Source organism: Thunnus albacares, chromosome 10 (assembly GCF_914725855.1).
Source record: "Thunnus albacares chromosome 10, fThuAlb1.1, whole genome shotgun sequence".
NCBI classification, from domain to species: domain Eukaryota; kingdom Metazoa; phylum Chordata; class Actinopteri; order Scombriformes; family Scombridae; genus Thunnus; species Thunnus albacares.
Window position 1 is genome coordinate 2,642,585 of NC_058115.1, and position 62,160 is coordinate 2,704,744.

General features: G+C 40.8%; 2 protein-coding genes across 4 annotated transcripts; one reads left to right on the top strand and one right to left on the bottom strand.

Annotated features, from left to right (window-relative positions):
* Nucleotides 1-30,292: 30,292 nt before the first annotated feature.
* Nucleotides 30,293-43,340, top strand: nocta (nocturnin a). 2 transcript variants are annotated; one of them, XM_044364031.1, is made up of 3 exons: nt 30,293-31,065; nt 41,348-41,629; nt 41,750-43,340. In XM_044364031.1, the coding sequence occupies exons 1-3, from the start codon at nt 30,849-30,851 to the stop codon at nt 42,613-42,615; spliced, it is 1,365 nt and encodes a 454-aa protein (XP_044219966.1). In that variant the 5' UTR covers nt 30,293-30,848; the 3' UTR covers nt 42,616-43,340. The 2 variants fall into 2 exon arrangements, with proteins under 2 accessions (XP_044219966.1, XP_044219967.1); XM_044364032.1 differs by lacking the exon at nt 30,293-31,065 and adding an exon at nt 37,276-38,936.
* Nucleotides 43,341-44,548: 1,208 nt separating this feature from the next.
* Nucleotides 44,549-58,393, bottom strand: elf2a (E74-like factor 2a (ets domain transcription factor)). Of its 2 annotated transcripts, none has more exons than XM_044364030.1 (9): nt 58,080-58,393; nt 56,630-56,713; nt 54,807-55,071; nt 52,749-52,856; nt 48,220-48,333; nt 47,946-48,029; nt 47,569-47,761; nt 47,216-47,455; nt 44,549-45,734 (listed from the first exon to the last, which is right to left on the bottom strand). In XM_044364030.1, exons 2-9 carry the CDS (start codon nt 56,702-56,704, stop codon nt 45,164-45,166), a joined length of 1,650 nt encoding a protein of 549 aa, XP_044219965.1. In that variant the 5' UTR covers nt 56,705-56,713; nt 58,080-58,393; the 3' UTR covers nt 44,549-45,163. The 2 variants fall into 2 exon arrangements, with proteins under 2 accessions (XP_044219965.1, XP_044219964.1); XM_044364029.1 differs by having other exon boundaries at nt 44,551-45,734; nt 48,220-48,336; nt 58,080-58,392.
* Between the last annotated feature and the right edge of the window lie 3,767 nt (nt 58,394-62,160).

A 62,160-nucleotide genomic window follows, 5' to 3' on the forward strand; every position in this document is an offset into this window, starting at 1 on the left:
TAGATTTTGTAATGGTTTAGCCAGGGTCGCTATTAGTGCTTGTGTGAGCTAGAGTTAGTTAGTTAGTTATTCCAAAAGTGTAAGGTTTAAAGACATAGTTAAGACATAGTTACATAATATTTTCAGAAATATATTAATTAGCTTTTTTCTGCAAGGTACATGAGAAGATCTATATCAGTCTCGTGATGGATGTGGTTAGCCTAGCTTAGCATAAAGACTGGAAGCAGGTCTAAACAGCTGGCATGACTCTGTACAAAGTTCCGAAATTCAACTACCAACTACCAATACCTCTTAAATCCACTAATTAACAGGAATGTAAAAATGTTATGGAGGATTATGTGTTGTAACTTGTATTTCTTGAACAATAACAATTTATCAGTCCACCTTGTGCTTCCACATAGTGCTAGTTGACAGATGTAGTTGATGAGCACAGGTTTTGGTTTAAACCTGACAACCTCACTATAATGGCAAGACTGTGACGTTGTACAGTCACTGTGCCAGGCTATTGTTCACCAAGAAATAGATCCAGTATGTACCTAAAACCTAAAATGACAATGTATTTCTGTTTGTCCCTATATTAAATACATAGATACACATTGATCAGTGAGGTTTAGAGATGTTGGTAGATGTATTTTTTTAACTTTGGACAAAGCCAGGCTATCTGTTTCCCCCTGCCTCCAGTCTTTATGCTAAGCTAGGCTAACCACGAGTGTTATCAATCTTTGCATCAAGCAACTAAACACATTCCCTTAAATGTTGTAATATTCCTTTATTTTTTTGCTTTGAAAACACACATGTAGCAAGGTGCAAACCAGTGTGAGCTTCAACGCAAGCCCATCATCCATTTCACCAGAGGACTTTCTCATGGTAGAGCAGCCACAATTTGCCATACCGAGTGTTTAGAAAAGCGAATGTTAAATAATGATCGTGCTATGAATCGGTGAGTGTAGCAAAACATACATTTATGTATGTAAATGTCACAGACTCATTTTCAAAGTGGGTAAGTTGTTTTGAAGGTAACCTTCACAACAACACCGCTAGCTTAATTTTATTCTGTGTGTGTTTCCAAGTAGCTACCTATCTAAAGCCTTTATCCACCGCCAAGCAGCTCTCTGTGCTCAAGGACGGCCACTGAAATGACATCAGCCCAGCATCAGTAAAAAGCAGCAGAAGATGTAGAGGCAGATGAAGGTGCTCAGAGTTAAAAGAACAGCACTGCATGCAAAGAGAAATACAAGAAAAATGAAAGTCACACAGAAGGAGAGCAGGGAACAAAATGATGGAAGAGAGAAAAAGTGACAGTGTGGAGTGAAGAGGAAAAATATGACAGAGAAGGTAATGAAGGCAAAGATGAGATAGATCTGGTGTTTACTGCTGTTTGAAGCAGTTATTTAAATCAAATGTTGGACATAATAGATGAGATTGGGCTTATTTCACACCAAGCATGTTTGGAGTGGTTTATTCTGAATCTTTTGGATGTATCCTTTGAGCTCATTTCATTAGGTCAAGTGAGAACAATGCTATTCCAATTTGATACCAAACTGGCACAAACCCACAGTTTGATATTGCTAATATTTGTCCTCATCTAAGAGAGGTTTAGTTTATTTCTACACCTCAATGTCACTACACCCCTCTCAATGGGCTCTGCAGGAATACAATCTAGCCCAAGACAGGAAAAAACACCTCAAACAACACAAGGAAAATTAGAAAAACATTGGAAGTCCAGATAAGTTGGAAGTTGGTCCAAATATGTCAAAAGATTAGGTGTAGTTTGGTAGGAGAGAGAACTCATTACAAATTCATTTAAGGGTGCAAAGGTGCAAATGTTTCTACAGTGAAGGAGTTGAGATCTCATATTGACCAGATCCTCTTCAGAATCAGAATCAGAATCAGAATGATCTTTATTGGTCAATTATGTTTATGCAAACAAGGAATATGACTCCAGTTTAGTGGCTCTTCAGAAATATACACAAGGAATGACTATACACAGGTGAAAGCGTTTCTGTGGACTGTAAACAGGATACAAATAGTGCAAAGAAGGGAAGAGTGCAAGGAGTGATGAGATAAATATTAAATGATAAGAAAAAGTGACATGTTGCTTTATATGCGTACTGGGAGGCATGACAAAATCAACCAATAAATGAGTCTGGACTGATAATCAATTCTTTATTCTTGATGTGTTCTTAAAGGTACCATGCAAAGTCTATGTTCAGTGTTTCTCATCAAATGTCAACAGTCTCCCATTTGTGCATCCTATAGACATCAACATCTCTGAGATTATAAGTGTAACATGTAGTTCCTTCCAGACTTCCAGCTTACAGTGAGGTGTACTTGAAGTCAGGTGAACTCATGTTTGTAAGTTATGAAGTGGTCTGAAAATGAAAACTAGAAACTTGAAATGAATACAACGTATATATATTTACATTCAGCAAGTTAATGACAAAAGAGTTCCACAAAATTTCTTTATGATGTTTTTCGGTGTTTTTTTCTCAAGTGCTCTTTTTTCATTCTCCACACGACTGCTTCTGTCTCTCTTTGTCAAACAACTGAGTGCAACACCACCAATTCTTTAGAGGAGAGACTGTCCACAAGTGACAGCAGATACAAATATTCTTGCCTTTATACATAGTCGGACAACCTAGTTCATCTGAAGCATTCTAAAGCCTTCACATCAAGTATTTTTGTAGTTATATTGTCCATTGAAAGTATCATACATTGATACTTTTGATATACAATACTAAGGAGCTCACTTCAAAGCTGTATGTGTCATGCAGCTTTGTAGCAGAGAGTGAGCAGGAAGATGTGATGGAGACAGAGTTTAAAACTAGTGAAGACCATGGAAGTGAAAAGAGGAAGGTAGCTCTGATGGTAGTGAAGAGGATGAGTCTGCAGATGCATGTGTTCAGCTGTTGAGTCAGTGCTTCGTGCATTCATGAGGACGGATGCATGACGAGGGGAAGGAGCCAAGTGATGCTGCAGATGTACAGGGACCAGATATTTTTGCTGCGCTGCTGAACTGGGGTGTGTCAGCTCCAAGAAACCAAACACAAAATTGCATAGAAAATAATCTATAGGTTTGATCACACCCTAAATCTCTGCCCATCAGAGGATACAGACAAACAGAGGTGAGTGGGAGATTCATCACATTCTATTCCCTTGTTGAAAACTCTATTGAATAAGCTGGCCACATGGTGGAAAACCTCTAAAATAGTGCCAGGACCCTTGCATCCCTGTGAGATGGAGATGACGATAAGTAGGATGAGGAGGAAGAGGAAGAACAAGTCAGTGAGGTGAGGCGTTGCTGGCAATCCTTAAAGCCTCTTGTTTAAAGAAGAAAGACACTTCGATTTTCTGGGGAGTGGTGTTCTGAGTGGTGGATTGAGTCGCTTGAGCATTCGAGAGAATAATAACACTCGATAACACAGAAAACAAAGTAACAATTCACCGCAGGGTCTGGAGCATCCTTAGAAACATACAAGAATGAAGTGGGCGAGGAAACTGTGTACGCAGAATTCCAGCTTTTCTGTGTTGGGGGATTTTGATGGATGAAGTTAACAGAGGCAGACTGTGTGGGCTACAGACATCAGAGGGCCAGAGGGGGTTTCAACTCCACAGACAGCTGCTCCGCTCTGCTCTCAGCCCAGCTCCTTCAAAGCACCGCCAACCATCACGCTTGTTTTCACTCAATAACCACCATTCAATTTGTGATGTTAAAGAACAAAGACACCAGTATTTTTTAAAGGATCACATCCAGTTTTGATTGTTGCATTTTGTTTCTGTCTCTGTGGAGTGACTGAAGCGTTGGATCATCTACAACTCAACAAGCTACTTGTTCCTGCCGCAGAGCATTTCAGCCTTCACTCCATTTCATATACAACATTTACACATAGCACGTCCAAATAAATCATCTCTGAAGTCATGTTATGACATCCAAGTCAGCAGATTTAAGCCAGTTGTTAGATCAAGAGGAGGAGGGAGAAATTAAGAAATTAGACCTGAAAACAAGATTTTTTCCAACAGATATCGAGCACACACCTCTTAGAAATAATATAGCTCTACTTGCTAACTAACTGTCAAGAGCAATATATCATATGATGGGTGGGGTTTACTAGTCCCCCCAGATCACATTTGTTTGGATAAATGTATGCATACGCCCTTAAGTGTCTCTAATCTGTTAAAGAGCTCAATAATGTGCAAACACACAGGTGCATGCTTACACAAATACAGTACTTGTAAATCTACATTATGCCACCATGTATTTTAACACTTTTATATACAGTATTATTTTAATATAACTTCAACCTCAACCAAACCTTTATCCTAACATTAAAGGTATAATGTGTAAAAATTGGCCAGAATTTTAGCTTAAAACATTCCCAAATTAACTAAAATTATCAACAGAATGTGAAGAAATAACAGTTTTGACATTATGTCTAAGACCTACATGTATTGTGTTGCAGAGATTAAGTTAGCATGCTAACCAGTTAGCTCTGATTGGTATTATGATGTCTCATAATACCACTTTGTACCACAAGGGCAATAGTGAGTCACTGTAGCATTCAGTCTGCCTTCAGTCCAATATGAGAGGAAGAAGAGCCAGGCTGAATCAAGTCCCCTGGAACAGCGTCGGGCTTTGAAGCCAATTGGCACAGCGGCAAAACCGTGTACTTACAATGTCATGTAATGCTATTGGGCCCAAAGAGACTTTTTCCCATAGACTTACATTGTGAAAGAGATGTCTGTATCGGTGGATACATTTTTTTGAGTATCACAACCCCCATGAAATGGCTCAGAATTTGATCCATTTGGTCTGATCATATTTCAAAAGCCTAGAAGAGCCACACAATTGAATAGTTTTATCCCCATTCAAGTTAGCCGGAGGGCTAAACCAGAGGTTAGCCATCTTGGCTGGTGGAAGTCTCCACTGAGCATGCTTCATGGGTGCATTGGGTCCATAGAGCGTGCGCAGTATGTTTTCAGGAAGTGGCTTTTTTGGCTTAATGCACCACTGTGCAACTTTCATAGGAATGAACAGGGCCCCGATGCTGTATCCAGTTCTCTTTATACATCCATGGGCTAAATGCTGTTGAAAAACTGTTAATGTCATTTTATTAAGTTTTAATATTTTTTCAGGCAAGAAAGTAACCATGTAAACTCCCAGAATGTGGTCAGTTTATCCAAATAATGCCTATTTGGAAATTTGCACCGACATTCTTGGACCAGCAGCAGATGTTGTGACTACATTAAATGAAAATAAATGCCAAGGTGTTCTTGACACTCTGCAGAACATGACTAATCATATTTACTTCGTATTTCAGGAGTCACATGCAGTTTATTAATGATCTTAAGTTATGTTTCATGTGATTTGTCTGATCTAGTGATTTTGTGCCACGTCTGGTCATCTAGATGAACACCAAAAACCTGTTCCCAGCTGTTTTTAATATTCATTGTAGTCTTATGATTCATGAGTAGTTGATTGTATATATAGGTCATCACTTTGTTATGAAGTGCTGCTTTCATAATACAGTGATCAAGAATATTCAGTTTTCTGCCACTTTTATAGTATGGAGTTCAAATAACTGAGGAACTTGAAACTCCTCCTATAATTGCTGAGAAGATTTTAATGCATCATCCATATATATATCATGGACTTTGTAACGCCAGCAGCCTTCCAATCTCTAAATCCTACATCTTTGCAAGTGTATTCATAGTCATGATTATTGGCAACCAGTGCTAAGAATGAATATTGGCTAAATCCAAAATATTTACATAAGCAGTTCAAAGACTTGCAAACATTTCTCTACTTATATAACTATGAAATTACCTTTCAGCTAGGGTTGTCACAGTGTACCAGTACTGATGATAACCGTGATATTTAAAAAATTAAATATTGCTATCATGTTAATTATACACATATGATAATACTGTGTAAATAATCCAGTGCTTCTTAAAACCCCACATACCGTCACACTGTTACCTACACAACTATGCTATGTACACAACTCCCGTCTTTAAGACGATACTCATGCAACACATCTTTGGAAAGCTAAGATTCTTGTGATTCGATTGATTCAAACCATTTCAAGATACAATCACAACAGCAGGTACAATCAATGGCTCTGTGAGACCACCAACACACAAACATTAACAAAATTCACGCTACTCACCTATCCTATGAAGCCTCATATATATACATATACATACATATATGTGTGTGTGTGTATGTGTGTGTGTATATATATATATATATATATATATATATATATATATATATATATATATATATATATATATATATGCTAGATACATTATACAGATACATTAAAATGTAGAGGATGATATATACAGGAGGGTATAATATAAAGTCATAGTTTGTCATTTTTATAAGATATGCACAAACTGGTGTGTATAGTAATGAAATATTCTGACTTGGTCATATTTGTGTTTATTTTTATTTCTACCTTCTTATTTTCAACATTTTACCTTTCAGTCTCTCACACAAACTCAATTTCAATCAATCAACACTCACTGCAACAGTGATAAAGAAGCATTTCAAGCACTTGACATAGTAAACAACTTGAGTTGGAACACCAATGGTAGAATAAATATTCAAACAGTGGCTCCCTGTATTTATCCCCTTTTTCCACAGCTATCATTGCTATCAGGGAAGTTGTTTATTTGGATTATTTGTCTAAAAATAAATACTCTCTGTAATCAAAGACCAAATAACATATATTTCTCAGAGTATTTATCCATGCCTCACATTTTATTTCACATGATTGTAAAGAAAAAATAAAATGTCATGCATCTATCACTAGAAGAACAAAGGACAGACTTAATTTTAATGCTAATGTCCATTCCAAAGTTATAGACTAAATATGATATTAAATCTAGTGGAAGTGTAACAATGAATCATGTTCAGGGATTCACAGTTTTATACACTGGTTCTTTTTTTCAGCCATTTTGCTGTTATTAGATAGTAACAGTAGAGATAAAGACTGGAAACTTTGGGAGAGAGAGGACATGCAACTATAGACTGTATGGACATAGTGAGGTGTGACATCACTTGTTGGTTTCATTGGAGCCGGTTTGAAGCCCAGAGTTGCAGCTTATGGTTGGCACCATCTTTTCCATTTGGAGGCAGGACCTTCCAAATGAGTGCGGATGTTGCCTTTCACGTTCTGGAGACACACCCCGCTACCTCAGACCCAAGCTAACGCTAGCTTACTGGGCTGAGCGATGCACACTTGGACTAACATCAGCTACTTTAGCTAAACTGTGTCATAGGGGTGTACCCAAATACAAATATATTATTCGGCAAAGCACAAACAGTGGGTTTTTTACGAAAATTTGTTCATACAAATATTTTTTAAATTATTTGTTTTCAGGAAGAAAGAAAAAAAAGATCAAATACCAGCGTGCAGGTCGTTCACATCGCTACCTCAGTGTCTCACTTCTGCTCTGCTGTTACGTCTATCAGCAGGTCTTAACGGGGGGAGTCACATCCACCTGCTACATGACACACGTTTCCTTATTTGGACATCACTCCCGCAGTTGGTGGTGTTCCCCAGAGATAAAGCTGAGCTACTGAACTGAAGTTCCTCCCTACACATTAAACGGTGTGCTGTCTCTGTGTTACAAGTGTATAAATAGGTAGAGGTCTGTCTGCAGTGAGGTGATTAGTAAAGTTTTAGTTCAGTAGTCAGTGCAGTCATCTATGATCTGGGAGATTCCAGTTGGAGACCTGGTGTAGGGACCTCCTTCATAAGGTAGTTAATTCATGAACACTTATTGTAACACTTAAATTTTCTAAAATTAAAATCGCAATAAAAACAAAAACATTTATTTTGTTATTCAAATACAAATAGAAATACAAGTAATTTTTCTGCCACAACAAATACAGATACAAATACAAATACTGGGCTCTCTGCACATCCCTAGTGTGCTAACAGGGCAGGTATCATAATTAAGTAACATTACATTTTGTGAAATATTGCACCAATATTCTTACTCAGTGTGAGTCTCGGAGCCTGGAAGAGCTGCAAGTGACTGTCAACTGTCAATCACAGCTGTCAGTCAACACCCACATTGCAGACATCAAAGCTACTATAAGTCTTCAAATCTTATTAACAGAGCAATAATTTCCAAAATGACCACCAGCACACTTATCAGAGGGCCTTAATTTAGAGATTGAGACCATAATGACTCATTGAAAAAAATGATTGACTTAGTATTTCTAGAGAGAAGTCAAGGCTTTTTGAATGGGAGTCAGTTGGAGCATCTAGCCATTGGTGACGTTGGCTTCTGCATTGGCTTCAGCCTGCTGTGGTAGCTGCAGTAGTTGCCACTTGCATGCAACAAAGGCCACCAGCAGGAATTGAACTGGGTGACGTTGCAGTTATATGCCAGTACGCATCTTAACCAATAGGCCAACAGGAAACAACACAGAAATCTGACTGAAAGTATAGAGCAGAACAGACAGTGTTTTCAATTTCACCAATCCAAACCAAGGTTTTTTGTAATAGTTTGATTTAGATAATTTGGTGCATAATTCCTGGTAATAATAGCCTAAAACCATAATAGCCAAGTCATAATCTTTGAGATTTTCATGATTTTTGATACAATTTATGGCTACCGTTTTTGTTTTGTTTTTTCACATAGAGCCATTGAATGTACAAAATTTGCATTCTATATTTGCCTCTCCGTACAGTAGAGTGTTACTGGTGAATATGACCTTTCCTTCTCAGAATCCAATCTGTGCACCCACACACAAGGGATTTACAGGAAACAATTCTTGCTAAATTAGTGTCTAATTAGAAGCCTCACTGATAGTTCTCTGCAGTCATATCAGAACTGTGTTCAGGTCCTGCCAATGCAAACACAACATCTCCTACTGCTACTGCGGCTACAGTGTGGCTTTTGCTTCACTTTGAATGATGCTGAATTGTTACTGTGGTGAGTTCACACATATGGATGCAAAATAGAAGCCAGTCTCTAGCCTCTCATGAATCTGTAGCTCTGTGTGTGCGTGTGTTGTGTTGAGTATGTAATTTACATATTCTGCTCTGACTGGACAGCTGTTTTCTGACATAGCCGCCGGCAATGTGTTTCCACTTGTGGTTCTCGTTAAGGGCCCATTAGCTCATTAAATACACACTGTAGAGAAACCAGAGACAGCGACAATCAGCTTGTCTTCCATTTTTGTTTAAAGTTATTTCAGGTTGATCTTTTCTCAACTTTCCTCTGTAGTGTCGCTGGCCACTTCTTGAATCTCTCAAGCTCAGCAGGGAACAACAGGCTGCAAAGCCAGGTCTCATTTACAATTAATAGCAGTGGTCACCATCCCCACTTTAGAGTCTGTATGTGTAAAGAGGTAAGACTCCATGTATAGAGACGGGGGCAGATAGAAAAGTCTGGAGTGGAGGAACATAATATCAACTAGAGCATCTGGTAAGTTTAGAAATTAGTCTATTAGCTGTCACAGTCACTGCTTGTTGTCACAGCAAATGGAGTTGGTAACTCATCCATTGACTGCTTGAGGCCAAAAGACAGACTGAAAAATCACTGCAGCAGTTGATATGTTGATCTATTTTTCAGATTCACTGTGAGTGCTGTCACATTTTTGTACTGTGTATTATTGCACTACAGTAATTCCTTATGCCTCTAAAATCTAGCATCACTATTAGGCCAAACAGAGCTGATGACAGGGAAAGAAAAAAATATTTGTAGTCGACTACTCTGAAGTGTTCTTTTTCAGTCTAACCCTCTAGTAAATATCTATAAAAGTCTGGAGGTTAATTGGAAAAAGTTGATCTTGTGTTCATTATAATAAGACACACCTTTCTCAACACCTTTCTTCACACATACTGTACAGACATTACACATCCTGTAAGTGAGCCACCTGAGGCCTTTTGGTTCCACACTTCCTGTTACTTGCTTGTTGACAACAGTACTTCCACCTTATTGTGCCTAATGGGTGACTCAACTGTGTGTCAAGATCTTATATTCGACTCCTCCCCCAATACAAAGCCATCTTCTATAAGAAGTTGTTGCTTACTGGGACATAACAATATGGGAAAAGTGTGAGTTTCAGAAAATCTAATTGGTGCTTCCAATAAAGTTGATGATTATTATCTGCACATTTATCCTATCACTATTTTATTCAGTTCAGACAATTACTGCATTGTCGGCTCAATCATGGGTGATTCTGATTCTGGGTTTTGTTCAACTCTATCACTATAGGATATAATGAACCATGCGGTCTATTGGGGCCATTAGGATCGTTTTAGTCTTGTTCTGTTAGTTTTATGCTCACATCACATTCCACAGATTTGTATCATCTTACATGCAGCGATAAACTCTGTTGTGTATGAAAAAGGAGTGTTAATTGAGTTTGTGTGGGTTCTCCTCCACACCAGCCATATTTACCATAATGGATTTCTAACTGTTTTCTGTTACCCTGTCTTTTACGCTCAGCAGTGTAGCAGCTCTGTCCTTGACTGAGTCAGGAGTCTGTCCTCTGAAAATTCCTGCTATTCAAGCTTGCAGTCTCGTATACCATACAAACACACTGAATAGCAGCAAATTGGCCTGTCCTCTGCTATGTCTATTGGGAATCTACGAGACATGGGAATCTGAAGGCTCAAAAGACCTTGACAAGATTACATATTACAAAAACTGTCTAAATCTTTTCATTACATTGCTGGCAAAAAAAGATAAATGGAAAGAAAATGCACTTCCCCTTCCCTCCTTAGTGCTAGAACTACATACCACTGGCATTTTCACAGCTTTCCATGAACATACTCTAACATCAGTCACCATCTTAGAACCTTTGAAAAACAGTATCCTTAATTAAACATTAAGTTGCTGGTGCCACAACAAGAACATAATCTCACAGGCCAATATCAGTCCAACTGTAATGTCCACAGTCATATATTATGCTCCCAAATACTGAGCTGGAAATTACCCTGGAACAGTATAATATGCCCTTTCATGTGAGTTTTATACCTTTGCATGTGAATAGAGTCTAAAGGGAGAAAAAATGATATATTGGACATGTCCTAGTCAGCTCTTACCATGAAAATTACAAGTTGAAATATATAAATCATTACATATACTGTACTTTGATGTGAAGAAGGTAGATTCCATTTTCACTTGTGTAGACATCCCACCTTAATTAAAAAGATGGTCCCACAGATAGATAAAGTTTTGGTTTCGATATGTAAATTCTATTTCTAATCTATTTTGATGCAAATAACACAATCGGTTAAAAAATCCAAAAACCATGGCATCTGTGTGTTTGTGTGAACCACACACTTCCTGAAGATTTATCTCACTGCTCTCTCCCTCCATTTCTCTTTATTTCTTGGTTTGCCCTCTCTCCCTTCCCAATTAAACATTGAGCTCATCGAGGCAATTTGATCTCACTCGTTAACAAGGCCTCATTAGGGCCCCACGCTTCATTTTCTTAATGAACTGATCAAGTTAAATGAAATGGAAAGTTAGGACTGGGAGTTTAAACACCACTGCACACTCCCCTGAAATGGAGAGTTACAGTTGGTGTGTGCTGAGGGGGCCCACTCAGCACAAAATCATCTTTTTTAACAACATTTGGAGATGCTGAAAAGTCTGTCAAAGTCTGGTTGAAAGTGAAAGGTTGCAAGACATGTTTTTGTGGCTGTTGTAAAGATGACTGAACAAAGATGTGATACTTGGCCATTACTTGGTTGTTGATCAGTTGGCTTATTTATTTATGCATTGATTAATAGACTCATCAAGGATGACTCAAATAAAAGTGAACATGAAGCATTTATCAGTAGCAAGTCAATCAAATAATTAATTTCGCATTATTTTAATGAATATATCATCCATCAATAATGAACACAATATATAAAAGCATGTAATTAAATAGAAATAATGAACACATTAATGACCACTGAATGCACCTACACTAGTAACCCAGAATTACTTCCAAAGCCAAGGAGCATATCATTAACTTGTCATATCATTAACACAGTATATCATTACATGGAGATACAAGTTGCGTTACAAAAAGCCCTGTTCAAGTCTGACATATCCACTGTGTGGGAACAAAGATGCTACAGTACTATATCAGAGTGTAGAATAATGTTAGCGGCTCTGTTCTGTATGTTTTTCTATATCAAATATCCAAACAAGGTTTCAATCAATTCATTCAACCAATCAATCAAGTTAATCAGTCACACGTAATCATATAATGTACAATCACAGTGAAATGTGAAAATGTGATTGTTGGTAAAAGTTCCTTCAATTTGTGCGTTAGAGTTAAAGTTTAAATAGAATAGATAGGAATAGCAATAAATATATGTGAATGATTGTGTGTGGCCTGAGGGTAGAAGCTCTCCTTGAGCCTATCAGGACTGGCCTGGTGTATCTGGTACCTTCTTCCAAAAGTCCACTATCAGCTCTTTAGTCTTGCTGACATTCAGGAGTAAGTTGTTGTGCTGACATCAGCAAGTTAGGTCCTCCACTCTCTACTTCCTTCAGGTAGGCCTTTTCATTGTTATCTGTGATCAGGCATCACAGCTCTGTGATCAGTAAACTTGACGATGGTGTTGGAGTCAAAAGTGGCTACACAGTTGTGTGTGCAGGGAGTACAGGGGGGCTCAAAATGCAGCCCTGGGGTGATCCGGTGTTAAGGATGAGGGTAGAAGAGATGTGTCTGTCTGCCCTCACCACCTGGGGTCTGCCTGAGCTTTGTGACAAGCCTGGAAGGAACTATGGTGTTAAATGCTGAACTGTAATCAATCTCACATAGCTCCCTTTCTTGTCCAGGTGAGATAGGGTGGTGTGGAGGATGTGTGCTTGGTATCTTCCGTTGATTGGTTGGGACGGTAGGCAAACTGTAGTGGATCCAGTGCGGCAGCAAGGAGCAGATGTAATCCGTTACCAGCCATTCAAAGCACTTCATCACTACAGAGGTGAGTGCCACTGGGTAGTAATCACTCAGGCAGGCTGGTCTTGCTGCTCTTGGGCACAGGAATGATGGCAGTCTTATCACTATGAACACTGGCGATAGTTGGTGAGCACATAGTTTGAGGGCCTGCCCACTGATACCATCTTCCTGCTGCTTTCTTGATGTTCACACACTTGAAAGCCCTCCTGACGTTATGCTCAGAAAGGGTGATAGGAGTGAAAGGTGCATACACCCATCCAAAAGCTACATAGACAAAGAAGCGCCTAGACATAGTTTTATATTTTTGCAAACTCTGAGCATTCTTTAAGTGAGTATCAAGTGTTATACATCATATGATTCAGGGGACCTGCCCTTTCTCTCTGGTGCAGTGTAGAGTCACCATTATGCATTACCTCTGCCTTAGCATACCATATTTGACCAAAAAAAAAAAAAGTGAAAAAAACCTGTGTTTTGTTGAATTGAATTTGTATCTGGTTCATTTAGGTACACATTTTTTACCTACAAGTGAACCAGGGCTTGTAAACAAGTTACATGAACTCATGAAAGGCTCAGTTGTTATTTATAAGTTTCAAAATTTGTGTCAGTGATCAAAATAAATGTTACTCCAGTTTTATCTTAAACTGAGACTTGCACTGTAATATGTCAGTGTGTTCAATTTGGTTCCTCCAGTTGAAACACAAAAAGACCAAACTAAAGCAGAGAACATTAGAGAGTTCAGGTTATGTGCTTGGTGTGTGTGCCCTAGCATACAAACCATCCATCTGCATTATTACTGCAGCTGTTTAGCTGTGGTTCCATTACAGAGATTCAGAGGAATAATGAACTCATGGGAGTGAAACTTTTTGTGCTTGTACAGTGTAATCCATCTTTCTTTCTTTCTTTTTCTTTTTTCACTTCTTCGTGTTTTTTCCAGCCGGTTGGTTTGATAAACAGCCTCTTATGCAAAGGCTGAGGAGAGAGAGGGAAGGAATAAAGAGGCAGAGTGAAACTACACACACATACATGGACAGAATGAGAGAGAGTTCTCATCTTTTAAACAAGAATAAGTCTGAAGGCTCATATTTCATTAAGTCCTTATTATGAGGCTCTGTTGTCGGCCCTGCAACCTGCTATAATCTGTAAGCCATTACCAGCGCCTAAAAATAACCGAGTTAACATGCACTGCTGCCGAGCCAACCGGCAAAATTTTAATAAACGTCATGTAACCGCCGCAACAATCAAATTTAATGGGCCTGAACCACAGCATCAATGCTTTGCCCCACAGCGCAGTTTGCATAAAGAAAATGACAAGCTAACCCAATAACAGCAGAATATTTGTTTCTTTTACATATTTAATTCATAAAGTGGCGTTGTGTTTACACTACTTTACATTTGGCTCAATATCTATGAGTGCTGCGCTGGGAAGTATCAGTGAGTGAGCCAAAGAGTGAGAGAGTAAAAGTAAAAGTAAAAGGTGAAAGGACTTCACGATGTCAAGAGCTCCTGCAGCTGCAGCACTTCTCAGTCAGTGAATGGACTCACTGGCTGTTTGACAGTCGTAGTCAGGATATCTCTTGGTCGACTGCTAAAAGACATTTGGCATCAGTTTCTATCAGTGGTGGAAATTAACTAAGAACATTTGCTCAGGTACTGTATTTAAGTACAATTTTGAGGTACTTCTACTCCACTACATTTATTTGATAGCTTTAGTTACTTTTCAGATGAAGATTTGACACAATGGATAATATAAAAAGCTTTTAAAATACAACATATTGTTAAAGATGAAACCAGTGGTTTCCAACCTTTTTGTCTTTTCACGTCTTACAAAAAGCAGTGTGTAGTCGGGGTCACATTTTCAGATGTTTATGAGATGATGGAAGTAGGTGTGCAGAGGGTGTTACAATCGACAGCTTCACTTTACTGCACCAAAAGTTTTTTTGTTTTTGTTTTTTAAATAAAGAATCAGTGTTTATATTTGTCTGACTTTTATTTCTGTCTTTCATATTTCCTTACAACACAAAGAATATAAGCTTTCCTAGACTTGCGATGTGACTGTCAGAAATGATAAGCCTGTCTCCTGCTCAGAGCACTTCATGCATCTTTAACTATGTAAACAAATAGCCAGGCCAGCGTGGTTTGCATCATCTTGAGCCAAGAAGGGCTCTTTGGCAACCTAGCAAGAAAAACTGTTGACCCACGTTAATAAAGTTTAATATAACATATGCTGTAGCCTATATGTGCATTCATTAATTTGAGTTACACCGTGCGCATACATGACAGCTCATTTCGGTCAATGCAGGGAAGAAGCATTGTAGATAATAGACTAGTTGTAATGAGGGTATAAATGGCAAATGTGGCAAAATAAAAGGCTAAAAAATACTTGAGTAAAAAGTAAAACAGTTCTGAAAAGTGTCCACATGTGCAAGGTTCCATGCACCAGCTAAGCTAACTGCAGGTTTCTATTTTTCTATTTTCACCTGTTTTTGTTTGGCGTCATGTTCTGTTTCACAGAATTTATTTTTGAGATATATAACTATGTGGAAGAGCCAGCCATCATTCAGAGGTGGTCTCTTGTTCAAGTGGGCTAAAAAATATTTGTACCTTCAAGCACCTATGATTTGCCTAATGACTTTTAATTTTGCACTTTTATTAATGGATTTTATTAAGGTTTCATGATTGATATGAGCATGCATGACATAGGCTATGCCTCTTTGATATGAACCATTTTTTGTTATCATAATAATAAAGATGCTTTGTGAACATCTAAATCTTTTAAATCTAGTTTTCTTCATAGCTGTATACTCTTCAAATCATTTGAAATTGAAGTCTGGGGTCGGGCTCATTAGTGGCTCACTGTCCCCTGAACAGTGCTGTTCAGGGTGGGGCACCACAAAAGAAGTGATAATGGTGCGAGGGGTGAAGTAGTCTATGTAGTAGTCCATACCCCAACCCCCCATACTTACAGCACCCCCTTGCAGAAAATAGTTCCCACATTGCTGTGTCTATCAGTTCTTAACAGCACCACCAAATATTGATTTTTTCCTCTAAACTATAGAATATCATATAATTCAAAAAACTGTACTTGAAAACAAGGTTTTTTATGATCTTAGTTTTGTAAACTTGCACATTTATGTTTGTAACTGTAGATTCTGTGCTGCAAGCTTGCATATACTGTTCATATACTTGCAGGCTGAACATTTCAGTTTCTGCCTACAAACTCTTTTTTTTGCGAGATTGTGCTTTCAGTTACAGGCCTGCAAGCTTGTATTCACAACCTGTGAAGCAAAACACTTGTGTGGGAGTGTATGCAGGCACACGGACTTTTGACATGTTTACTGCGTGTTGCATGTGTTGCAGTACTGTACACTGAGCTTTGTAAGAAGGAGGGAGTGAACTTAAACTTTTGACCAATCAGCTTTGTTGAAGACACTACAGTGAATTGTGTTGTTGGCTTGAAATTCCATAGGAGAGTTATCTTCCACTGTTATACTAATAGAAGTATAGAATAGGTCTGGCAATGCACAATCCGTTAATGAAGCTGCTAACGATAATTATCCTCTCAGGTCACAAGAAATAAAAACCTTGTAGCTACACTACATATTCACAGAACATGGGCTGTGGTTTTGGAAATGTTAACTGAATATAATAAATGTATTGATGATAGTTGCCTACAATCATGCAGCATGCATATCTGGAGTGATAAGACCAGTGTGATGGCATTGCAGAGACAGATGAGCAAGAGGAAGAGGAATGTTTTGTTTTTTTTTCCTCCAGCATGAAATATATATGTAAGAAAAAAAAACATGCTTGTTATTTCTTTACCTAACTTAACCTTGACCAGTGTGACTCAGTAACCAGTGCTGTTTTGTCACAGGAGTGCTTTATTGAATGTTTTCTTCATAAATATGTACTGTTTATGAGTGTTTGATTGTGTGTGTCTATGTTAAGCATGTTTTGCTCTGCACTTGTAAAATAATCAGCTACTACTTGTGAAGGCCAAATAGCTTGGAGAGTCATTCTCATGGGGAATCTAAGTGTTAAATAGCAACACAACCCTGGATGATTGCATTCACCTTCCTCAGCGTAACCCCACGCACACACACACACAAGCTATTACTACCCTCCCTTGACACTCCCTGACAGCGCGTCGCCCCCACTTCTTCTCCAGCACAAATGAATCTACACACAGCACCTTAAAATGCATCTTCAAAGCTAATCCACTCCACACATTGATTTGAGCTGGTTTTGTTCCCTCCGGCCCTCACAGCCCTCTGCGGCAGAGGCCACGGGTGGAAGAAAAGGGAGGAATCAGAAGGAGAAAGCAACAGAAAGAGAAATAAATCAAAAGATAAATCAAGAGATGCGAAGGGTGAAGAGGTGATGGGTTGAGTCCTGCCAGCACTGGAGCCACACCGGAGTGAAGAGCCTATCGAGCATAGAGGAAAACATGTGAATCTTATCAGAGGAGATGAACGGGAAAAAAAATGAGGGCAAGAAGGTGCAAAAAAAACAGAGCTGGAGAGCAGCGACACGCCGGTTTATCCCCCTCGTGGATTCCATCCGACGCTTTTAGTGAGCTCAACCTTCGCCTGGAGATGTCAAGCGGAAAATACCCACCGATTATAAAACCCTACCAGGGGCAGAAAGAGTGGATCCATCTCTAGCTTTGTCATGGAGAGACATCACGTCACACCAGGTCTTCAGAAAAACACACAAATGCCTTCAGTACTCTTTCACGCGACCACTGTGGTCAACAGCCTCCATCTAAAAAGAAGGAGAGTACAGTAGAAAGACAGAAAGAAAGACAAAGAAAGAAAGAAAGAAAGAAAGAAAGAAAGAAAGAAGCTTTCCTTATAAAAGATCAGGAAGTTTAAAAACTTGTTCACCAAACTTTGACAGTTCTATCTTAATTTCTGTGTTTCAGTGTAACGCAAGTAAAAAAAGAAGAACTTTCATTTTGTAGGTTATTGATTTTAACTTGCTAGTATCTGATTTTTATTTAATGGCCAACATCTTCAGACCAATGTGTTGTGTTATAAGATTGGGCAAACTTCAATAAAAATCAACTGCAGAAATTTGTAAGCTTACATTCTATCCCTCTCCTGTCCATCAGTGTGATACTACTTGCTGTAGTGTTCACAATATGTTTTCCACATACAGCTTTTCAGTATGCCAGGCTAAAAACAGAAGCTATTATGTACGTAGAAAACCAGATTAGACATCCTGCTCTAACCTCGTTCAGGAGAAGAGAGCACCCTCTCCATCACTAGCACCCGTCTCTAAAGCTTTTTTAGTTCAACTCCATTTCCATCTGAACAGTGAAAGGTTAGGAACAGACCCCAGACACCAGAACAGATGGATAGAAGGTCTGTTTGAATCCTCTTGCAGGTCAGGGTCCCCTCTTAGCTCCAGGCAAAGTGAACTCCACCACTACTTTCTGCTCTACTTTCTATCTTCCACCCTCCTTTTGGCCTATTCATTTCCCCCAGCTTTTTTTTTCCTTCCTTTTCACTTTTCTTCCACTCCCTTAGGCAGCACCTTCAGTCCATCAACACCTCCTCTTCACGGAGAGAGGGAATCGATAGCATTCAGGTCTAAACAGTGAAGGAGGCATTGATTGCTCGGTCCCGCTGACTGCCCTTTCTCTGTTCAGCAAGCTGGAGGGCAGGAAGTTTTAGGGCTGTTTTCACGTCAGTCAGACATTTATCTAATTTTGGACCTCATGAGATGCAGCGAGGCAACGTTACAGACTCTTAAGTTGAATTTCGTTCCACAGCACCACCAGAGACGTTGGCATCACAGAACAGCAGTAATTCACATCAGTGAAACTGATTTTTAAAAAAAACAAAAAAAAAACATTGGAAATGACAATTCCCCAGAATCTCATGCTGCTAGTAATCACTGGACTGTTGCTGTAATTAAAGAGGTGCCTCTCTTGACTGAAAGAAATCACCAGGGATCATGAAAATGTGTGAAGAGGGAGGTTAATTTGGCTGTAATTTAAGGTAGTTGGGGAAATGACTAATGCCTCTGTGGTCAGAATGAAACTGAAGAAGGTGCTCTCCACTTAGGTACATAAATACGATCATCACACCTACCTTGGTAACAAAGAGAAAGATATGGACATGCAGCACATTGAACACCTAACAAACGTACCTGCAAAAGTCAAGATTAGTCAGTTTATATGCTAAATGGTGTAGCCAGGCTAAAATGTAAGTAAATCATAAGAATGGCAATTTTGGTTAATCTCTGGTCCAGATTACAGTATCTCAAGAACATAGACTGTATGAAAATATGGACGTTGTTACCATGATGTCACCCGTTGGTTTCTGAAGAGCGGTTTTGAAGGTCAAAGCGAGCCACTCCAGTCGTCGCCATCTTGGCAGTGCGTGACGCTGCCTAACTCCCAGCCAATCAAAAATGGGCAAAGAGACAGGCCGAATGGCTGAAACAAGCCACCTAGCAGCTGACGGACCTGTCACTCAAACCAGCCATGTCCTTCATTATGCATAACTTTACGGCTTAATAAAACTTAAATGGTGAGTTATATAAAAATTCATCCCCCCATACAGTTGTCATGAAAGGGGAAATTAGCTTTAGAGACCTAAACCGTTTTTTGTACCAGGCTGTAAACATGTTTATTTCTGCTGTAAAGTTGGGCATTTTAACATGAGGGTCTATGGGGAATGACTCACTTTTGGAGCCAGCCTCAAGTGGCCATTCAAGGAACTGCAGATTTTGGCAATTCTGCATTGGCTTCATTTTACTTTCATTCATTCATGCTTTCAATTTAGTGGGAACTAAGACTGAAAACAGTTCTGTGCTAAAACAGCTGCGTGTTGAAGGAGCAGTCTGTAGGATCTAGCGCTGAGGTTGTAGATTGCAACCAACTGAATACCCCTCCCCTTCCCCTCATGAAAAACACATGAAAAACACGTGAAAAACATGAAAAACGCGAAAGACCCTCTCTAGAGCCAGTATTTGGTTTGTCTGTTCTGGGCTACTGTAGAAACATGGTGGTGCAACATGGCACGCTCTGTTGAAGAGGACCTACTACCTATGTAGATATAAAAGACTCATTCTAAGGTAACAAAAATACAATCCTTATTTTTAGGTGATTATACACTAATTAAAACATACTTATGAATATTATATTCCATTTCTGCCAAGTCTGTTCTGCTAGATGCCACTAAATTCTACACACTGCACTTTTAAAACAGCTCTATGCTAAAACAGCTCTGTGTTACAACAGCTCTGTGCTAAAACAGTGCAGGGGGCTGTGTTGGTGGGGGCATGTAGTTTAAGGTACCAATGAGACATGAAAGACAATTTTAGGAAGTCTAGTTGGAGTAACAGATTAAAACACTGCACAGCCTTGTTTCTATGAGGCCTGATTGTACAAGTGTTCCAAGTCAGGCTCTCTCAACTGCAAAAACCTGTCAGAAACTGTTCATATCAACTTGATGAATGCCACCTGTTCACAAGCAGGTACATGTTTGTGAGATTTCATCATTAGCATAATTCACACCCTTCAATTTCTATAAGGCTATCTGTTCTGTTCCATGTGAGGGCAAGTTTCTTTCACAAAAAAGTCACCCAAGAGTTAAAATTTAAAATTCTTATGTAATTCTTATAGTTCTCATAGGCTACATGCTATTATAAGTGTTGTACCCCTGTGGAGAAAGACAGTCTGCACATGACTTGTACAACAAACCTAGACCTCTCATGAATTTCACTCTTACCTGAGACAAAATTTAAAATGTATCACCCAAACTCTCGGTTGGAAACATTTATCACAGTTTAGAGACTTTCTGTAATTTCCCACACAATTTTAAATTGTGTGGGAAATTAGATCAGTGATCTAAATTAGATCAGTGATTTATATAATCTGCCTGTACTGTTGGCTTGTTTAAAACCTGTCTGATTGTCTCACTGCTGGTGTTTCTTGGCCTGTTGAACTTATTTGTAGCAATGGTGCCGCGTTCGGAGGCCTCAGCATTTACTTTGGTGTTCTGAAATGATGGATTCAGCTTGTTATCCTTTAAAGTGATATTCCACTCAAAATATATGTGTAATATCAAACTCTTGCACCCTGTAGACTTGGAAGGCTGTTTAAAGTTGGTTCTTTAATCCCTCACAGAACTGTTAGCAGCTGTTAGCCTGGATTCAGTTACAATGGATTCCAAAACATTCACAGAAATTTCTCAAAGAATTCCTGCAGCATAATCCACAGCCTCAGCAAGTTCCACTCAAACACACAATTTAGCCAAAATAAGGCTAAATAAACACGTTGCTCCTGCTTGTAGCTCACACTGTGAGTTTGTCATGAACAGCTCAACCTCAATTAAATTCAGATCAACATCTGGCGTTTCACATACTCTCAGCACTCAGTATCTGGATTATACCAGAGCTACATAGACACAGGCGGCTAAAGAAGCCTCTCTCCTATCACAGATGAAGCCTCTTGAAGTTTTGCTGTTCTTTGCGTCATGCTGGGTGACCTGACTCTGGATTACCACAGTCCCTAGGAGATTATTAAACTGTCTGGATGGCTGGATGTCTGAAATGACTGATTTGCATAGGCAAATAAAATTAAAATTTGATATCATCTGGAGAGGGTTTTAAGACTTTGTTGTTTTTTCCCTGCTGTTCCATATTAACATAGCATTTTCTCCTCAAACTCTACCAGCCCCTTGCAGCCGTAAATCTGAACCTCAACATTCCTGTTTTGTCAGACATCTTCATTGTAGAAATCTTGAAGTATGTAGAGAAGTATGATAAGATACAGTATGATGGAGGAAATATACATTTAACGTTTCATTGCCCTCATGTGAATACAATAATATAGGCTCTCTTTTGAGAACTCATGTGTCTACTGTGGTTAAATGCAGATCCATCATGGAGCTTTAGTGTCACCTAGTGTCCAGACAAAGGTAGGACACCTCAAACATGCTCTAACCCAAATACCCAAGGCCTCAGTGTACCCACACCTCTTTGATCTTTACATAATAGCCAACACTGTGAGCATCATTCATTGATCAAAGCGATTTTCATTCCAATTTCCTTTCAAAAATTAAAGAGTTTTCATTAATTTGGGGTTTTGTTTTGCTCTTGTGCAAATGAGGTGGTGAGTCCTCCTGTCTAATCCGTCTTAGCTAATATTAGCACACAAGCCCAAGTCCTAAAAGTGTATGCATGAGGAGACACGGCTTAGATCCCCACTTACACTACATTTAGGAGGATAAAAGCTCTGCTCTGTGTAATGACCCAGAAATATTACAGAATATTACAGACTGGACAAATCAGCCTCTCACTGAAAATACACACACATACAGAGAGACATACACACATGCTCAAACGTTTAACACACTTGCTTTTGCTTTCTCAGCAAGACTTTGTCAAATGAGGTACAAAACTGCTGAGGAAATGGTGTGCTGTGTTTCAGGTCTTATCATGGCTCATACATTCTATGTCGATGGAAGCACATGTCATAACCTTTCCTTCTCACATCTCCATATAGTGTGATATCAGCACTGAGCAGCAACTTCTATTTCTGTTCTGCATCACTGAGGCGTTTTTTTTTTTTTTTTTTGCAACTCTGTAAAACTTCTGCATTTACACACTATCAACTCACTATGAAGATTAATTATACACCCCCAACTGCAGCTCTCCTTCAACTTCTCAGTGGACAAATTCAGGTTTATTATGGAGACAGATGGTTTTCTCAGTTACTGGAGAAAGTGATGTTTTTCTCAATACACTGATTGAATCATGTGTTTCTGTTACTAGATGCCTGTTGATAGTAGAAAGCTTCAAAAGAGGTTGGACTCCACAAGAGTTTATTAAGCAGAAAGGAGAGACCAAATGAGCCAGTTTACCTCCAGAGCATCAGTGGGACAAAGAGATTAGTGGTTAGTGTGTCAGAATGGGTTTAATTAAAGTGTATTAAGGTTCTTTGGAGCATCAGTGAAATAACTGCACCCTCCATCCTTGCCCAGTGTGTGTTTAGTGCATTCTAAGTCTTCAGTTCATTTTATAGAGCTTGCTCTTTTATATGCAGTGATGAACTAATCTGCTTCTATCACCAGTCACTGTTCTATGATTTTCTTATCATCAGAGACCAAAACTAACAGTGTGTTAGTCTGTCAATGTGTCAGTCCATCTCTTAATTGTGATGGCCCTGGCTGCTGGTGTGTGCTGTCAGTTACTCTGTCTATCTGTGTTGTCTTTGAGGTGCCGCAGGAGCTGATTGCAGGAGGCTATCAACCAGATTTAGAGCACTTTGGCCCAGTGCTCCACAGGATATAAAAGGCCCATCTTGAGCGTGGCTGGCTCTCTCTCCCTGCCAGCGTCCGCACATTCTGTTTTGCTTAGCCTTTTGTTTTACTTTTATTATTATCACCCTGCTCCACACCATCCACACCCCATCCACATGAACACTACTGATGCCACTAACAAACTCACTTCACATCCTGAAGTTACTTTGCAGTTTATTTATTTTGCTACAATAAATTATTTGGTATTTATTGGCATTCGGTGGCCCATTTTTGTCATGGCCTGTGGGCTGGGTTATGACTTCCATACCCTGTCTGTGGCTCTCTGCCCCAAGTCCATTGGTTCCTATTGAAGACACAAATCTTTAAAGTATATAGTTTCATTTTTCAAAAAGACTCAGTGATTTCCTAGAACAGCTGGTAACTGTAGTTTTTAGCAAATGTTACTCTATCAGGAGGAAATAGTGCATTTGTTGGGGACTATTATCTGCAGTGGTTTAATCCATATCTAGTGAGTATTTCTGGCAGCAGGATGGTGTGTGTGGGACTGAGTCAAAATAAACTGCAGTGTGTGTGTGTTCTCAGGCTTTGATACACACACAACACTTGTTAGTAGATGAGTTCACCGTTGACTCTGCACATGAGATTTGTTGACAGTAAGAAAAATATAGAATATCAGCAGACTTACAGTTAACAAAAAGCTGGAAAGTCACTTCTTTTCTATCTTTAAAGAAACCAAATGAGCCAATGCACATCCTGCAGGAGCATCTGTGTGAAAAACAGGGAATATAATGTGGTAAGTATAGAAAGCACAGCATGCCAGGCTGGGTTCAACAAAGGTGCATTAAGGTGCTTTGGAGCATCAGTTACCATTAATTACACCTTACTTTTACCATCCCGTCTCTTGGTGCACTGAGTGCAGTCCAAGTCATTAGACTTCAGTTCATTACACATACCTGAATCAGCATTAGAGGATTAGTTAAGTAGTATATTTTGGAGGAGGTTATTCACTCTCTCCCAGAGTGAGCTCAAAAGTTCAACATTAATCTTACATCTGTGTGTTAAGTACAGATAGCATAAAGATATGGGAGCAGGGGACACAGCTAGCCTGGCTCTGTCAAACTGGAAAAAATACAATCACACATTGTGTCTAGTTTAAACAATGTAGTTTGTTTAATCTTGACATAAACAAAAATGTAAAAGTAGCCATTTTTGCTTTCAGGGGGAGTCAGGTGTTGGAACTATTTCTTGGCAAACAACAGCCAGGTGCAGTGACTGTGCACAGTTTCTGTGTTTTCACTGTGAGCTTGCCAGGTTTGCCTCCACTGTGTCTGTTCAAAGACCAAAACCTAAACCTGCGCTCACAGACTGTTAATGGCATGATGCACTGTAACTGAAGTTGCTGCATAAGTCTCAGGTAGAGACTCAGGTATCAATTGTTGCTGGTCAAGAAGTAGTTTCAAACACAACTCCCCTTAAACCAAAAATATACATTTTTTGCATTTCTGTCAATATACAGATTAAACAGATAAGACACAATGCGTTAATAGGTGAGTTTAGAGATGTTGGTAAGTGTATTTTTTAGCTTTGGACAGGGCCAGGCTAGCTGTTTCCACCAAAGTAGGTGCAACACTGCAGACCAGAAGTAATAATAAAACTGTGACTAATCAAATACTGTAGCTCTTGTTATGTCTGTGCTTTCTTTTGTTAACTCAGTAATTTGATTCTAACATTAAAAACTCTTTCCCTGGGATGAAAAGCGTTGTCTGCTAGCAAAATTATTTACAAGTTACTCACGGTGCCATCATAACAAATTTAGATCAGCCTCTCTCTCAATTCAGATTGACACCTGGATCATTTATTTCATAAAAGGGCACAAATTGTCATAATAGAACAGCAGTGTTTAAACTCAGCATGCATTATTCAGATTCATCCTGATGAATGACTAAATAGCAGAGCATTTGTGGAGGGAATATCTGGCTTAAGTCTCAAATAATTAACAAATAATAACAGTTCAAAGCTGGTTAATGAAGCAAAAGTCACCTATATGGCTAATCTGATCTGTTGCCAAAATATTAAAACATATAAAATGCTGAAGTCTCACATGCACTGAATCATTAAAGAAATCTTTTCAAAGTCGTTTGTGGTATGGAAGCCTGGAACTGACAAAAGGCAGTAAAAGCTGATAAAAGGAGTCAAAAATGTAACAGAGGTTAGCAGAAAAGCTTGTGCGCACTGTGTTTAGCTACCAGGTAAACTGCTAGCGTTTAGCTAGCCAAACACTCCTCTCAATTTGACCACTGATTTACACACACACACACACACACACACACACACACACACACACACACACACACACACACACACACACACACACACACACACACACACACACTGGACCAATCCCTGCCCTGGAAGACATAGGATGAGTGGTTTGCAGAATATGTTGTGTCAGTGAACATTTTCCACATTGACAGCTACATACAGTGTGATAGTCAGACAGAGAGGCTGAGCTTGTTATTTTTATATTGAGTGACAGTGAGAGGAAATGAGCCTGCACCCCTCCTACCAACAGCTAACTACAACATGTGTCATTGAGTGTTAATGGGTAAATATGGGGGGAAAAGTATTCTTTCATTCATTTGCCACCTATATTCACCATTCATGAGGAGTTCATTTGTTCAAACTCCACATTTTCACTCTCAAACAAAACAAGAAAAAGACAAGCAGCAACTCACTGAGGTCATTCATTTGCTACAGCAACTGCATACAATGTCTTAAATCTGCAGGGTGACATTAAACACACTTAAAGCACACACCTGTTCTCTCTTTCATGAGCAACAATCAATGAAGGAAAAGGAAACGTAATACTGATGACAGTAATGAATTCATAAAACTGTTACTACAGACAGGTTATGTTTTGGTGTGATGCTGATAATAGTGCAACAGTCTGATAGAAATAAGATATCAATCAATCAATCAATCAATCTTTATTTATATAGCGCCATATCACAACAGAAGTCATCTCAAGGCACTTTTCACATAGAGCAGGTCAAGACCGTACTCTTTAATTTACAGAGACCCAACAATTCCCCCATGAGCAAGCACTTGGCGACAGCGGTAAGGAAAAACTCCCCTTTAACGGGTAGAAACCTCAAGCAGAACCCGGCTCTTGGTGGGCGGCCATCTGCTTTGACCGGTTGGGTTGAGAGAGAGAAAGAGAGAGGGAAAGGGGGAGGGGGGACAGAAGAAAAACAATCACAACAACAACAACAACAAGCACAAGCAGCAACAGACAGGGAAGGATGCCATCAGGACTGTGAAGGACCGCGAAGGTTCGGCCCGGGACTCAGGTTTTTCTGTGAGATGAGAAAGCACAAAAAAACTCCGGGGAAGAAGCAAAGTTAGTGACATGCATTGATGTTACATGAATGCATACAGATGGAGAGGAGGAGGAGGAGAGAGGAGCTCAGTGCATCATGGGAAGTCCCCCAGTAGTCTAGGCCTATAGCAGCATAACTAAGGGCTGATCCAAGGCGAGCCTGGTCGGCCCTAACTATAAGCTTTATCAAAAAGGAAAGTTTTAAGCCTACTCTTAAACATAGAGAGGGTGTCTGCACCCCGGACTGAATCCGGTAGAAACGGTAGATATTGTATGTAAAGTGCTGTAGTTGATCATTCATGCACTAACCGGACTTAAAATCACATTTATTTATAGATACCTGATACATCATTTCATATTTGCATCTTCACTGTTAGGCCTCATATTCATACACGTGCATGAGACAAAGGCAGGCCTGCATGCAGTCACAAAGCCTGATATCAAGGAAGGGCACCAAGTCAAACAAAGGGAGTCCAAAACAGACTTCAGCTCCCAGCATGCTCTGCTCTGGTTGCACCTTGGTGGGAACTCTGCGGGAAGTTCCAAACTCTTGTCTCTCATTGGTAGAGACGCACCAACACCACCGGCAGTAATGGCAACACAGCTGTTACATCACCGCGCCATTAAGTACCAGCTGGACACAGACATGCTCACCATTCCATTGTAACTGCACCAGAGGAAGCTTTACTATCTCCGTGAGCCGGTTTACTAAAGGAGGTAACCCCATGCACATGTCCCCCCCACTGACTGGAGGATTCTCCCCTCACTGGACAAGCTGAGACTTCTCCCCAAGTTCAACCGAACACAATCACCAGATCCGAGAGACAGACTGTTGCTGCAGCCCAGCGCTCTCACTGCTTGTAGAAGGAAGAAAGGATTTCTTCACAGAGACGCAGATAACGTCCTACGCCCCGCCGTCTACTGACTGAGTCAATCCCACTGTTATCTCTGCAACACCTGCCGAGGATCAGCTTGCCGTCAAACCGGCCGACAGAGCACAAGGACGGCTCCATCAGCATCCAAGCCAAGGTGTTGAGCCACACCGAAAGACGGACTGAAACACACACCCTGAAGTTTTTTAAGCATTGTTGTTTGTTGTGTGAATTGACGGACTGCCAAGTCCTTTTGCCTGCTAACGTTAAGTTACACTCTGAGGAGAAGTTAAAGTTTGCTGCCTGTTTAGTTGTGTCACCACACTAGACTGTTTTTGTGTTTGTCCCGCTCGGGACTGCTGTGTTTGTGCCACTCTGAGTGAGAAAGTAAGTTGTTTGTCGATTGAAAATCAGACAACATGCTTTACAGGCTGCCATCCGTATGCGTGCTCTCTGTGGATAAAGCAACCTCTCCCCGCCCCCCACACGGACACTTTCCCTCCTTCTTTCCCTCTCTTGCTACCAACACACACATATGCGCCACACACATATACACAACACACGCACCTCTCCTTTCTTACACATGTGACAGTCAGACAGCGTGGGACACAGTGCCGCTCTGCCCCTCGTTATCTACCATTGGACACGTGTGTTTGATAAATTGAATGTGGTGAGTGCAGAGATGCCGAGGCGGCATCATCTTGCTATTGTTCTAACCAAGACACCACAGTCACATCCACCACTTGGTTCTGGCATGACATGACTTCCTTCCATAGTCATGACCTCCATCTAAACTCTCACGCGACATCATCACACCACATCACGTCCACCATCTTGCCACCCACACGCACAAACACACAAACACACAAACTTAGACACACACATACACATACACACTCCCACTTGCATGTGTTTTCACTGTTATTGCTTAGATAGAAGTAGATTTTAGGATAGTGATTCATTGATCAAATCATTGGTTAACTGAGTTAACTCTGCTACTGTTTAATAAACACTGTTATATCTTTAAAGCAAAGTTTTGTTATTATTGTGTTTATATATTGTGAAAATTGGCTGATTGAGAGAGTCAGAGCTCGAATTCAAACCTTCTTCGTCACACTGAGGCTTGAAACCATTTGATCTGTCAAAAGAATTGAGCTTCTAAGCCATGCCTTTACATTAAATGACCACCAGATGGTAGCAGAGATGGGAAGACGAGGTAATGCATTTGTGCCCTGCAACACAGCTGATTCATCTGTTAAGATGCCAGATGGCTTTACCTGGAGGCTGCAGTGGGAACAGTGCAGGACTTATTAAGCTATGAACTGCTCTGTGTGGTGACTATAAATATATAGGCTGCAAATTCAAGCCTATGGAGACAATGTGGTTGGAAAAAATCAATTTGCTTGCTTGCTTGCATGTAATCACTGCTAACGATTAACTTTTTTTTTTTTTGGTCATGTGAAATATATTTTTGGAGAATATATGTTTAAGCTTGAGAAGCTGTGAGATATTAGAGAAATATATTTTATCTTGGTTTGATAAAGAAGAAGTGGTAATAAAATAAAGACCTGTAGCCTATTTGAATAAATAACTAAAAACTTGGCTCCAGTTGGTTCTCTTGTATTGTTGATGTTTGTTTTTTCATTTATAAAATATCTTTGAATTTTTACAAAGATACAAATAAAAACATATGGTATGCTGCATATATTCTTCTCTTATAAAACTTCAGTTGTTTTCATTACTTGGCTTGTTTTCTTCGTCATGGTATGTACACACATACCATGACTTTACATAAAATGTACTTTGAAAACAAACCTGGAACAATCCATTCAACCTTGATAGAGCTGTTTTCTTGCTCACTTTGATGAATAATTGACAGAGAAACAGCCCTGCATCCCCACAACACTGACCCTTCATCTGGTTATATAATGGCTTTAGAACGTTAGTTTAGCCTCAAGTAACTCCACTAATACAGATCAAAAATAAACACTGAAGAGGGGATAGAGAGAATAGGTCACTTTGTTGCAAAAAAGACCACTGACCATTTCCTTACAACTAATTAACAATGCAAATGACAACTTTATGTTACCTTTACTGTAGGCTACTGTACTTTATTTATAATAAGGGAGAAAGTGGCTTTGGTAGCGTTTACGCACTCACATGATCTGAAACTCATTGTTCTCAAAAAGCTCACACGGATTTAATGTAAAATAGATACAGACGTTTGTTTTTTTAAAGCAAGAACACAATGACAGTCACATCCACATATTGCATCACAAAAACTAATGAAACATAATTGTGTATAAAAAAAAAGAAGAAAAGATAATAAATTGATCTTTCTCTTCTTAATCCTGCTCATTCTTTAGGCTGGCAGTATGTTGGCTAATAGGCCAGGCTCCTGAGATTTTACAGGACTGGTGATATCATTTGAGAAGGACACATGCGTAGACATTTTCAAATACATTTTTTATTGTGTAAAAAAAAAAAAATTCTCAAGTTCAACAAACAATTTTACAGAGATAATAAACTTAAAGAAACTATTATTTTTATTACTTCAACACCATTGTTGAGGTAAAGGCAACATCTTCCACAAAAGTATAGCTAGCACTGTTATAAAGAGTTACACAAGCCACAGTTAGACCATTGGAATGCGTTACAATAGCTTTGAATCCAGTGCAACATTTGCTATCTTTTAGCATAAAAGAGAAGAAATAAAATCCATCTTCTTTAAAATGGATAAACATGACAACACAATCACTGAATAATCAGTTAAAAGTACGATGAACCCATTATGTGTGAAGGATCCTTAAAGCTTTGCACATGGATGTACATCATAGAGAACATAGGGCGTGCTGATGACGTCAGACACGTCATTCGTGTGCAATAAGCGCACTGTAAGCTGATTGGCCTGATTATAGAACGTTCACACCCTCCCGCCTCTAGTAGCCTACAAATGACAGTGCGGCTCAAACCACCGGTGATAAGAGGGGGGAGAAGTACATGGGACTTTTTAGATGTTGGCTTGGCAACGAAAGTAAAATTGTCAGATACATTTTCTACTGTTTGTATGCACGTGTTGTAGAATATAGTCAATTCACACGTATTTTGGTGTCCTAGGTAAAACGGCACGGACTAGCTCATTAGCCGCTAACCCCTCTAGCCGGCGTTCCGTGACGCACCAGAAAATGATGTAACTTACCGGCTTTCTGTGTGTTGCCTCCAACAGTACAACGAGAAAAGCAAGTTTATTCTGTCAACCCGCGTGCAGGGGGAACATTCTCAAGCTTTTTGTTGAATTAATGGCCCGGTTTCGTTGGTGTAGGTGAAAAGTCAGTAACTGCCAGTAACTTATAGTTCTTTCTCCGCTTGAGTCAGTACAGTAAATAATGAATCCAGCCCGTCGCTGTTCGGCTTTATTGAGCCAGCTGTGTGTCTCTTCACTGGGGGGGCCGACTACCAGAAGACCGTTTTCACCGGGAGCGGTCTCAGCTCCGGCGGGACCTCGACGCTCTGACACCGGTGTCCGAGGAGGAAGAGGGGGTGTCAACGGGACCTGTCCCCAGCTGAAGCCGAGTGGAGCATCCACACCTGGGGCAGCACCAGGTACCGTACACTTCAGTATTTCGTCCAGAATTCACCGACAGTGATAATATCGAGTTAGCCTCTCTACCACACTGTACTCATCAGTATATGACGTGTCATCCTCCATGACTCAAAATGTGGTTTCTGAGTCGATGGCAGTCAAACTACGAGTCGTCACATAATGTAGTCCACGAGGCAGTAAATGTCACCACCCTGCTCCTTAGTTTTATATTGAAAAAGTTGAGATTTTGTTCAAATAGCCCACATTAATGGACCTCAGGTTTCACTATAAGGCAGGCTACTAATGATTGAAGAGATTATAAATTATGCTTTGACAATGACAATTCTTTTCAATTGAGCTCAACATAAAGATCTTTTCATTTTAAGATCAGTCAAGAGTTAAACAGGCTGTATCAGTATAATATCAGTATCGGCTTTGAGTTTAATTATTCATCTGAGATGCAAAACTGTTTTCCACATGTTAAACTGTGTAAAACAGTTTTGCAGCATGTGTTTGCAATCATTGCGTGTGTTGCTGATGATGTAACAGTCTTCCCCACTTTATGATCCCTTCCTCTCACTGACATCTGCCCCATATTCAGCGACCCGCAACCTAGAAATGTCTGAGGCGTGACATGAGAAGAGTTACAGCAGGCGACTGCACAGGACAGAATGTTCCTTAAAATCGTCATTTCTCAGTCTGCTTTGTCATGGCATCTGCAGAACAACAAGAACTGAAAGTTACATGAAGTACACAGCAGTCTAGTTTATACAGCAGCATCAGCATACACATCATTAGAACTTTTCTAAACACCTGCTGTCTGGTTGGTCTTCACAGGTCTAAACAAACTGTCACAAAGAATTATTTCATGTTTGTTTGCTATATGGCTGTGACTAGTGTGCAGACTGTTGTTTTGATTAATTGTAGAGTCTATAAAATATCAGACACTAGCATAAAATGCTCCGCACAATTTCCCAGAGCCCCCTTTCATTATCAATTCATCTGCAAGTGATTTTCTCAATAATTTATCTAGTCTGTTAAATGTCAGACAATAATGAAAAATGCCCATCACAGATTCCCAGAGCCCAAGGTGATGTCTTTTGTTACCCCGCCAAAACAATCTTCACTCAAGGTTCACTTACTCCTTGTTCTAGAGCTTTCAGCCGTATTACAGGGTCTTCATCAACAGCTGGAGTTTGCTGTCTTGGAACCGTAGGTTATTCTGAGCACTTTTAGACCCTCATCCACGTTGGTTATTAATTACCTCATGTTAGGTACGTGTTTCTTTGAAGTTTCTCAAACAGTGAATAAAACTGAACATTTATGAGGAATTAAAGGGTTAATCTGTAAAAAATCACCTGTCAGCCAACCAGTGTGTTCAGCAGTGTTAGATGCTCTTACTTGGGGTTTCTACAGGTGACGCTCTTTTCTCTCTGACTGCTCACATTAACAACCTAGTTCTATTTATTACCTCTCTTCCCCTGTGATACAGGATGTTTTTAAGCAGGTACCTTTATGTTTCAGCAGCCTCAGTTTCCTTCCTGCCGTTGCAAACCTTGATTTTACTAATTGCACTGCATTCAGAGCTACACTTAACTAGCTGACAAAGAAGGTGACAGGACTGTGTGGAGAAACAGAGATCAGCCCTGGTGCTGAGATGTAAATACACAGGATTGGCCTGGTTACCTTAAATATAAAGAAGGACCTTTGCGGGTCAGTGCAGCTGGATTTGTGAACCACTGTCCTGCTTTAGAAAGGGATTATGTCTTTCCAGGAAGAGAGGTTTGAATGTTTAGTGGCATGGTGGAAATGCAGTTTGGAGAATCCTGAGGAAACCTTCAGAAACCGGTCAAAGCTTACTGATGTAAAGCCCGTCAGGAAGCAGCGTTTTAGTTAGTCACGCAGCTCTAATCAGGTTGGAGGTTTGTCTATTTTAGGTTTTGTCACAAGAAAGCAGGTCAGGCCTCTATTTTATGCCTGTGGTCATGTCACACACGCACACACACTCACAAATATTCCTACATGACCCGGGGTCAGCAGCAAAATGCTTTCTTAAATTAGCTGCTTTTGCATTTGAGCCCACTGATGGCTAAAAGTCTTTATCTAACTCCATGCATCTTTACTGGCCTCTGTAATGGGATTGGTCAGGCCGGGTTGCATAACCTTCCAATGAAGAAGACATGGGACAACGCATCAGTCAGGCCTTTATAAGCCACATTAAAAAGTAAAATCTCTTGAGTTAGCTTGGCATTGTTGACACTACAAGACTAGTCTGCAGTTCCACAGACAGCTCAGTGTCTGATTAATGTCACATTAGACCTATATATAGAGCCATCCTGCATTCATCTTCCACCCAGCACCACTTATCTAATACGTGACTCTGGTAATTTATTTAATTTGCATGCGGTTGCCACACCAAAGGAGACGATGTCCTGGAATTTGATCTGTGTGTGTAACCAGCACCACCCAGTTACTGAGCAGCAGCTCCACTGAGTGCTGGAACTGGACTCCTGCCACCATCAGCACCTTCCTTTGCTGCAGAGAAAACAGCAGAGTGCAAAATGGGAGCAATCATTTTTTATAAGACATGGAATAGATGTGAGTTAGCGGTGCTACTCTCATTTGTGGTTTTCTGCTCAAAGACTTCTTCTTTATTTTGTATATTTAGTGCTGGGGTGGAAATGACATAACGATACTGTCTTTTTTTGCTGATATCTGTGGACTTGATGTGTGTGTCACTGGTGAGTTGGTACTGAAATGAGGAAGTATGAGACGATATGTTTTTCTCAATCGAAGTTCCTGTCTGTACTTTCGCCAAGTATGTTCCAAATTCCTATAAGTGTTGTTGCTCCTCCTGTTTTTATCACAGATGCATTTGGAGCTGACTTGTGTTCTTAAGATAGACAAGATAGACAAGTATCCCAGCATGCATGCTGCATCAACCAGCAGCGATGTTTTCTACAGTCAGCTGAACTACTCATCTCAACAAGAACACTATGGGCCTAAATGCTAATTGAGCGTACCACATCCTTTTTTCCTTGTAAGGGTGGATTACTGAATTCAGTTGGCTGTTGGCTTTGCCAACAGTTCTCAAGAACACAAGTTCAAACTTGGTAACAAGGCACTGAGAGAAGCTGGAGTCTGGAAACATACAAACCCAACAGGCTTTTTCCCCAGCAGACATTCTGACTTGTTACAGCAGGAAGAACACAGGAGGAACTAATGACACAGATGATGGTTCCATTAAAAGAGCCAGTGAGCATGATAGCAGGGCTGTACTAGTTGAACTAAACACCTGGAATGCACCTGTTTATTAATGTTAGTACCTTCACCTTTGCTTCTCCTCATATATAAAATGTCTACACACACTGCACTACTTGTAAGTTACCAAGTGCCTACTTGTGTAAAATATTTCCAGTAATCAGCAACAGTGCTGACAGGAGACACACCGGGCTAATGAGGATGACCTCATTAACACTCATGCTGATAGATGGCTCTGAGTCAAACAAGGTCAGTGTTTTATTGTTTTTAAAGTGACTCGTTTCTACGTGTCAGTCAGTCTTTTAGGGAAAGAATATATTTCCAAAAAATCTGTGATAAAATAAAAGATGTAGTTTCATTTTTCAAAAAAAAGGTTCAGTAATTTCCTGAAACAGCTGGTCACTGTAGTTTTAAGAAACATTACTCAAACAGGAGGAAAATGTGCATTTGCTGGGGACTACTTTCAGCAGCGGATGAATCCACATTTTGGTGTTACACTTGTGAGTATTTCTGGCAGCAGGACAGTGTGATTGAGTCAAAATAAATGAGTGTGTGTGTTCATGGTGATGAGGGAACATGTCAGCAGTGTGGCTCTCGCTGTGTTTTTAATAGTTTTTGGACAACAGCTCAGAGGAATAAGATACATCAGGCTTTGATACACACACAATACTTGTTAATAGATCAGATCCTTGTTGGTTTGAGTCTGCACCGAGTGCTTAACAGTAAGGGCCAAATCCACTAAATGATTGCACGGCTTTTGTGGCCACTAAACCTGTACAGATGTGACAGAATGATAGCATGTGATTCACAAAGTACCTGTTAAGGGTGAAATGCACCATAAACTGCACTGCCAAGCAAACTGCTTCATGTGTTGTCTGGTCCATTTGCATGTATGTAAATGAGGTAATATTCATACATTCGCTGCAAAATTGGCCCCTTTCTATGCAAATAAGCCTTGTTTCAAAAACAGTCTAATTCACAAAGACCAGCGCTAATTACCACACACAATTAGTGTGTTATTATCCTCAGATAGTTAGTGTTAACTGCACACACTCACTCCTCTCTCTCTCTCTCTGTCTCCCTCTCTCTCACACACACACTCTCTCTTCAGATATTAAAGCTTGTGAAGTTTGAATGATAGTGAATTGATGTGCACTCTGTAGGACCAATCTGTGTGCTGAAAAGTGGAGAAAAGCCTGAAACAGTGGAAACCGCTGGACTCACTCAATCAGAGGCAAAACGAAGGCAAATTGCACTCAGCTGCAAAACTATCTAAGCGTGTTTGTGCCGGTATGTCATTAGCACAAAATGTTTAGTGAATAGGACTTTAAAACGGGGAGATTGCGGTCATAAGTGCTGCGCAACTGTCGGTGTTGTCAGTGGGCACAATCCATCCTTTGTGGATTTGGTCCTAAGTGTGTATTCCTTCATAGGGTGACTGTGGAATGAACACACACAGTGAATGTAAATTCTTTGCTTGCCTGAAGGTTCATTGTTGACTGACATTTCCAGTTTACTGCACGAGTTTCCTCTCTGGACTGCTTACGCTGCACAGCTGCCATTCTGTTAATGTGTGTGTGTGTGTTTGAGAGAGAGAGGGAGAGCATTCTTGAATGGGCCAGTCCAGGACTGAGTCACCTCCTTCATCTGGCTGCCACAGCAGCAATCACTGGGACCGTCTCATGAGAGTCACACTGTGCCTCCATCCCCACATCCAGCAGACCGCTTGATCCAACGCAGCTCTGCTGAGCCAGGAAGAAGAAGACGACAGGCAGCGTTAGGTGGATAACCAGTGAAGAGACTGGAAACTGTGTGTGTGTGTGTGTGTTTCTTTCGTCGATTTTGTTCCATGTAAGTATCTTTTGGTGTTATATGTTTATGTGGCCAACAGATAAATCAGATCTGGTCCAGTCAGTGTCACTCCCCTCTGATAGGTTGGACATGATGACACTCTTTGTAGAATTGATCAGCATCCATAGACACGTTTTTGCTACAGCTAAAAAACCAGCCTGATGTATAGCAGAGAAACACTGATTGTAACTGTTAGATTTGTGTGGTCATGTTGAGGCTACAAGCTAGTGGTGTAGCTCTAGACATGTCAGTCTGCCAGTTAAAGGTTGACAGTTTTGGTTAGGACTGAAACATTGTGAATGGATTGCCATGACACGTGGTACAAGTGTTGATTTTCCCGTCTGGGTGAATTGTAATCACTTTGGAGATCTTATGACTTTTCATCTAGCATTATCATCAGCTCAAAAGTTTACTTTGTCCAGTTGAGTTAGTTAGTTTTGCAGATATTTGATCACAAACCAATGACATTCCCCTCAGAGTCAGCTGCACTTTGTGTTTAGTGCTAATGTTAGCATGCTAGTAGGGCTGGAACAACGCGTAGACGTAATCAATTACGTTAATAACATAAATACGTCGATTTGTGTGGAATGCATCACACTGTTTAAATCCCCCCCCAGGTATTGTGGCTTCCCTTTCCATTGGCGTTATGCTGTAAGTGTAAGCAACCTTTTGCTTCCACTTAACAGCAGCTGGACTTTCTGATAGCATTCTCAACATGATTGTCAAGGATATGAGACCCTTTCTATTGTGGAGGGCCAGGGCTTCCATGTGATGGTCAACACAGTTTACCCACGGTACACACTCCCCTCCAGGGCCCACTTCACCACGCTGATAGAGAGGAGATATGACCAGACTCTGGAGAGACTGAAAGCAAAACCAAAATCACTCACCACAGATGGATGAACAAGTGTCACCACTGAGGCACACTTAGACTTCACTCACCACTTTATTAATGAAGACTGAGCCAACTTCATATAGCTGATGCACATTTGTGTCACTGATAGATGCCTTTTAATTCTTGGCACTTTATTTTTTTATGTTGGGAAGTACTTTTATGAGAAAATACTTATACGGTTATTTATTGGCAAGTTAATCGATGGATTAATCGACTAATCAGAAAATAATCAAAAGAATAATCCAAAAAATAATCGTCGGCTTAATTGAAATAATAATCGATAGATTAATCGACAAAAAAAAGTCGCAGCCTTACATGCTAACATGCTACATAGAAAGCAGTCCCAGCTAATAATCAGCATGCTAACTGTCACTGTGAGCGTGTTAGCATGCTGAAGTTAGCATTTAGCTCAGTACAGCCTCACAGAGCTGCTAGCATGCCTGTAGATTATCTGTGCTGCTATAATATGTTGTGGGGAAGGACAAAATACTATAAACCTGTAAGACAACACATTATCCAAACCATGCTAATATCCTCTAGTTCTAGAACAAAGCTAATAACTGGATCTAGAGTTTAAATTTTTTTCTTTTTTGGGGGGTCAAACAGTAAAACAGTTTTCAATGGCAAGAATGGAATTTCACAGTGAACATTGTACGTTTAGTGTATTTATGATTTAAGATTATGTAGCTGCTGGATAAACTGGCAACTCAGTATCATGTAAAGCAGCACAGATGTTGTTATATGAGCATTTAACAAGCTAACCAAGGCTAACATAGTTCCTCAACTTCTCTCATCTGATCAAATCTCATTGTTATAGTTGTGAAATATGTTTGACAGCAGCTTTATTCCAGTGTCATCATATGTATAGTTTTATTCCGTATCATGAAATATAACATACCTGAACATGACAACAACACAACCATTCTGTTAGACTATTCATGTAAAGATTTAAATAGAAGGAACACATGAAAGTTATTACTCAGTGTTTGGGTGGAATCATGGAGCATTTTCGTCCCAGATTAAATGCTGTTTCAGAAAAATTCTTTCTAGCCTGAAGAGTAACATTCTGCAGTAAATGGTGAACACTGACCCTAAATCAGATTAGTGAATTAAGCAGGTTAAGGAAAGGATCTGTCCACTGACAAAGAGAACAATCCAGACTCTGTCCCTGTCAGTTAGGCAGAGAACACATTTCCTCTGTGTGTGTGTGTGTGTGTGTGTGTGTGTGTGTGTGTGTGTGTGTGTGTGTTTGGGTGTGTGTGTGTGTGTCCAGCCCTGTCATCCCCACCTGTTGAACAACATGCTCATTCTTATCAAAAACCCTTCCCACTTAGTCCATTAGTTAGATAACATCCTTGTACCCATGACACACACACACACACACACACACACACACACCCAGAGACACACCGATCCACCCCTGCAGCTCTGAACAACGTTTCTCTTTTTTTTCAACTTCCTTCCTTCCTTCCTAACCCTTTTCCTTCAAAAAATGCTCCCTGTTCTTCACAGTCAGCATCACTCATCACTATAGTGACCGTGTTAATACAGAAACCTGATTGGTCTCTCTCTCCGTTTCTGAGACAGGCTTACCGTGTCTCCCGGCTCTGCAGAGGTCACTGTGTGACACAGCGAACCAGAGCGGGGAAGGGAGGGGTGGAAAACGATGATTCAGAGGGAGAGGGAGACTGACGTACTGGGGATGAGACAGATAAAGGATGAGTCACAGCTTGGGCAGACAGAGAGGAAGAGATGCAGCGCTGTGATAGAAGAGGATAAAAGGGCAGAAGGCAGGAGTGAATGACAGAGACAGACAGACGTGGACTGTCCTGGTCTGTAGGAAGAAGAGGGAAGAAAGCATTTGGTCAAACATGGAGGCCGTGGGTAAGACATTCATATAACAGTTACTTACAGTGACTGGAGCTGTAGAGCAGAGACAGACAGACAGGCAGCAGTAAGGAGGTGAAAGGTGAAGGCCTCACTGTCCAAGACAGCTCTACCGTTAAGGCTGCACAGACGAGGTGCATACTGACTGAAATGTATCTGTAGCAGTATTAACCAATCCAACAGCACTGAATGCTCAGTCAGATAGTTCATTTCTTCTTCAGGGTCTCTGCCGTTGTCTTGAAGTGTCTTAAAAAGTACTGAATTCAGTGTCCTCAACAAAAGGCCTCAGAGCGTATTAGAGCTGCAATGATTAATCAATCAGTTGTCAACTATGAAATTACTCGCCAACTATTTTGATAACTGATTAATCATCTGAGGTCAATTTTAAGAAAAAAAATGTCCAAATCCTCCGATTCCAGCGTCTCAAATGTGAATATTTTCTGGTTTCTTTAGTCCTCTTTGACAGTAAACTGAATATCTTTGGATTGTGGACAAAACAAGACATTTGATCAACATGTTTCACCATTTTATGGACTAAATAACTAATCGATTATTTAAGAAAATAATTGTCAGATTAATCAATAATGAAAATAATCGTCAAGGTATTAAAAAGCAGTTGCTGTAATTGTACACCTGTTGTAGCTACAGTAACTAGGAAGTGTTGATACATTTGAACTGGTGAATTCATCTGTTTTCTGCTGCTTGTGCAGGTCCAGCTCACATGAATTTAGTTAATTACATCGTTAGGAATTATTGTTACATACTGCTGAGAAGTGCTGAAAAGAATGTGATGGTACACTGTAATAATAAATAATTATAGGCCATATTGTTCCTACTGGGTTTCCTTCATAGTTTCATACTTTGGCTGGTATGATGGTGAAACAGGTATTAAATTAGATTGTATGTGGTATTAAAAAGGTCTTCAAATCTTAAATTTGACTTGGTGAACCTGCAGAGAGCCTGTTCTGTGACTAGATCATTCCTGATTTAAATATCTTTAACATAACTTTGTTAATTATGTCAGTAAAGCTTCCATATGACTATTTTTGTTAGATTAACCAAAAAGGGTTCCATGCAACAAACTGTTATATGTCTGAGAAGTAAGGTATTATATGAATGAATGCTTAGTGTTGGTTCCAGAGTTCAGGAATAATATCGGCTCCAACATTTAGACATTTGAAACAATGTTTCCAGCCTGATATCTGTTTTAATGCATAATTTTAATTTGCACCTATAAAGAACAACATAAGAAAAGCCTCCACTCCACCAGACAGACCAAAAGATAAAGAGTGCAGGAGTTGGAGTTGTGTGCATATCAGAAAATGAAAGAAAACACCATGCAGTCTAATATGGGAAGCAGCAATAACATGCAATTAGCTAAGCTTGACTAGTTATGTAAGCTTGTTACATGTAATAGTAGTAGTAGTTAGAAAACAGAAAACATTATTTCTATCGGTGGACATACGTGATGTCATATGGACTTCAAGGCGAGGAGTCTCTTCTCTCAGTTCAACTTTTGAACTTTTGAAACTACACTGATGAGTTTAATAGTTTTGAAGCAGGATCTTCAGTATTTGGATTAAGTAGCTGTGAAAAATAAGATGTGCTAAATTTCAGCTTCACCTGTTATTTTAATGTGCCACATTTCAAATCTTTTGCTGTTGAGTTTATATCATTTTAAAAATGTAGAGCATCTTTGGCACAAAAAAACAAAGTTCTATATTATCTCTCTTGCAGATTGTAGCCTGTGTGCACTGGCCAGCTGTGTCTTTTACATGAATAAAACTATCAGATCAGACTCTATCAGTAGACACCTGTTGTTGTTATATAAGGACTGATTAGGATTTGGACAAAAAACAACCTTTTATTCTGTTGCCAAAGTGGACTGTCCCTGTGTGCCAGTAACAGAGGATCACACATGCTTCTGACCCTGAGCCTGTATCTACAACACTGTTTGAGCTGTCTCTTCTTTCTGTGTGTGACTGATCCAATCAGATACTGGAGTCCTTGTACAAGACATATCAGACATATCAGGCTGACAGCCCTCTGTTATAATCAGGTGAATGTCCAGTCAGCGTCCTCTCCTGCATGTACTGGACTGTTGAACTGTTTGCTCTCTAGTGGTCAGAACTTCAGTGAATGGTCTCAACAAATGTTTAGTCAGTATGTTCTGAGACCTCTGAAGGCCAAAGCAACCAAATTAGCAACAAAACCTTTGTCCTGTCTACACTACTGACTGTCTGGCATGTCTTTGTGTTGTCAGTCAACTTCATGTGTCTCAGCTAAAGATGCTCAATACTGATTTAGCCTTTTTGGGTCTGGTATGACCATTAGCTTATGGTGGCTAACGTTAGCAGACTTAAGACACAAAGCACCTTTAATGACCATACACTTTTCCTCTCCTCCAGTTTGTCCAATGGGAGGCAGCAGCAGCAGGTTGTTTGGTACAATGGCCCAGTCGCTGAACAGCGCCCCCCTGGCCCACCCAGACACGTACCTGGAGGAGAACCCAGACCAGGAGGACCTGGTTGAGATCGACCCGGACCAGCTGCTCAGAGAGTGTGAGGAGGCCCTGCAGAGGCGTCCAGCCAGGCCACACCGGGATCTGGTCTATCCCAGCGGCACAGCGCCCCGCTGCCACAAGCACAACCCATCCATACGGGTCATGCAGTGGAATATACTGGCACAAGGTACAAATCTATAGATGAACCACATGTGACTGCAGTGTGTACATGTAGAAAAGATATCTGGACCATTTTGATATTAAAATGCAAACATTTGGCAAACAGTCTCTCTCTCTTGTGTTCCAGCTCTGGGTGAGGGGAAGGACGGGTTTATTCGTTGTCCATTGGACGCCCTCAACTGGCAGGAAAGGAAGTACCTGATCCTGGAGGAGATCCTCACCTACCGCCCTGACATCCTGTGTCTACAGGAAGTGGATCACTACTATGACACTTTCCTGCCCATCATGGCCAGCCTGGGTTACCATGGCAGCTTCCTGGCCAAACCCTGTTCTCCCTGTCTGGATGTAGAGCAGAATAACGGCCCCGACGGCTGCGCTCTGTTTTACCGCCGCTCACGCTTCTCCCTCCAGTCCACAGCTCACCTGCGACTGTCGGCCATGATGCTGCCCACCAACCAGGTAGCCATCGTGCAGACGCTGCACTGCCGGGTAACAGGCCGGCGGCTGTGCGTCGCTGTCACACATCTGAAAGCTCGCAGCGGTTGGGAGAGGCTGCGGAGCGCGCAGGGCGCTGACCTGCTGCAGCGCCTGAGAAGCATAACATGCAGGAGTGGCGGCAGCCAGAGCGAGGCGGTGTCCGGCAAAGACCCGTTAGTGGTGTGCGGGGACTTTAACGCAGAGCCCTCAGAGGACGTTTACAGGCGATTCCTGTCATCCCCCCTCGGCCTGGACTCTGCATACAAGCTGCTGAGCTCTGACGGACAGACGGAGCCGGCCTACACCACCTGGAAGATCCGCCCCTCCGGAGAGAGCTGCAGCACGCTGGATTACATCTGGTATACCCAGGATGCCTTGGGTGTGGAGTGCCTGTTGGACATTCCCACTGAAGAGCAGATCGGTCCAGATCGCCTCCCCTCATACCACTACCCCTCTGACCATTTATCACTGCTCTGTGACATCAGCTTCAGGGAAGAGCCCCATAGGTTGATGTAGGCTGTCAGTCACAGCAGCACTGGACCAATATGAGGACTGAGTGAGTGTGACATCATCCGCTGGTCTGCATCTGCTCATGTTGGAGCCAGCAGACAGAGGGTGAGGTCACGGTAGGGCGAGTTAAACCTGATCGGAGCGCAAATCATAGGCGACCTGTCAATCAAGAGGCAGACACAAACTCAGATACACATGTGTCACTTTCTGTAATTTTGCTAATATTTTAAAGATAGTCATGATGGGAAACGTAGGAGTGATGTTAGACGCTGTGACATCACTCCTGCAGGAATAAATGATGATTGGGATTTGATGTCTTGAGTGGGGTGGAGGTGGGTGGGGTTTAGAGTCACACTGAAGCTATAAAATGCTATTTGTATTCAACAGTGTGTTTGAGCTCTTTAACTTAACTTTTTGTTTAAGTGAACTTCAGCTGACGAGGCAGCTAACGGCTTCATGTTGCTCCTCCAGCACATGGCTGCTGAGATTTGAAATCAGCTGCAGTTATTTATTGTTTCCAATACGCACAAGACTGTTGTAATTCTATTAAATTATTCTTTATATTTTATCAGTGGGTTATACTTTTAATAAACCGTTTTCATTGAAGTCATCCTCTATGGTTCTTCAGTTTGACGTTGGTAATCATGACAGTATTAGTGCTGTGATTACATTGGAGGAGAAATGTTAATATATATATATATATATATAATAAAGTCAATATTTTTACTGTCTCTGTTGTCCTGTTTGATTTACAGCTTCATAGGACTCATCCACTAATGACTCCACTGATTTTCCAGCTCAGTGTGTTTCCGAGTCTCACATGTTAAAGTAGTAAAAAGCCTTTTGTGTCTCCAGTGTGTCAGTTGAGGCTGAAAACAGAACTCTGGGGGTGTGGAGTTAGAAAGCAGTGAGGTTAGCAATCCCCATGTCTGATGAAGGCTAGTAGCTCCAGGATGCATTAGCTGCTAATAACGTAACACACCTGAAACTCTGATCTAACCTGTGTGCTGTTGAGTTGCATTGTGGGTAATGTAGTTGGCAGGCTTTGACAAAAACATTGTGTGGAATCAAAAACAGATTCACACATTCTGCTGGATTTTTGATTCTTAAAAAAAAAGTTTGGACACACACTCATTTCTTTTTTTTTACTATTTTCTAGTTTCTTTCAAAAGTAAAGACATGAAAACTATGAAATAGCACATACGTAATTATGTATTGTTAAAACTAAAGCAAACTGTTTCATATCATTTGAGGTCATCACATGGAATGAATCTAAAATATTTGAGTTTGCAACATGATTCCATGTGTTATTTCAGTTTTCATGTCTTTAGTATTGTTCTTTGCTTCAGTATTACACTCATATAGCATTGCTCTACAACAGTGAGTGAGTAGGTGTGTTCCTGGTTTGGTCTCAGCCCCTTGGCCTAAATGAAGGGAACTCTGGAAGAAGTATGAACTGCAATGACTGAGCCGGCCCTCATCACCCACCATCAGTGTTAAACCTCACCGGGAGCAGTCAGGTTCCTCCACCAACCAGCAACAAGATGCACTCAGACATGTACGCTCCATCACCTGAGATGCTGCCGTGGAGTTTCCCAACATCCTCTGTGCAACAACTCTAAATACTTCAGATTGCCTCTCAGAGTTGAGTTCATTGTTAAATAAAGCAACTTTTTTGTTTATTAAGTGAAGTTTCTGCTTGAGTTTTTTCCTTTTAAACCCAAGAAAGTTGTGAATATTATGATATTTATACCAGTATTGAGTGTGACATATTAAAACAGAACACACCAAGAATCCAGCACAATGAAGTGGTTCCACTAATCTCCAGGCACCATCATCTCTCAACATGTCATATATTTCAGACTGTGTGTGTGTGTATTTTTGAATAAAAGACAGACTATAAGACCATTTTAATTCACATTTGTCTTTTTTATAATACATATTTCAGTAAAATCTACTTCAATACACTGATAGTACAAGAAAAAAATAGTATATTATACTTCAAATTGGAGCACACCTTTTAGTTCTTTTATCTGGACGCAGACATCCTTTCACTCCCTTTTTATGAACAGTACAAAAAGACAAGTGTGGAGACTGACAGTGCTGTGGAGTAACAGAGCAGGAAACAAAGAGATGAATTCAAACTACATCTGTACTGATACATACCCGCTGAGTATCAAAAAATGCTTTTTACATTTCTGTTTACAACAAAGTCTTATCAGGCTTTTTATATTATGTTTGATTACAAAAAGGACTGGTTTCATTTACAATCTAAGGCTGCTCATCTCTGAGCTCTGAAGGGTGTGTATGTGTGTGTGCACGCATGTGTGTGTGTGTGTGTGTGTGTGTGTGTTTGTACAACAGTCCCTTTAATCCTTTGTGGGGTTTCAGCAGCTCTGTAGTAAGAGCAGACTGACAGTCTGGGCCAATCAGAGAGCAGCTCTGCTCTGTGGTGGTGGAGGGGAGGGTCCTGCACTTCCTCAGCAGTGTCCACAGTCACTTCCTGTTCCTCCCCTCAGTGGCACCCCCCCCCGCCCGGCTGAGGGCGCAGCTCTCAGGAAGCTGGGGTTTCTGCTGATGCTGCAGGCGGGCTGGAGGGGGGCGGAGCCTCTGCTGCAGCCTCTGATTGTGCTGCATCGGGCTGACTGCTGGAGGGCTTTGGGGGCGGGGTGGGGCTTTTGGGCGGGGCGGGGTGAGGCTGGCTGACCTGCACGGAGAGCTGCGGCAGCGGCTGAGCCACCGCCGCTGGCTTGGCCAGGATGAGCTGTGGTGCTGGCCGGCCCGCGGCTAGCTGGACCGTCTGGGGGGCGGTTGCTTTGATGGTGGTCTGCGCTAACTGTGTAGCGACGGGTTTGGCCTGGATGAGCTGCGTCACCTGGCCTGACGAGTTAGCCTGCATGAGCGTGGCCAGCTGGTTGGCTGGGATGGTGATGATGGTGATCTTCTCGCCTGCTTTGGAGCCGGCGGGCAGCATGGTGGGAAGCGCCTGGATGACCAGTTTCGGGGGAGCGCTGGCGTTAGCTACCGTTACCGGGACTCCTGCCGTGGTGGTGAGGATGGAGGAGGAGTTTAACGTCACCTGACCTAGAGAGTTAGTCATGACCACTGGCATGGCTCGGATGGGCCTGCAGGAGAGAGAAGAAGAAGAACATTAATTACATCCCTGCAGTTCATTCATTTGTGGTAAGTGGACAGTATAACCACACAGCCCTGACACAGCTGCTCAACTCACCAGTATTAACTGTAGGTGTAACCGAGCTAAAGAGCGTTGAACTCAGGTTCTTTGTGCTCAGGAAGAAGCACGCACATTTAAACTCAGATATGTTTGATATCTGCATCAATCTGGACGTCTAAATCAACTAGTGATAGCAGGAAAAAGAGGATGTGATGCAGCCCAATTACATTTCTTTTTAACTCCTGATCCAGCCGTTTGTTTGATATTTCAAACCAAAAAACAAGATCAAAAATGACCTACTGATATTTTTAATGTGATTACAAACAGCATTTTGTTGGCCATGATAATAGCTGATAACCTGCACGTTCCAGTGTTATGCCTCTCTGACTGACTTCATTTAATTATATATATATATATGTTTGATCTTAAGAGTAACAACAATTCTACCCTGTAACTACACAGTCAGTCAGTTTGTCCTGTGAGTCAGCTTTGTTCCACCTGCGGTTCAAAGCCATGTGTCCAGTGAAGACAAAACCAGTCAAGGGTTGTAGAAAAGCAGCTGTGGGTGGGTGCAGATGAGAAAAGGCTGGTGCAGAAAAAAAAAACCTGTTTTGTACGGTTGTATGGGCACACTTTGGCTTCATTCAACACCATACAGGACAAAAGCTGAACAGAAAAGTGCAGTAGTGCAGCCTCTTTTGGAGCGTTCAGTGTGACATGGTCAGGTCCCCCCGGGTTTTACTGAGTATAGTGATGAGGTTAAACCTGAGATTAGCTACTAGTGAGCCCTGGAGCTGTAGAGCACTCTCCTCTGGGCAGCTTGTTTCAGACACAGCAGTAGTTGTTAAAGTAATGTTACTCTAAAAAGATCCAGCTGACAGGATCATCATATACATACCAGAAGTCATCATGTGGGCTATTATCTTTACCTTCAGACCCCTGTTGTGTGCACGTGGATTGTTTATGATTCCACACGTGCCTGGATTTACAGTTCAAAGGGTGTCTTGAAGTTTATCTGGAGTTTGTTCAGCTCAGACTTGTTAAATGCAGTTTATAGCTGGCTGGATCATGAGCAGGACATCTGAATGTGCCCCTTACATGAATTCTTACTTCTGAAGAAAGATCTCTGGGTGTAATTCCCACAATAAAGAGTTGAATATCTACACATGATCAAACAGGCTGTACAATCACTGAATATCATAGGAGAAAAAGAACCAGTACAAATATAGTTTGAGATATTTCAAAGTTCAATTCTACTAACTGCACACAGTCAGTTGTCCATGACAACTGGGCAAACTCCCATTTGCTGAGGAAAACTGAGTAATGGTTGAAAGCTCTGGTAAAAGCTAGAAAGAGACCCTTGTGTTTAGAATTGTTTTGGGGACTTTTGTTGTGATATTCAAACAGCTGATTAGGACAAAGATGTCAGACCTGGTGGCGGCGTTGCTGGGGATGACAGTGACGTAGGTCTGCTGAGGCTGGGTGGCGGCGGGGGAGTTGGTGCCCAGGCTGGCGGGACCCTGCTGACCTGACACCATGCCCTCGCTGTCCTCCACCTCCTCGCCCTCCTCTTCGTCGTCAATCACTCGGATGTTCTTGGGCATGTCTTTGAACTGGTAGGCCAGCCGCTGACCCTCCACTTTCGCGAGGATGCCACGCTGGTAGTAATACCTACACACACACACACACACACACACACACACACACACACACAGAGCATGTTTAGGTCTGGCAGACTCTTGTCAGAATGATTAAAGCTCAGGTGTTTGTGAAGGCGAGCTGACCTCAGAGCCCGCCCCATCGTTTCGTAGTTCATGTCGGGCTTGTTCTTGTGTTTCCCCCACAGTTTGGACACGGCCTTGGAGTCGACCAGTTTGAAGATGCCTTTCTCCCTCTGCATCCACTTGATGTAGCGGGGGCAGGTGTTTTTATCCTGCAACAGCTCCAGCAGGAACTCCCACAGGTAGGTGGTGTTGCCTGGGGGAAACCAAAAAAACAACATGAAATCCTCAAGTTCTGAATCTTCATCTGGCTACTATGATGTATCAGTAATGGCAAATAAGGTATATTTGATAGACCAATACATCTGAGACATCATACTGCATAACCACTGTCACTAGTGGAATATACTCTACCCAGAGGCTGTCACACCAACACACACCTTTTCCCTCCCTCGGTCTCTTCTTGATCCCCAGGTCAAAGGAACCATTGGATGCAGGCTGGTGTGTCTTGGGCTTACGTCCTCCTGCATTTAACACACACACACACACACACACACACACACACACACACACACACACACACACACACACACACACACACACACAGAGTTAAATTCTCCATTGACATCATTTTCCCCATCAGTCAGCCTCTACTTCAGATATGAGCGAGTACAGTAGAAGTGAACAGTAGCAGCATGTAATAGTGACACTGACCTCCTCTCTTCTTCTTGGCAGCAGGTTCACATTCAGGAGGGATGGGGAAGGACTCCTCCTCTATGGGTCCGCACTCTGTCGAGACCTCAACCACTGTCTCCATCATCACGTCCTCTGCTGGGGACAAACACACCACAACATTCACACTCTTCTCCTGCTGCTGGATCAAGACAGAAATCAAACATGTGTACTCTGCAATAAGCTGTTTCAAACCATTGGGAGATGCCCAAAGTCAGTACAGAGTCAGTAAAGCACGTGTGAAAATGTTGACCTGCTGGTGGCGCTAGAGGAAAGTCAGAGGATCACCAGAGAGATTAGGATTCTTCCTCTGGAGACCATAAATGTACAAAATGTTTGTTGTAAGGTACAAAATGTTGTTGCCGTCTTAAACTACGTCCACATTAAGCTGGCTAAAATTCTAAAATGCCATTTTCAAACAGGAGTTTCAGCTTGTTTCTGCAAATACCTCCGTCCACATTAAAACGACTTAACAGGTAATTCTCCTCCTACTGGGCATGTGTGGAGGACAGATGTCAGCCATAGAAAACCAGAGAAGAAGAAACGGTACACTGTTTCCATTTCCACAGCGGCTTCCTGACACTCAGCTTAATGTGAGCAGTTTGAGCAGAGAAAGGTGGTAGATAGCTCCGTTGTCAACGTAGACAATACAGAGAACACTCGCATGAAGCCGTCTGCCATTGTTGTTATTGTTGTTATGTTTCTTCTTCTTTCTCTTCCAATGAAATGCTTTCTGCCACTGTTTTGTCAGCGATATGACAGCGTTTCTACAAAGCTCTGTTTTTCCCCCGTACACACTACAATGCCAAGCCAGTGTTTTCACATTTACACACTCTGGAGGCCGTTTTGTTCATCTTTCAAAGAATAAACATGTTGCTTTCAAAAGCTAGCCTAAGCTAGTGCTTTATTCTCGCTATCATTTTCAACGTGCTACATTTTCACATCCACAATTCCCTACTTCCTGGTTACACACCACAATAACAAATATGTACTGACCTCTACTGGCCAACTCCGATATTGCATCAGTTTGCTTTAAACAAACATGCAGTTTGTTTTAAAAAGCATTGGACGTACGCACAAATCTGTGCCTCAACTGTGAGTACAAACATTTTAAGCACAAATCTGGTATTCATCAATATCTTTTTACCTGAATTTGTTCTTACTCTGCAAACAAATTTAGAAGTGCCTTAGACCTTACATATGCACAAATCATACATCATACATCCCACCGTCTTAAAAATATAGGTCTAGTCAAATTAGAGCCTGGTCGATATATCGGTCAGCTGATATTATCCTAGATATCTCGGTATCGGCATATATGTTGTCCAATATGCATTTTATGTATGTTTTTCTTGATTCAAGTTTAATATATAGGTACGTATATTTTTGTTGTAATTTATAATCATTAAATTCCCAGTCAAGTTTACTGTTTCAGTGCACTGATGTCATTTTATACAAGTAAGTTTGTTGTTAAACTAATGTAAATGTCATGCCTCCATTACATATCTGTCACAAGTGTTTGATAACCACATTTGAGGGATCATTGCAAAAAATGCTGCTCTCAGTGTGTCTCTCTCTCTGGATGGCAGACAGGTCGCTCCGGTTCTGGTTTGAAGCGGCAGCTGTACTGGTGACCTGCTGTGGACGACTCACTTGGCCTGCCGTCACTAACTCTTAAGTAAGGGGATGATTTTGAGCATCAACGAATATCTCATCTTGTTAAATGTCCGATGTAACCGGCAACACCGGTGTTGTCATGAGTTTATTAATCAGTGGGAAAGTGTTCTCACCGTGGTATCTCTACTGGTTAACCAGCAGCCTGTTCAGTGTTCCTCACAGCCTGGCAGGTCAGTATTAACACCATGCTCACCTGGTGCAGCAGTAGAGACTTCTTTAGCTCAATTCCACACATCTACACAGTTAGGAACTTTTTATTTTGTTACTGTGTGCTGGTTTGCAGGTTGTATACAGGATTCACAATCAGGCTCCAGACAGTTGTGCCATTGACATGTTTACTTTTGAAACTATTGTTTGAATTAGCTTTTCTACATTTTTACCATCATAGCCACTGCTGCACTGCTCCAACAGAGCTTTCCTCACATAGAGAAATGTGGGTGTGGTAGTATGCTAATTACTGATAGTGAGCATGCACCTGTCAATTCAGCATGATTCTGATTCACTAACATACACACAGTGGTAGGAATAAAGTTGGCCGGTGTGCACGTGTCATGAATCCGACGGTAATTAAGAGTGTGCACTTAGTTTGTGTGCAAAGAACATTTCTACGCACGAATTAGTGAAGGAGGCCCGTTTTCTCGTTATTCTTGTTGTGTATAGAGTCGTCTGCCATCAACAACGTTGATGCTGATGCTGAGGTGGAAGTACCACCGACATTGGCCAGCAGCTCAACAGGAAAGTCCGGCAGCTCAGACAGGCTAAGATTTGCATAACATACAGGATAGAGAATAGAGCCTTAACCCACAACTATTCAACATTCCCTGCAGAGACACAATGAGGATCTGTGTTAATTATCTTATTGTTCTTGTCCACAGGAAAAGAGGAAGCAAGACAACAACACAGCTGCTGCAGTATTTGGAGAGAGCAGATGAGTTGTTCATGCAGCACAGCAGAGACATGAATGAGGACAGAAATGCTCTGCTTGGGCTTCTGGTGGCGCTTATAGAGGCTCAATCAAACGAATAATGTATATGAAAACATGGAAAAGTTGTGCAACAAGTTTACTGAAACTGCACATTTGTTTACTTGTTGTTTTGTTCTTCTTGTTTGCACTACACTCTACGCTTGTTTACTTTAACATTTTCATTGTGATGTTTCTGTTTTGTTATGATTGTATTTAATTAATTTATATACTTTTCCAAAATGAACTTATTTTCTAAATAGATATGTCAGCTTCAGCATGTTTAATCAGAGAAACTGATTGAACATGCTCAAATATGATTCTTATGTCAAACCGGGGCTCGGTGCTCCGGTTAGATCCAAACGGAGAGCCGGGGCTAGCTGGGAGGCTAACGCTCCGCTAGCCTACCAGGGAGCCCCGGTTTGTTATTCAGGTTAAAGTGGGAAGAAGCAGCAGGTCTGTCAGGCAGCTGAGTGAAGTGGAGCCTGCGGAGGACGCACGTGTTAGACCTGCTTTCACTACAGGCAGATTCACTCACTACAGGGGCGAGGATATAAAACCAATGAATCAATAAGTACAAACACTGGTGATTTCTTCCTGTGGAGCCCACATGCAAACTATTTTGGTTCACCGCTGTAAAGGAAAGAGCTGTGCTAGATTTGCATCACAAGACAAAACGAGAGCATCGTTACAAAATGACAACAATAAACAATAATCCTTTATCTCGATTATCTTGTTTTCATAATTGTTGGAAGCTAAAATCGTAATTGAAAATAAAATGCGATTAGTGGCACAGTCCTACTCTCTTGTATAATTGTAGAAATAATTGTTATTAGTGTCTGTATATTTCTTAGTATCCATGTTGTTAGTTTGCTTAGTTATGAGACAATAATTTGTGCCTGATGACAAATGAAGCGGAGCAGCAGCGGACCGCAGCTCTGCAGCTCTACAGCTCTGCAGCTCTGCTTCTGCTATGTTCACATTTCAGAAAATGTGATTAATATTTCCCTCATTAATAATCCCTTTCCTCCCTCCGATGCCTCCGGGGGGAAGATCTCTGTTCATCCTGAACACATTTTCTACTGTTCCCAGACACTGTTCGTCTCCAGCCCTCAGGCAGATATGGCTGCTGGAACAGTTACAGTCCTCTTTACATAGACCTGCTCCTGTTCTTCTCTTCCAGACCACACAGCACAAACATCATTCAGAGAGCATTTCTAAATAGTTTGATGCCAGAACTTTCTGGTTAATTTCATCTTACAAGTAAGCAGAAATTTCTGAAGGCATGACAACTGACTAAAAAAAACACCAGTGTTTTGCTGAATAGGAAAGTTTCACAAGGTTGACGTCACACTTCTATGAACGTGTACTTGTGTGTGTTCATGTCAGCTGTGGTTGCTCTACGTGAGGGCTGGACTTCGCTGTTCTTATTTTTTGTGGTCTTGTTCCGTTATTAGAAACGTTACAATATTTCTCCTCATTGTTTTTTATTTTTGTACATAACGAATTCAATGCCTCCACTCTTAAAAATGTTTAAAAAGTTTGAAGACTTTTTAAAGATCAGCGGGGTGATTTTGACAGAGGCCTCGACATTCTCTATGCAGGAAAAACCCTGACTAAATAAACTGATGACAAGAAGAAATCCATCAGGATGTGTGTGGCTTCATCTTCATCTGTCATCCTCCTAATGGTACACACATCCCTGCCGATATGATCCATGTGCAATAAAAGCAGCCACTGACTGCTGTAATCACTTGCCATCTAACATGTACAACAGGCAACATGCTGATGGCCACCAGTAGTTCCTTATCCATTTGACTCATAGATTGCTGTGTTTATCACCCGGAGGAGGAAGTAGTGAAAGTGTGTTTACCTGTGTTGCGTTCGTTGTGCAGTCCTCCGGGAGACTCCATGTGAAGAAGAGCTTCAGCTGCTTCAAACGTTTTGTCGAAACACACCATGTCGTGACCTGACATCTCCACTGAGAAGAGGAGCAGAGAGAGAGAGAGTCTGTCAGCACACGGACCGCTGAGAACAATGCATGCTCAGTGTACAACCGCCTATATCACCAGACGACAACACTTAGATCCTGTTTCTGCTGACTGAATGTTACGTTCACGACAATCACCGTGCGACTGCAATCTCAACTATTTTGAAATGTTGACTTCCTTGTTTGAAGTTTGTAGTGGCCTCCCTTCCTGTTTCCTGTAATCTCACCGACAGACGCAGACATGGCTCCTGCCAGCAGAGGGCAGTCTACTGCTGTCATACACGCAGTGTAGAAGTGTAGATTATTATGAATGACACAAAGCGTGAGGAGTGCATTTAAGCTCTGTTTAACAATAAAAAAATTAACTCTGGAAGTCCAAGAACGTTTAGCAAAACAGAGCAGATGCATTCCAACCCTGATCTGGATTCTATCTGGATAATCAGCAGTAGAAACATCTCCATATACACTCTAAAATATCAGCTGATATTCTATATTGTTCTCATATGCAGATCTACTAACAAGTATTGTATGTGCATCCAAAGACTGATAATATCTTATTCCTCAATCCCACACACACACACACCGTCCTGCTGCCACAAATATTCACTAGAGAACCAAATGTAGATTCATCCGCTGCTGAAAATAGTCCCCAACAAATGCACTACTTCCTCCTGTTTGAGTCATGATTGCTAAAAACTACAGTAAACAGCTGTTTTAGGAAATTACTGAAGCTTTTTTTTAAAGTGACACTATACATTTTGAGCTGTTTTTAAAGATGAATATATTCAATGGGAATCAAAGGAGCTTTAAAGGATGAACACATTGGTTCTGTTGACTATAACAAAAACATAGAATACCAGCCTGCTTTACCCTTTATGAATTATATCCTTTAGCTATACAACTAAACTATATCATTCATTCATTAATACTGCTACAATAGTATTAAAATCTATTTATAACCAAAAAAAAAAACCTGCTCCACCCTACAAATGAACTTTATCAAACACTGTATGCAAACAAAGATGTTGGTCATCAGTTGCGTTCATGTTGACCTTTTTCTTTTTAGGAGCCTTGGGAATGATTCAATTCACTATTTTCAGCCTCTTACTCCAGCACATTGTGTAACAAATCATTCACTCATGTTTTAATACATAAGTGACAGTTCATGTGACCGGTCCTGATGAAGGTCACTGACTGATGGAAAAGTAGACGTCTTTTTCATTTGACAAAGTCAGCTGCATTCATCTGGAAGCATCTTCTGCTGCTTGTATGAGGATAATGAAATGAATGTGTGAAGGGAACATCACTGGCTGGAATGTCTCCTGTAGAAACACAAGTTGTTCTGCTCTGTTCTCTTACTGACAAATCTCTGTTGTAATGCTAATACCAGGTAAACCACTGGTATCCAAACCCTGTACGAGCACTGAAACACACATGGATGTAGTTATTAGAGTTGGCTGGAAGTTTTGTGGTGCAGTGTGTGTTCGTTGGCTGGCTGGCTGGCTGGCTGGCTCACCAACTCACTAATGTCTCTTTGGTGATGATGTACAAAGTATTAACAAAAAAATGCATCTTTGTTGAGAAAAGCTAATTATTAAGTTCTTAAATCCAAAACACACTCAAACGCTTGCCTTCCTGAAGATGAACTGCAAGAAAAACTGTGTGTGTGCTGTACACTGTTCAGGTGCTGCACTGGGCCCTCGCAATGCAGTTGAGACATATTGTTATTAATAACTCAGCTTGCTACGTGTGATTCTTATGTCATCTGTTTTTCAGCCACCTGAAGTTTCAGTCAATTGTTATTATGGAGAACAAGCAGAGAAGCCCAGATTGAAAAACAACCACAATCATATTAAATCCATTCAATCCTGCTATTGTGACACTTTTAAAAGCAGTGAGATTTCACACTTTCACTTTCACATTCAGAGAACACAGCCTCACCGGTCTCTGCCACCTCTGTGACCACCTCCTGCTCCTCGGCCACGTCCTGCATCAGGTACGTCTCGTCGTCGTAGACCAGCACCTGTGCGGAGTAGCACTCCTCCACCTGAGCGCTGGGCACCTCCTCCACAATCACCGCCGGACAGCCCTCCTCCTGCAGGACCACGCCCTCCTCATCCTCCTCCTCCTCCACGATCACCGCCTCCACCTCCTGCTGCACCACTTCTTCCTCCTCCTCCTCCTCCTCAGCAGGCTGCTGCTCGCACTGAACGGTTTGGAAAGATGCAAAAAAAAAAAAAAAGGTAGGTGTTTTGAAATGTCAGAATATTTTAAGATTTCTGCAGTTCACTTGGTGCAGAGAAAGTTATTCTAATGGATAAGAAGCTATAAAGATAAGATCCATTTCCTTTTAACCGTGTTTTTATCCCTTGATCAGACTTTTAGAGGCTTTTTTTTTTAGTCATCTAATAATAAAAGAATACATATGCACTGCACACAACTCTGCTCTTGATCTTTCTTGGCAGCAAATCTTACAGAAAACTCCCAACCTGTTCATCTTCCACCTCTCTACTGGTTGGATTTTTGTGGACACGGTGGCTGATGTAGGATCAGTATTTCCTCCCACTCATGGCTGCTTTGTGTCAACATTTTCTACTGCCTCACACTACATACTCGGTCGTTTTGTCATAACACACGGTAAAGAGTCTCCTCTTCATAGAGTTCATAGTATTTATGTCATTTAAAATCACACAAGCGGTGGATACACGATAAAGGCAGTTAACAAGTGGCTCACCTTCCGAGCTCTGGTGATCTGAGACATATTGTGATTATTGATATTGTTTGTAAACATTTAGACAGTGTGAAGACATTCAGAAGGAAAGCTGTTCACTCTGTTATAATAATGTGTTACGTGTGCCTGTGTGTTCTAGACCCCCATATGAAACCGACAGGAAACCATCATCTTTGTTTCACAATAGCAGCATGTGTCTACTCTACGCTGCAACTGGGTTATATGGTTAAACTCATTACTACAACATCAATAAGAAAACAGATGTATCACACTGTGTGGTCAATGTGCAGAAAATCTTAAAATCATACATTTGGACAGCAGACTTTTCTAAAATCATAGTATAAGATGATCATGATAAGATTCTACTGGAAATAGTTAACTAGTACGTTCAATTTGAGCCCAGCATGTTTCCAGGTTAGTTCACCTGTGTTGCTATGATGTCTGGTGTCAATTCAGACATCTAATAAAACTTTATGGGTTGTTGTGCTGGCTTAATACCAAACAAGTACAAGTACAAACCACAAAATACTTCGACTCAAATGCCAGATACTTTGGAATGTCTTTGTTGTAGCACTTTTCCTCTGACAACTGGATCCTCAAAAAGCTTCTCCTGTGAGATGCTGAATGTATTTCTTTTGCTTACTTTTTTTAATTTTAACTAACAATAATCAATTCAGTTTTATGAAAAGCACAACAAGTTACTGGTCAACATTTTAAGCAGGCAAATGGGCTATTCTCAACAGAATAGCCAGGTTTAGTTTGGATACAGATTACACATTTTGACGACTTTTGCTCAACACCAGTGAGCTGACTGATATATTGTGCACCCTTAACCACACTACAATAGACAAATGTCTCACTTTTAAAGATTTCAACTGAAGCAAACATCTCATTAACCCATGTGCATCACAGAGAAAAGCTCAATTCACTGGACTCTCTTCTTCTTCTTCCACTGACTGTCCAACCATTAGCACAACCTTTATTTTATTTTGCTGACTACCATGACTGCAGGTGTGGGGTCACAGAGGCTTACCTGCTGGGGCTCTTCCACCACGGTGACATACTCCACTATGTTCCCTCCACCGTCTGACACTACCACCGAGGTCATCACTCATTCCTACCAAAACAAAAGCATAGGATGGAGACGATGGAGACAACAATGCTTACATAACAGAAAGGAAGGATTTCTAAGTATGATTTGATTTGTGTGTGTGTGTCTGTGTTAGTGTGTGGTGATGAGAAAGCCCCACGGCACCCTCTCTCCTTGTGACTCATCCCAAAAATGTTGTGGTCTTTGTTGTGAGGAAAGAAGACCCAGTCAATAAGTCGTCCTGTAATTCCAATCTTATGGTAAATTCTGCTAATAAGTGATCCAACATCAGGCTTTTTTGTGTCAATAACATTGTCACTACATTTAGTGAAAATGCAACTTATCAGTCACAGACCTTCATCAAGCATTACAGAACCAGTTGAATCAAATACCTGAGACAATAAGAGCATCAATAATTGTAATAATTGTAAAATAAATATTTGGCTCTTGTATGAAGACATTGTTTCAAATTGTGAGTTTGACGCCTAATGAGGCATCAAACTCACAATGATTACACTCAGTTTCATATTTCAATAACATTAAAACTTATGCAGCTGGTTCACACTGTTCACAATAGCCTTCTATGATATTGTGAGTTAAGACTAAGCATAATAGGGAAACTAGTTCATAAAGTCATAAACTCATAAATATTTCTTAAAGTATGTAAGAAAAGTTGAACATGGCAGACTTGGTATACAGTTTATATCTTACTTATAAGAAAATTAAATGGCATCATTTGGAGGGAGTTTTGCTGATAGATCATCCTTTACAATGATCAAAACAAGTATCCTAAATTCTTGCAACTCAGAAGATGCAAAGACACCCGTACCATTGGCCAAATGCCAGCACGACTAATTAAAGACATGAAGAGGCACTGAGAACACTGGCAGTCATGTCAAACACCTCTGGTTTGACTGAAGAGATGACAAGCACTGACCACTGTCAGCACACACACTAATGTTTACTTTCTGAGCGTGTTGGCACGTCAGTGCGCCTCCACAACTCCAAACTCTCCAGCTAACTAGTTAGCTTAGCTAATGCTTCGGCTGCTCACTAAACAAGACTATATCAACTTAGATACACCAACTGCTCACATTATGTACTTTATGTAACGTCATATATTCAGATATATATGCAATAAAAAACAACACTGCATTCCCCTTTACAAGGAAGATCAACCACAACCCAATAACTTAGCAATGGCTAGCAGTAAGGTTAGTTATTGAGCTTCAAACAGTTAGCAGATAGCTAGCTAACATACTGTATTTCGCGTATAGCGGGAGGAGTAAACTGTCACTGACTAGCAAATAGAGCAAATTAAGACATCTGTACTTGGAGCTCTGGTCTATCACAGCCTGCTGAAGTTTTAATGTAACGGGTTCCCTCCTCTTACCTTGTTTTGCTTTTGCTAACGATAAGTAAGCTCCGCGGCTAGCGCTAGCTGGGCCTAACGTTAGCCAAGTTGACAAGGCCAAAACGCTCACTTGGCTTGCACAAACAAGTCTTTGTAAGTCCTCCGTCGCTCAAAAATCACTTTGCAGACACCTATCGACTTCCTGCGTTGAAAACTGAAGGGTGAAGGTGGAAACGGGCCCTGGAGTTGTGTTTTGATTAGTGCTCGTCTCTTGCTATCCTGTAGCTTTCCGGCGCGCCGCCTCTTCGCTTGAACGGATCCAAGCGGGTCAAAGCACAGCCAGCCGTGACGTCACGACGACAAACCCTGCCAACAAGTAGCGTAACCTCGTATGTGTTGCCTGGTAGAATGTAAGCTTGTATCGCCTCTCCTGAATCAAATCACACATTTACTCTGAAAAAATGTACTCCATACTTACACAAACATCAACAGTAACATCACTAAATAGATAAATAAACAATTAATAATTAATTGTTAATAAACAGATCATTACTGGGGCACATGTAAGGTCATATTAATTTAATTACTGTGATTATCAACTTGTTGCCGATATATTCTATGTTATTTTACTATAGCAATATGGCAATAGTGGTACTTGAAATAATATTATAAATGCCTTGAAAGAAAGAAAGAAGGAAAGAAAGAAAGAATGATTTAAAAACAGCAGAGTCAGGATTGGAATAACCTGGTGAAGTGATCGGCTGCCCCAGGGCTCCAGAGTCCTGGGGCCCCTGAGAGCCCCCAGTTCACTGTGTTGCAAATGAGTATTTTGATCAATTGACAAGTTTGGAAATGTGGTAACACGCTCAACTAAAACACAATATCAGCTGACATGATGTGGTGGTGGGTCTTACTGCTACTGCCTAACCTAGAGGCCCTGTCTTGACAAGGGTTCCTGTGTTGAAATGTAGTTTTAAGACCATTATTTCAACTGATGGTGTATATTCCTAAATGATTGCATTGACCATACACTAAATCTGGTCCCAGGTATTATAGAGGGTGGGAAGAACAGCGGGTTAAAAACAAAAACAAATCGTTTTTGCTCTCGTCATGGAAATTTTTCATCGTTGCTCAAGAACCACAAAAAGACACCAGAGAAAGCATTAAACATTGTTACTTGTTGAAGCAGTTGTAGACACTGTACAACTCATCACACAATCAATAACAATTACACAAACGTCCAAATACAAAAACACAAAACAAAAATACAGTTATCTTGTATTTTTGGAGAGAAAGCATGTTGTTCAGCCGGCCCTTTCTCTAAAGATTGCAAACACAAAGCAGACAGCTTTATACCTCTCCAGAAGCAAAGCTAAAAACAGTCTGGTCCCTAAATGGACACTCCTACAAGCTGTTATACCTTCTTACAAACAAGTGTGCTCACATGATGAGAGGCCACAGAGGCCTCATGGTCAGTAAATAACCCTCAGATAGAAACAAGGTCAAGAGTTCAACTAGCCTAGGAGTAGGATTTCTTCAGGAACATGCATGCCAGAATGACAATGACATTACATCACATTCAGTTGAAAACAAACATGGAGCCCTTAGTTTGAAAATAACATTTGTAACACAAAAGATTTATAAAATGATAATCTATTAATCAATTTCCTCTCACACCTGAGCTGGAAATGATACCCTCTGGCCAACTGACAATAAAACTTATTTTGATGGATATGGCTGTGTTGTATATGAGGTGATGACATGTTGTGGGTTTCCCAATGGAAACAGCTTCAGATGATTTCTGGACCACTCCAAATGATATTTGATATTTTAATGCAGGCAGACAGACAAACATAAATACAGCAGCTCATAAAAATATTATAATAGTAATATCTGACAGCCTCACAATAATTAGCTTTAAATGGTCAGTTCACCCAAAGTTCAAGATAGATTTTTCTGACCATGCAGATAGTGAAGGTTTTATTTGCCCAGTTCATGAGATATGTCTCTGAGATTTTTATAATCACACCACAACTATGTGGATGGGAAGTAGTTTGTGATGCTCAGAGCTCTGAAAAATAACACTTGAAAATTCACTCAGTAATTATTATTGGGAATACTTTCTACTGAAGAAATAGTCCCTATGTTAACAAGGACATGGTTTCAGGAAATATTAAAGTTTAAACAGCACAAATTAAATTCCATTCACCTCCATTGTATTAGGGTGGCAGTAGAAGTTTCAGTGGCAGATATCTTAAAGCTAGTCTATGTAACCTTGACATAGACATAGACGTGCAAGTAAGAAGTCGGTGAAGTAATGTCACTTACACATTCAGCTAAAGTTTGCTAACATTAGCCACCATAAACTACTAGTAGCAGCAAAATCTCTGTGTGTATTGAACTGAGCAAGGCTGTGTTTTATTGCTTATAACTCTACTTTTCATAACTCTTCAGCTGCTATTGCTTTTTTGAAAAGTTACATGGTTAGTTGCTTTAATTACCTGCTGTCGTCCCACTTTTAGCGAAATTGTGATGAAAAAATGGGGACAGTAGCAAGATCTCAGTGTCATATTTTTTTTTCAGTTAAGTAGAAACACAAAAGTCCACAATTTATTTCAACCAGTAACTAACTGAACTCACACTACCCAGCAAACTTTGACTTTACCACAGCAGCGTCAGAAGCACAGGCTATTGAGACAATTTAGACAAGTGGTTAAAGGTTTACTATGTAGGATTTGTTGGTTGGTGTTTGTAAACACACAGCATTCAAAGTTGGCCCCTCCTCCCTGACTCCACGAGCGAGCAAGAGAGAGGGAGGGTGAGAGCAGCGGTGGTCGAGTGAGGTAGAGAGCGAATGGAGAGAGGGAGTGGCGCTGGCGAGAACAAAGCCACAAATCTGATAAATAAAACATTATTTTTTGATTGTTTCTGGGCAGTTGTGTTGTAAAGCACAAATAAACACACCCACACTAGTGTTTACAGATCTCACCAGAGAAAAAGGCAACCAGGTCTACGGAAACAACCCAAATGAAATGACTTGACTCTCCAAAAAAAATTTTTTTTTAAAAAGCCCAAAACAGGTGATCATACCTGCCACAATGTGAGAAAGAGATTGATCAATTTATATATGTATGAATATATTTTGCATTTTATAAGAAACCATTTCAAAAATACTGTAACTTGTAACTTTACATTTGTCTTTTTAAGTCTAAAAAAGTTGAACAAAATTAACTGGCCAACAAAAAATCAGGAATGAATAAAGAAATGAATGAAAATGAAACTCAAGATGTTGGATATAACGAACTGTAATTACAGTGAAGGTAAAACAAAGACAGCTTGTTGGCCTTTTAAACAATCATTAAAAAAATTACACGTACTGGACCTTTGACTGGCCAATCCCAATTAATGTAGTTGTGGATAAAAAAAAAAACACATCTCTTGTCCTCCTCGTCTTGTCATCAGCTCTGTTCCTCTGTAACACACAAGTCACACACACACACACATACACACCGTAATAACTTTTAGCCTACTTCTGTTCTTGTTTGTTTAATCCAACAAAGGGCGGGGACGGGGTTGTGGACAAACATCTGCAAATGATTAAAGATTATTTTTAAGGCGTTTTTGCGTTATTAGACAGGTATAGTGGCGAGAGACAGGAAGGATGGGATGTAGAGAGAGAAGGTGACATGCAACAAAGGGTCTGGGTCAGAATAGAATCCGTGCCGCTGCAGCAAGGCCTCCTAACCTAATGTTACATGGTACGCACACTAGCCGGTGAACCACCGGGGCACAGCTAAGGATTTTAATGTCAGCTAGTACATGCATGGTTCTGACAGCAGGCAGTGATATTTGACAGCTTAGATGGAGCTCAGTCAAACTTTACTTAACGTCAGACATATAGGGAGCAATCACAAATAAACAACTTAAGAAACTAGCCCAAAAAACCACAACCCACGACTACCAATATTTGTAAGCAACTTTACAGAAAAACAAGCCCAAAGTTGCTTATAATAAGCAGACTTGACAACTGTGGCGCACACCTCTGCACAACCCTGCAGGAAGGTGCCACATTGCCAGATTTAGTGTGAATGCAGAGCTTCATCCTGTCTGCTGTGGCCTC

Bases quoted from the DNA above. Each gene is read 5' to 3' on its own strand.
- nocta (XM_044364031.1), top strand. From the start codon at position 30,849: ATGAATCCAGCCCGTCGCTGTTCGGCTTTATTGAGCCAGCTGTGTGTC. The intron at 31,066-41,347 runs GTACCGTACACT...CCTCTCCTCCAG, and splicing joins CACACCTGGGGCAGCACCAG to TTTGTCCAATGGGAGGCAGC. The intron at 41,630-41,749 runs GTACAAATCTAT...CTTGTGTTCCAG, and splicing joins GTGGAATATACTGGCACAAG to CTCTGGGTGAGGGGAAGGAC.
- elf2a (XM_044364029.1), bottom strand. From the start codon at position 56,704: ATGACCTCGGTGGTAGTGTCAGACGGTGGAGGGAACATAGTGGAGTAT. The intron at 48,030-48,219 runs GTCAGTGTCACT...TGTTAAATGCAG, and splicing joins TGCCAAGAAGAAGAGAGGAG to GAGGACGTAAGCCCAAGACA. The intron at 47,762-47,945 runs GTGTGTGTTGGT...GGTTTCCCCCAG, and splicing joins GAGACCGAGGGAGGGAAAAG to GCAACACCACCTACCTGTGG.